Below are 64560 nucleotides of genomic sequence, written 5' to 3'. Positions count from 1 at the left end.
GTATCGTGATCAGCGTTGAAGGACAATCTATCCCATCGATGCGTTCGCTGAAGCATCTGGGTGTGATGGTCGACGATCGATTAAATTACAACAGCCATGCCGACTATGTATGCGATAAGACTGCAAGGACAGTTGTCCTTAGTTAACGCATTGGCAAGGAACATGCCGAATCACGGAGGAGCAAGATGCAGCACGAGACGTCTCCTGGCGGGTATCTCATTCTCAAAACTAACGTATGGCTTTCCGGCATGGGCTGCTGCGCTGAACTCAAAGCGAAACCGGACGAAGTTGACAAGCACGTTCCGCCTAATGTCTGTTCGTGTCGCCAGTGCGCACAGAACGATATCGTCGGAGGCGGTATGCGTAATTGCCGGGATGATTCCCATCTGCATCACTTTGGCTGAGGGCGTGGTATGCTACCAACAGAGAAATGCACGAAACATGGGACAACTCGGAGAAAGGAATGTGGACCCAACCACTCATCCCAAATGTGTCTGCGTGGGTGCATAGGAAGCATGGAGAGATGAACTTCCATTTGACAGAGTTTTTGTCCGGACACGGATGCTTCCGGAAGTACTTGCATCGGTTTGCACATGTTTCGTCACACTTTTGCCCGCAGTGTATGAACGTGCAAAAGACACCAGAACACGTGTCCTTGAATGCTCTAAGTTTGAAGATATTCGTAGGGATATGCTTGGTGTGACAATTGACAATATTGTCGAAGAGATGTGCCACAACGAACACACAGGGAACGCTGTCAACTGATTGGTTACGAGTATATTTTCCGATTCACAGAGATAGCGGCAAAGGGACCAACAAAGTAGCGCCATCGGCTAGCGAGATGCCGTGAAACTACTAATCGGCATAGGCGTAGACTAGTTCCATCGCCGGGGACCAGTCGAGTAATACGCGACGTTGTACCGGGTTCGGGTCGTCGGAGCGCCCGTGAACCGGACGTCAGGCTTTACCTGAATCGTCGGACCCACCTCGACACCCCACCGGTAGCTCGTGATTAGGCTAGATCCGCTTATAAAAACCTATTTTAATCCACCTAGCGGTGCAATTGTGCCTTTCTCAATCATGAATCACGAGAATGTGTGCGTTGTTTATATTCATTAAAAGCTTTTAAATGCATACATTACATTTTATTATTGTACATCACATGACAACTATATACAGGAAAATAAATCATTATTCGAGTTCAAAAATTTTGAAGAAGAAAAAACAGCCAAGGTAATATTGAACTGAAAAAAGGTGCGAAATCGGCAAAGTCCCAAAAAGTCGATTTTTACAAAAAAAAATTTTTCGAGATAACATAAAATCTCGACGTTTCATGCATTTTAAAGATGTTTTGCATCAAAAATACGAATTCGATTTCTGAAATTTCATGGGGTCCCCCCTTTGAAAAAAAAATTTGAGTTCCGGCTTATATGAGAATTTCATATGTGACCGGTAGGGCATTGCAAAAAAAATTTTTTTTTGAATTCTCAAAGGCCCCCCCTCTCATATTGTGACAAATGTCAAAGTAAGCTCAGATGCCAAATTTCACATCATTTGGACAATTTTAGACCCCCGCCCACTTCGCTTGAAATTTTTTGAAATTGGTACTATGGGAAAATATGGAGGAAAAATACATTAAATGCTATAACTTTTGAAGTAGCAATCAGAAAATTACAACTTATACCTCTTTTGGAAGGAAATAATCTTAGTATTTGAATGGAGATATATTTGTTTCTAGAAAAATACGGGAAAGTGGGGTACTGGGTCATTTTGGCCCCAAAATCCCCTATTTTTAATGATTTTTCTGCTCCGTGATGCAAATCATACATATTTTGTAGTTTTTCTAATGTAAAAAAATCTCATAAATCGAACGGAACCCTTTTGACCTTAGTCCGAATACGAGAAGTTGGGGTTAAATGGCCTTTTGACATTCATATTAAACTTCATCATTTTCTCGTGAATATATCTCTATTGTTCTTCACTCAATTTTCATAAACTATACCTTGTTGAACGTGGAAAATCTTTGGGATTATAACAAAAATATACTCGTTACCGGTAAAATTCAGGAACATCAAATTATCTGACATATAGTGTCGATTTCACATTTTTATCATAAAATCGCACATATTAACTCCATTTAACAACAAAATTTTTATTTAATTTACTTTTTTTAGTGTAAAATATGCTAAGGGATCACATGAGAAAAGTTTCATTCCTGGAAAAATAGGGGAAGTTGAGGTATTATGACAAATAATGAAAAAATGAGATTTGTAGAGTAAATATCAAAAAGTTTGATGTTTCTGAATTTTACCTTTAACGTTTTTATTTTTGTTTTATTCCTCAGAATTTTACACGTTCAATAAGTTACATTTTATGAAAATTGATTGAAGAATAATAGAGATATATGCATGAGAAAATGATAAAATTTAATATGACAGACAAAAAGCCCTATAACCCCAACTTCTCGTATTCGAACTAAGGTCAAAAGGGTTCCGTTCGATTTCTGAGATTTTTTCACATTAGAAAAACTACAAAATATGTATGATTTGCATCACGGAGCAGAAAAATCATTAAAAATAGGGGATTTTGGGGCCAAAAAGACCCAGTACCCCACTTTCCCGTATTTTTCAAGAAACAAATATGTCTTCATTCAAATACTTAGATTATTTCCTTCCAAAAGAGGTATAAATTGTAATTTTCTGATTGCTACTTCAAAAGTTATAGCATTTAATGTATTTTTCCTTCATATTTTCCCATAGTACCAATTTCAAAAAATTTCAAGCGAAGTGGGCGGGGGTCTAAAATTGTCCAAATGATGTGAAATTTGGCATCTGAGCTTACTTTGACATCTGTCACAATATAAGAGGGGGGGCCTTTGAGAATTCAAAAAAAAGTTTTTTTTGCAATGCCCTAGTGACCGGACAATTTAGTCTATATTTCCGGCCCCATATAAGCGATCCGTACGAAATTTTATAAACATCTGTGGGGATATTATAGCTATCATTTGGGACTAAATTTGTGAAAATCGGCCCAACCATTTCCGGGAAACTGATGTGAGTTCGTAAATTTTGAAAGATGGCCGCTTTTCCCGGGCACTTCCGGAACCGTCTATGGTGGTCAATGTAGTGAACGAAAGTTTGGTTGGTCGTCGGTGACCTAGAACAGCAAATTTAAGTTGTTTGAGAGACATTTTAGCGAAATTTTTACCTTTTTTGCTTTCATCGGAGTATCGGTTTGAATCACAATTTGCTATGTGATCGCACGCCACAACCTATAACTCCGGAACCGGAAGTCGGATCGGGATGAAATTAAATAGCCATTTACGGGGACGCAATACTTTTCATTTGAGGCCAAGTTTAGTCGAACCGGTCTAGCCATCTCCGAGAAACCGATGTGACTGTTATTCTGAATTTAGATACTTCCGCCGGGGCTTCCTGAACCGATGATGGTGGCCAATGTGGCCAAATAGACTTTGAATGGATGTTAGTGACCTAATACTACAAATCGAAGCAGTTGTGGTCATATTTTCGAAAAAATTTTACCTTTATGCATTCATTGCAGAATTTATTAAAATCGACATTTTCTGCGTGTTCGTACTCATCACCCTGTAATTCCGGAACCGGAAGTCGGATCCATTAGAAATTCAATAGCAGCCTATGGGAACGTTGCACCTTTCATTTGAGACTAAGTTGGTCAAAATCGGTTCAGCCATCTCTGAGAAAAATGAGTGACATTTTTGGTAACATACACACACATACGCACATACACACACATACATACATACACACACAGACATTTGCCGAACTCAACGAACTGAATCGAATGGTATATGTCACTCGGCCCTCCGGGCCTCCGTTAAAATGTCGGTTTTCAGAGCAATTGCAATACCTTTCTATTGAGAAAGGCAAAAATTTCACCTTTTTACATTCATCGCAGAATTCGTTAGAATCGAGATTTACTGCGTGATTGTACGTATCACCCTGTAATTCAGGAACCAGAACTCGGATCCACACAAAATTCAACAGCAGCTGATGGACCTTCCATTTAAAATCAAGTTTGTCAAAATCGGTTCAGAAAATTCCGAGAAACCGATGTGGATAAATCAACAAATTTTGTTTTGTAACCATACTCTTCAACTCGTAATCCGGGACAAGATATCGGTTGAAAATCAAATTCAATAGCAACCTATGGGAATAGTGTACCTTTCATTTGAATCTTAGTTTGTAAAAATCGGTTCAGCCATCTCCAAAAAACCGATGTGGACATTTTGTTAACAAATCCGCACATACACACATACATACATACATACATACATACATACATACATACATACATACATACGTACATACATACATACATACATACATACATACATACATACATACATACACACATACACACATACATACACACAGATATTTTGCGATCTCGGCGAACTGAGTCGAATGTTATATGAGACTCGGCCCTCCGGGCCTCGGTTAGAAAGTCGGTTTTTGGAGCAATTGCGTAACCTTTCTATATGAGAAAGGCAAAAGAATAGTATTTAATTAGCTTAATCAGCATGAGTTCAATGTTATCTTCATGTGATTATATTTTGAAATGTTGGTGGAATGGGTATAAAAGTGGAGGGAATGGGGGGTTAGTAGAGTGGGAGTGGAGGATGCGTCAGAAATCCTTCATCTTATTTTGGTATAAGGGGTGGATGAAGGAAATGCGGGCGTGAGGGTGGTCCAAGGGGACGGTAGTGATGAAGGAGGGAGATGTAAGGGCAAGGCGGGGGGGGGGGGCGGTGGGGCTCTGATGCAATACTCAGCTGCATATTTTGCCTTCCATTTGAGACTTGGTTTGAGAAAATCGGTTCAGTCATCACCGAAGAACCGATGTGACTTTATTTGTGTAATATGCCCGGAATTCCGGACTTCTGGAATCGTCGATAGTGGACAATATATTCAAAGAATGTTTGATTGGCAATCAGTAATCTAGATCTGCGATTAGAAGTAATTTGGTGACCATTTCAATAGTTTTTAGCCTCTGAGGTATTACGATTGTACTGATTTATATGGGAAATTCCAGTGTATCCTTACTAACACCCCTGTAACTCCGGAAGCAAGAGTCAGAACAGAATGAAATTCAGCAGCAGTCAATGGTATTACTGTATCTTTCATTTGAAATCAAGTTTGTAAAAATCGGTATAGAATTCGTTGGGGAATGGGTGTGATATTAGCTTAGGAACTTGGCGGGTTCCCCGGGGGCGTCATGAACTGTCATAGGTGGCCAATGTGGTCAAAGCTGCTTTGATTGATCATTAGTGATCCAGACCCGCAAACTAGAGTAATGTTACATCAATTTTAATATGTTTTACATCATTTGAACATCATGGTGGTACCAATTTATATGGGAATTTGCTGTGTGACCGCACTCTTCAACCCGTAACTCCGGAACCGGAAGTCGGATCAACTAAAAATTCAATAGCAGCTTATGGGAAGAGCAGCTAGGCGCAGTTGCCCTTGAAGATGGCTGGAGAGATATCCGATCCGCCATAGGTAGCACCGCAGCCACTGCACTAGGTACGGTGGGCCCGGACCGAAGAAGCGACTGGTACGACGGCGAATGCGAGCAGTTAGTCGAAGAGAAGAATGCAGCATGGGCGAGAATGCTGCAACACCGCACGAGGGCGAACGAGGCGCGATATAAACAGGCACGGAACAGGCAGAACTCGGTTTTCCGGACCAAAAAGCGCCAGCAGGAAGACCGAGATCGCGAAGCGATGGAGCAGCTGTACCGCGCTAAAGACACACGGAAATTCTACGAGAAGTTGAACCGCTCGCGCAGGGGCCACGTACCACAGGCCGACATGTGCAGAGATACAAACGGGAATCTTCTCACGGACCAGTGTGAGGTGATCCAGAGGTGGCGGCAGCACTACGAAGAACACCTGAACGGCGATGCAGCAGACGACGAGGATGGCACGGTAACGCACCTGGGAGCACGCGCGGAAGACATTACACTACCGGCTCCGGATCTCCAAGAAATCCAGGAGGAGATTAGCCGGCTCAAAAATAATAAAGCCGCTGGGGTTGACCAAATACCAAGCGAGCTACTAAAACACGGTGGCGAGCCACTGGCTAAAGCGCTGCACTGGGTGATTACCAAGATTTGGGAGGAGGAGATTTTACCGGAGGAGTGGATGGAAGGTGTCGTGTGTCCTATCTACAAAAAGGGCGACAAGCTGGATTGCTGTAATTACCGAGCAATCACCCTGCTGAACGCCGCCTACAAGGTACTCTCCCAAATACTATGCCGTCGACTATCACCAATTGCAAGAGAGTTCGTGGGGCAGTACCAGGCGGGTTTCATGAGCGAACGATCTACCACGGACCAGGTGTTCGCTCTTCGTCAAGTACTGCAGAAATGCCGCGAGTACAATGTGTCCACACATCATTTGTTCATCGACTTCAAAGCCGCATACGACACTATCGATCGAGATCAGCTATGGCAGATTATGCACGAGTACGGATTCCCGGACAAACTGACGCGATTAGTGAAGGCGACGATGGATCGGGTGATGTGCGTAGTACGTGTCTCAGGGACGCTCTCGAGTCCCTTCGAATCACGCAGAGGGTTACGGCAAGATGATGGTCTCTCGTGTCTGTTATTCAACATCGCGCTGGAAGGTGTAATAAGAAGAGCAGGGATCGACACGAGTGGTACGATTTTCATAAAGTCCGTTCAGCTACTTGGCTTCGCCGATGACGTTGATATTATTGCACGAAACTTTGAGAAGATGGAGGAAGCCTACATCAGACTGAAAAGAGAAGCCAAGCGCGTCGGACTTGCCATCAACACGTCGAAAACAAAGTACATGATAGGAAGAGGTTCACGAGAAGAGAATGAGAACCGCCCGCTTCGAGTTTGCATCGGTGGCGACGAAATCGAGGTGGTTGAAGAGTTCGTGTACTTAGGCTCACTGGTGACTGCCGACAATGATACCAGCAGAGAGATTCGTAGACGCATCGTGGCAGGAAATCGTGCTTACTTTGGCCTCCGCAAGACACTTCGGTCGAACAGAATTCGCCGTCGTACGAAGTTGACCATCTACAAGACGCTGATTAGACCGGTAGTTCTCTACGGGCACGAGACCTGGACCATGCTCGTGGAGGACCAACGCGCACTTGGTGTCTTCGAACGGAAAGTGCTGCGTACCATCTACGGTGGAGTGCAGATGGAAGACGGCACATGGAGACGGCGAACGAACCATGAGCTGCATCAGCTGTTGGGGGAGCCGCCCATCTGTCATACCGCGAAAATCGGACGACTACGGTGGGCCGGGCACGTAGCCAGAATGTCGGACAATAGCCCGGTGAAAACGGTTCTCGATTGCAATCCGACCGGTACAAGAAGACGTGGCGCGCAGCGAGCACGATGGATCGACCAGGTGGAAGACGATTTGCGGACCCTTCGCAGACTGCGTGGCTGGCGACGCGCGGCCATGGACCGAGTGGAATGGAGGAATCTTTTGTATACGGCACAGGCCACTTCGGCCTTAATCTGTTAATAAATAAATAAATATGGGAGTGTTATACCTTTCATATGAAACTAAGTTTGCCGGCGTCGGCGGTAAAACATGATGATGAGTTATGTTCTACCATAGACCATGCGGTAGACTTGGGTGCAACGCCCAACTCCTACTCTGCATAAGGCAAAGAATTCTTCACATTTTCCTTTCGATCATGCCCATATGAGCCTGCCTAGTTCTAGTTTTCCGTTCTAAGTTTATAACTGATTCGCTCTAGAATACCTATCCGTCTTTCAATTTTCATTGCTTTCGTTTCTCTTAGTCTCAAATTTGCCGAAAATAGCCAACAAAATCGATACAGTAGAACCTTGCGGCAATTAAAACATAGTAACATAACAAAAAAATAGTTTACGAGTTACCAATAAAATTGTCAATTTTATAAACTACAATCTAAAAATCACAATCTGACATGAAATGCCACATATTAAATTAATTTCATGACTCATTAAAATGCAAACAAATAAGATCTGCGGAAAATACTTTGATTACCTTTTTTGTCGAACCAGTTTCTGGATTTAGTAAATAAATAAATAACGTGGATTTCAATAACTAAGTAAAATATTTGACGGCGCCAGTGATTGTGTGGTTAGCGTGACCGTACATCACCCTAGTGCGTCTGGGTTCAAACCTAACCATGGTTGTTTTGATTATCCCATGTAAAAAATCTGTGAGTGTGAGAGGTCAACGAAAAATAAAATAGAAAAATATAAGTAAAATAAATGTTTTGGTATCGAAACTTCGACCAAAAATCTAACTGAAATGAAGGCTGGATAAAACTGAAAGTATTTGAGTTGTTTACACCCCACCCTCTTTTAGAAAAGGTTTCACACGCCTATGCCTAACGGGGCCCAGATTTGAGATATTCCGATCTAGATTTGAATACGAATAATCTGGCAGCATGAAAATGTGCTGAATGAGCGATGCTAGAGCACAGCTGGGATTAATTTCTATTGAGATTGGAATAGAAACTAATCGGATGCTATAAAATATAATCTAACTGGTTTGCATTGCGAGCCAACCAAAGATTGTTAAAATATGAATCACTTTCGTTGGGGATAAAAAAGTTTTGAATTTCGTTCGTTGTTTACTGTCCAGTTTTGTGATTTTAAGTGAATGAAATTAGAGTGAAAACGGAAGTGTTATTTAACTCAAAACAGGACATGTGTAAAAACAACGCAACGTGACCGCCGACCACTCGTGCTTATAGATGATGATGTCAGTTTCGCATATGCGTGAGATTAGTGGGAAAATGAAGAAAATGTCAATATGGACGTTATAAATAGTTTGAACACATTGATGAGCTTTTTGCATTCGATTGTTTTCAAATGCCATTGTTTTACGCCAATCCGGCATGATATATTATTTCGATCTATGTATAATCGTTCTCGTTCAAAAGCAAATGCGTCATTTCTGTTGTGTTAATCTGTGAATATTCAAATACATTACTGTAAGTGATATTTCAAAAAATCTTTTTAAAACAGTTAACTTAGCTAATTTGAATAGGCTTGGGATTGGTATGTTGATTAACCATTTCACACTTCTGTAATTTCGAAAGGGTTTATTATTTACCAGTCAAATTTTCTTTTCTCCTTACCTACATGGTACATCCTTAACGTGCGACACACTTTGAGAACCGCAAGGACCAAACGAAATTGAACCCCTCATTATGTTTGAAAGAATGCATCCTACACTCGTCTCCGTAGCGTAATGTGAGGACGATCGCAAACATCATCAAATCAACCCCTGCAATAAACACGCAATGTCTGAGAGCACACGAGGGAACTACCTACTTAAAGTCACGTTTGAAATTAATCCTTCATACTCCAGCCAGCTTTTTCCCTTTGGTATAAAATTTCCGCAATCCTGTCGAGACAATGGAAAATAGCTGACATTTTCATCTTTCAGTCTAACACGTTTCATTTTCCATACTTTTTTGAAGTCGAGCTGAGTTTTCTCAATTGCAAAAAAAAATCTTAGTTTATTTAATATATGTAATTTTCCCCATCAGAGATATCCCGTTCGAATTAGTTTATAATTATAATTGTCACATACTCTACACACTCTAAGAAAAAAAATGATATGAAAAAAAGTTCTCTAAGCGGGATTTGATCCCACTACCTACCTGGTACACTACTTTGCCATATGCACTAATTGCGCCGAGGAGGCAACCTGCAAGAGCACCTAGGCTTCGTGGCTGACATATTATGAAACCGAAAACCTCAAAAAACGAAGAGTCCTCAAGCCGAATAGAGGGCTGTCGGACATGGAGCCACCGAGGCGAGGTGTGAAGTCACCAAACCGGTAAACAATTGGGTTTTCTTTGCGCTCCTCTTTTTACCCATCTTCGCTGTTAGGATTCAGTGCGCCGTCGGGTCGGAATCCTTTTTCCCGTAACATTAGTTGCGATGATTGGGACGCCTATGTTTTGCCTGCAAGCTCATCGTCTGCCAGACTTGATTGGTTGGTCTCTGTTTGTCTGCTCTTAAAGGATATGTTTCATCGGAATCAGAGCGGCATCAAGCCTACGGGTACGGAAAATATGAGATGGTAGTGCACTACACGGTAACGTGTGTTCGGTATGAGACTGTAAAACAGGTTACTCTTTATGTTTTCATTATGTTTTGTTCCAGACTTTTGCCCTTAATGTAGCTATGCTGCGCAGCAGGCGGCTTTTCTGTGAAGTTAGAAGTTGTTTTGTGTGCAGGATAAGAATAAAAGATACAAGGAAAATGTTATTGTGAGAGCGGGAGAGTGAGAAATGGTGGCCATTCTCAAAGAGAGAGCTATTCAACAACTTTAGCTCGTGCCTTTTCATGACTTTAACTGTGTGAGGGAAAAATCCATATTATATGGACCAAAATGCAAACAAATAAACCACTGAGAATATAAAGTGTGTATTTTAATTCCACGAGCTTTTAATATTTTGTCAGTGATACACTGAAGTATCGAGCAATACTATTGTTAGTGCAAAATAGTTCTGGAAAATAGTTTTCGTTAATAATTGATTCAAAAAACTTCGATATACAAACAACAATTCAATCGAAAAATATATTTTTCTTCGTGGACCCCCAGAAACGACTTCACGGCCCCTAGGGGTCCGCAGACCTCAGGTTGAGAATCCACTGCTTCCGAGCATTGAAAATGTCCTCCACTACGTCATGTCACTGATGTCCATAGAAAACACAGAAAGAAAAGCCAAATAATAGCGATTGTTCAAACAAAATAGTATAGATGTCGTGGAAGAATGTTTCAAATAGGTCGCGGATTTCGCTTGCGGTATTTCCATTGCGACGAGTTGAATGAACTTCCATGTACACAATTTCTATTTATTCTCCCGCAGGTCCGCACGATGCTCCAATGCTGCTTATGCCCCTCACAATATCAATCAATCATTGAGTAGTGTATCTCTCGACGCACGATTTTTGGAGAGAGCGCCATCTGATTCTGAGAGTCATAACTATATTGACAAAAACTAAACAAACTATTGAATTGACTCCAAGAGGGTGAATATTTTGACGTTTCTTTGAAAAATGAGTGAAGCCAACATAAGCTGGCTTCCTGGCTCGGATAGTTGCCAAAAATGACAGCGAACGCGCTTTAAGCAACGTTCACATTGCTACGAGCCAATATTGTTAACACGACCTTAAGCTTGTCGAACGCAAACAAACTTCATTTTGATGTGCTTAACTGGAACTTAGTTGATAAAAGCGTTCGGATTTCATGGAGAATAAGCAATGCAAGAAAAATCGTGCTTTTTCATATATTGTTATTATTGACTTATTTTGATTCCCACTTTCAAACAGTGGTGTACAGTTCATGTGAATAGACCTTAAACATTTGAAACGTAGCTAGCGCTACTGGCATTTGGTGGCAGCTTCAGGCAACAAACAGTTTTCACGGGGCTGATTGACTCAATCCTCAGACACACGAAATGCATTCGGTTGTGCAACTTTGTGTCGTTCACGGTGACCATGCCAGATAGTCTCAAGGCAAAAGCTATGTCAGCAGATACATGGCCAATAAGTATTCGGTTCCGCGAATTTTTGGAGACTCTCGCGCATTTTGTTTCCACCCCTAATCACGGTGGAGACGCCGTTAGCATTCAAATAAGCTCTGCTTCTCACCAATCCATCAATCCCGTCAATTAGAGCTAACAAAACTTCCTGTCCGTCTAGTATCAGAACGTTCGTGGAATGAGAACAAATCCGCAGCCCTTCTTATAACTATGTCATTATTGTTCTTACCGGAACTTGTGTACGTGATGACATATTAAACACTGAGCTCACTATTGTACGAGTCGTCTACGTCGCGACGGTGGTGTTCTCATCGCGATAAAGAAAAATCAAACCGAGACTGTGCTAAATATGCCTGGATGTGAATGCAGGAACAGGTTGTCGTGCCTGGGCGATCATTGAACTTTTGCTGCTGCTATCAGAGACCGAATAGCGACCCTGATTTGTATAACGTTCACTCCTCTGCGGTCCAAAATATTCTTGGCAAATCTAACATTTCAGGTAATGTACCTGTTGCAGGTGATAAATTTTTAAAGACGATTATAAGTGCTACCTTCCTTAAAATGCAAAATCTGAATAAGAGACGGCCATCATAGAAACGTTGGTCGTTGGTGATTTTTATCAAATTTGCTCTCCTTGTATCGTGAATGGACCCATCCTCGATTTCGTTTTCGTCAATGAAACGGATGTGTTCCAACTGATTAAGCCTCCGATATTTATACTCAAACCTTTTGATTTTAAATTTGATTCGCGTAACGGCGATAGTAACTCTCATTTAAAACTAACAACTTCGACTTTGCTCGCTGCAATTTCAAATGACGTGGTATACTGGATGGACATTATTTGGATTATGCCGTTGTGGCGTTCTACGTTCTAGCATATACAATATTCTGCGTCGAAATGTTCCTAAACAGGGATGCCAAGCTTCCAAATTTATCTGGATTTATCCAGATTTTTGCATATCCGGACATACAGATTATTGGATGTCTGCTCCAGATTTCCGAGTATCATCCAGATTTATCCAGATAATTAAAAAAAACAATATCAGAAGTTTTTTAATTATATGTGGGTTATTAATTTAGCTAAACTGATTCCCAGGGCGCTTATATCACTGTACCGTACTATGAAAACCTGTAACTCATAAGGCGATTAGGCGAGTTGAAAGAGACGCTTGTGTGCGCTAGGCTATTGAAACATTGTTCTAGGCTACGTGCCGTAACTTACGATTTACTGCGAAAATATTGTGGGAAGTTCGGTATGAAGTCATTGAGAGAAACGCATTCATTCTCTTTCGCTCCAATGGTTTCCATTCATCTATCCTTTAGATATGAAATTGAAATAGCCTTTCATTCACGCACAGCGTCCGTTGCATTATACATTGACCAAATAAAATTGAATGAAAATTAAAGTGCAAGAAAGTTTTTTTTATTAGCCATTATAATTTCGACAATGTCAAAAAGAAACACAGATATTCGAAGCTATTTTTCTGTTTAAGGTACGTACTCCAGTGTTGATGCGAGATAAACGTAAATTTAAATGGATATTTTATAGAAATCAGCAATCGTGAAAATCGCTCTACTACTAAAGGGCGAACACGAAATTATTGCGACACATTCAACAGGGCATAACTTTTTTACCATCGGGTAAAAATCAACCAAATTTTGCACACTTTCTCATTGATGTGTATTGTTTACATGCTGTCAAACTCGAAGTCGTGTTTTTCGATTCAACGAAAATGGAGGTGAACCAACGCGAGTCGAGAGAACAAATTCTTTCCAAACACCTGGAATTTCCTGCTGACATGTCGCACCGGCAGTTGGGAATAATGTTGAACAAACACCATTCAACCGTTTCCAGAGTGTTGAAGCGGTTCCAGGAGCGGTTGGCGTTGGACCACGGCAAAGGAGCTGGAAGAAAACCGGGACCGGAGAACAAAAAGACGGAGGGAAAGGTGAAGCGGATGATTAAAGCAAATCCCAATGTCTCAAGCCGTGATTTGGCTAAAAAGATCGGCATGTCGCAGAGCTACGTCCAGAATGCAAAGAAGAGAGCTGGACTACATACATACAAGGTACAGAGCTTCCCAAACCGCGATGAGCGGCAAAAATCGACGGCTAAAACTCGGGCACGGAAGCTCTACGAGAAGATGCTGACAAAATATGGCTGCTGTGTGATGGACGACGAAACGTATATAAAAGCCGATTTTAAGCCAATTCCGGGGTTGGAGTTTTTCACCGGCAAGAGCAAGTTCTATGTGGATGACAAATTTAAGAAGAAGAAAATGTCGAAGTTCGCCTCCAAATATCTCATTTGGCAGGCCATCTGCTCTTGCGAACTGAGGAGTGAGCCTTTCGTGACAAAGGGCACAGTAAATGGCGAGATCTACAAATCTGAGTGCCTCGAGAAGCGCCTTTTGCCGTTCTTATACTGGGCAATGATGAAGCGGGAACTTCGGAACAGCAAGAAGACAGTCAAAGACGAGAAGGACATGTTAAGAAAATGAAAAAAACTGAGAAACTGGTACCGGATGACATTGTAAAGACTTTGATGGAGGGCATCAAGCGAAAATGCGTTCAATTTTACACTCAAGGCTCCATCGATTAACTTTTCTTTTGATTTTTGCAGTAAATATATGTATAAAACTACCCTAAAATTTTAGTTTGATTTTAAACATTATAAGAAAATTGGCATGACATTTTCGGTGTCGCAATAATTTCGTGTTCGCCCTTTAATGGCAGTTGTGGAACCAAAATCGAGATTTCTAAGGTAATGCCTGTAAGTAATGTGACTATGGAGGAAAGTCCATTATTGGCAAATGCTGAAACTTCGGTGAGTTTATGTTTTGTTTTAATATCGATGCCCTTTATAATAAATTTAAACCCAAAGGATGATGATGCCGTTTCGGCTAGCAGCATCGTTGAAGAAATTCGACAACAGGAAGAAGTTGCGCCCAGTAACACTATTCGAAATCATTCCTTAAACGATCGAACATCATATGATGATAAAGCGGAAGATTTAGCAGGAGATTAGGAAGACCCGGTAAGCTTAATTTTGATATGGAGCCTAAAAGCACCAACTTTCCATCATGGTACTGACTAAAAATCTGTATCATCTAACTTAACCCATTCATGCCCATGTTGTTTGTGGACAACAACGTTTTTAAACAGCTATAACTTTTGATTAAGGCAAGATTTGCTCACAAAAACAAGTAAGGCTAATAAATGTTACATGTTGGCTTACATTTGAGTATTAACGGTTACAAGGATCAGCTCTAGAACTGAAGTTATTGCAATTAATCTGATTGAACTCCGATGGAGCAGTGCTGCCAGGGACCGTTTACGTTGACGACGGAAAATGAATTTTTCATATAACTTTGTTATGTTGCAATATTAGTGAAAACTGATAAAACTTATCAATTTAGACTATTTTTGGCTACGTTTTCCACGCAGTTGGACTATTGTAAATATTCTAGGAGAATTGTACTGAGCATTAGAAGGTAAAAATTGAGCACCTTCTAGCACTGCAAGGAAAGCACCTACCTTTATGAAAAAAGGTTTTTCGAGTTTCTTGACCCCACCGTTTCAAAGGAAAAATAGGTTTGAAACCCTACCTGCACTAGAAAAAAGTTGGGCATGAAAGGGTTAACACTGGGTATCCTTATTTACAATGCCGAAAGGGTTGATGCAACTTTTTGACTAATGCAAATAGTTGATCAAATCGATTTGCAATCTAAATAATAAATGGCGTTCATTGAGTTTCAATTATTTTTCAAATATACGATCTTTTTTCCTACAAGGCCCCATTTTAGGAATTTAAATAAAATAAAATTTAGATAAACTCTTATTTACAATAGGAATACGGGATTGACTGTTGACCTCCATTGCCGAATAAAGTGCATTGACAAACATTTGGCTACAAGTAGGAATATACATTATGCTTACAAGTCATAATCCATTTTTTTTATAAAACTTATAAAACTAAACTCTCCAATTTTTATAAAACTCCAGTTTTTTTTAATAAAACTAAATAAGACCAAAATTTGCAATTTAATTATTGTTATTGTTTGTAGGATGTCGATGATACTCCAGAAATAAAAAAAAGAGAGCAATTCAAAGTTTTTTCAAAAGATTAGGTGTGCAAGTACTCGTGGGGCTTTCTCAGAGCTTAGACAAGCATGCTTGGTTTTGTAAAGTGTGTAATAAAGATATAAAATATTTAGGTGGTCTGAAGGAAACATGCGGCGACTGAAAAGCACAAGAGAAAGTTCCTTGCAACAGACGTCAACGATCGAGAAGTTCACCAACACCGGTTTGGGTGAGAAAGTGCGTAATGCTGAACTGATTCCGATATTGCTAAAGGAATCAACCTAGGTTGAACGAAAGCCACATGTATGATAAAAAATGTTTTAGGGGAGGGTCAGAATGATGAGCTAGCCTCGCGTCTGCAAAACTATCCGTTTAGTTTAATAGCTGACGAATAAACTAACTTATCCAATAAGAAGGCGCTAGCTCTAGTCACTCGAACCTATTTCTGGAACGAGGACATACTGATTATTAAAGATTGTTTCTATGATTTGATTCAAGTTGTAGAAACGGATTCCGCGACATTACATCTTTGTTCGAAAGAGATGATATTCCATATCGAGATAAAATGATTGGATATGCGGCAGATGGCGCTAACAATATGACAGCAGCCGAAAAGTCATTGGGAGCTTATTTGAAAAAGGATTGTGCGTCACTTTTCGTGGTGAAGTGTGTTTGCCACAGTTTCGCTCTATGTTCGTCATATTATTGTAAGCATCCGGACTGCATAGAGCAGATGTGTCGTGATATATATATATATATATATATATATATATATATATATATATATATATATATATATATATATATATATATATATATATATATATATATATATATATATATATATATATATATATATATATATATATATATATATATATATATATATATATATATATATATATATATATATATATATATATATATATATATATATATATATATATATATATATATATATATATATATATATTATAGTTACCTGAGTTGTAGTCCCTTGCAAACAAGCAAATTTGATGAAATTCAAGAGCTCCTTGATTTGAAACCATTGAAAATGTTACATCCTTGTGCTACAAGATGGTTGTCGTTGCAAAGCGTGGTTTAAAGAGTTCTAGGTAGATTTGAGGCGCTTAGGATATACTTCGGTTTCCTAACGAATGTAGATCACGTAGAAAAGGCCAAAGTTATGAGCATACACGCATGCTTGAATAATTCTGCAACAAAACTCTATTTGGATTTCTTATCATATATTCTCAATTTAGTGAACCAAATGAATAAGCTCTTTCAGAGCCAGAAGCCGGAAATACAGATTCTCAATTTGAGCATTTCAAGACTATTCCGAACAGTTTTGGACAACATCTTTAAAAGCGAATACATGCATTCACTAACAGATTTAAGTGAGATCGAATTCGAACCGAAAAACTACGAGAGATTGGATAGCATATATGTTGGGACAACTGCTGAAATGCTCATCAAAGAGTACCTGAAAACCAACACCATTTCCCTACATCAGCTGAACGATTTCAAGCTCAACGCAATGCGGTTCTACATAACTCTCTCGCATCAGGTTAAGAAAAGAATAAATTTTGACGACCCAATCATGAAGAACCTGAGTATTTTGGACCCTGAAAATATAATTAACAGAAGGCATCGTTCAATTTTGCCTCTCATGGAAAATTTTTCGCACATATCGCCCCACGAGAAAAATTTCTACAGCTTGACGAAGAATTCAGAGAACTTCGCAACATTGAAATACTCGAAAGATGATAAGAGTGAAGGTATTAAATTTTGGGGAAAAAATATATCAACTAGAAGATGTGGTGGTGAGATGGCATTTCCCCAACTCAGGCAATTTATACCAAGCTTGTTGATTTTACCACACTCATCAGCGGAAGTTGAAACACTGTTTTCGGATTACAATATTAACAAAACTAAAGCCCGAAACAGGTTGGACGTTTCTACAATGCGTGGAATATTGGTTACGAAAGCTTATGTTAAGTTGAACACTGATGAAGGTGGTTTAGTGAATATTTCTCAAGCTATTAAATCTAAATACAATCAGAATATGTATGACTACTTTCAAAAGTAGACACTTTTTTTTACATTTCTTATAAAAGAAATGTATAGAATTCGCTCTAACTTTCAATATTTTTTCCGAGGCCCGGAGGGTCGAGTCTTATATACCAATCGACTCAGCTCGACGATTTGGGACAATGTCTGTGTGTGTATCTGTGTGTGTGTATGCAACGGACAAACTTTCATTCGTGTTTCTCATCAATGGCTGAACCGATCTTATCCCAATCAATTTTAAATGAAAGGCCTATCACCCAGACAGAACGATAGCAATTTGTTTTTGATTCTGATGTTTGGTTTCCAAGATATGAATGTTTGAAAATGTAAAAATGGTGTTTTTTGCACTTTTTTTTTTTTTTAAAATTATCTGCCAAAATTAGCGACATAGATAAACACTTTATATATCTTTAGACAGCCTATATTAATACCTTTCGAACGAGCTATAGATCGTTGAAATTGGACTATTATCAAATGAGATATTTAACATTAAATGCGGACGAAAGATTTTTATCATTTCCCATAGCATTCGAGTTCAGCCCACTGCGCCTGTACGGAACAGTGTCTCACGACCTCATATATTTTAGTCTTTATTCGCGTTTCTACGCGGGTGATCTACCGTGTAAGTATTTAAACGGTACCAGCAAGTGACGTAGAAGTTATCACTCGTGGAAGATTAGTGGAAATCGACCAAAAAGTGCATAAAAACAGTGAAAAACCAAAGGTGTGATAGTAAACAATCGCGCGCCATCGCTCCCAGCCAGAGTGCTTCGTTCGGTAGCGCAGCTGCAGGCTAGCGTTGTTAGACTACCACTGTGGGCCAAAGTGATACCGTGTCAAAACGCCCGCGTGCGTTAAAAGATTTTGAAAGCATCTTTGAAGTGTTGGCACCCAATCGTTGAACAGTGCGAGTGTACGAAGAAGTGATAAATCCGTCCCGCAGGGCAAAAGTATCCTACCAACCGTGCCGGATAAGAAGATAGTGGTGATTTATTGTGTTAGCAGAATCTGTCGGTGGTTTTCATTTGCAGCAGGTGTCGTTGAAGGAACAAGGTAGGAAATTTTATTTCACTATCTGTTTGGGGTAGGTACCGGGTGACCGGTGCCACTTCATTATTAGTTTCCAACGAAGTGGTTGAGTGGTAGTGGTGGTGGTTCTCTCCGGTGACGATGGCCGCTGCTAGCAGTGGTGACCCTGGAGGGTACGTAGGTAGGAGATTACCACGTTATATGGATCCAACAAATAACTTCGGAGAACTAACTTTCCTGCAACTTGTAGGGAAAAATGATGCACCACTTCCCAAAAATCCATTCGTCATTGGCAAATCCGTTGAACATGTCGTCGGAGGACAAATTGAAGGTGCAGTTACAGAGGCGCAGGGCACACGGTATACACTAAGAGTACGTAATCCCGCGCAGGTCGATAAACTACTGCGTATGTCATCCCTTATCGATGGCACAGAAGTTACTGTTCAGTCACATCCCAACCTTAACGTCAGTCGTTGCGTCATCTCCTGCTTCGATTTAATCCACATGGAGGAAAAAGACATCTTGTTAGAGCTGGCTGAGCAAGGCGTGACCCTCGTCAAACGAATTACTCGAATGGAAAATGGAAGCCGAGTCAACACATCAGCCTTAATCCTAACGTTTAACAAATGCACCTACCCTAGCCACGTTAAAATCGGTCTTCTACGTACAACCACGCGCCCTTATTACCCAAATCCGCTACTGTGCTACGGATGTTTTAAATTCGGTCACCCTCGTCTACGTTGCCCTGGACCACAGCGGTGCTTCAACTGCTCTGGTGAACATGAAGCCGAAGAATGTGGAGCAACAGCCCATTGTATAAACTGCGACGGCAATCATAGGCCAAACAGCCGACAGTGTCCCATCTACAAAAAGGAAATGGATGTAATCCGTCTCAAGGTGGATCATAACTTAACCTATCCGGAAGCGAGAAAACGAGCTGGCGGGGAGAGAGAAAGTTACGCAACAATCGCAGCCCAGCAAAGCGCCGACAGACTGAAACTGGAAGCACTGGAGAAAAAGATGCAAGAAAAAGACGCACAGATTACTCAACTCCTGGTTGCGATGAAGAAAAAAGATGAGCAAATAGAGAAAATGGCGACGTATATCCAAAAGTCGAGAATTCAACATGAACAGAGCCAAACAAGAAGCCAACCAACTAAAGAAACGCGGAGCACGACACAAGTTACAGGATTACAAATGCAGCTCAGGAACAGATCGCCAGCAATAACGGAGAAACGTGAAGAACCTTCTAAGAAATCAAAGCGACAAAGTGCGATAGGAAATAAGAAACCCGAAATCTCTCCAGATAGACGAAGTCCGCCCCCCAAAAAAACAACAACGAATGATCAAGAGTATTCTGATCAGGAGGATGTTGATACAGATGAAGTTCTAGAGATCGATGTAACACCATCAAACTAACCTGTTCGATAATCTCAACTTCTATGAACGACCAATGACCAGCTATACTAACCGGACTACTGTACCGAAAACCAATAACAATCGGTTTGGAGTGAGGGAAAGTGAAGTACCTCCTCCACTCTTACAAGTGAGAGCGCAGCAGGTGGGAGGATCCATCCAGGACGTCCTACCCCAACCTGTTGATGGAGAATCCCCCTCTGCGGCCGATTCTGATTCTTACATCCCACCTACCACCCACACCACATCCACCACAGAAACAACCCGCAAAACACTCTCCGTACGCTCCACACAAAACCCATGCCAACAAACCTCCAGTTACACAACGCATCGCCACCAACGAATCGGAAACGGAAACAACTCGGTTACTAGCAGCTACACACACAATCGACGAGGGGAGGGAGAGCGTGAAGTAACCTCCCCCCTCCCTAACCACGGAATGACTATCCAGGGGGAAGGGAGTGGGATCAGTCAAGAGTGTCTTACACTTACTAACTCCTCCTGGAATCCGGTCGATCCAACGATCTCACGGCAATCCGCATCTCATGAATCCTCATCGACAATTGTAACCGAAAATAATAGGTGCTTCGCATTACAATGGAACATCCGTGGCCTTCGAGGAAACCTCAACGAACTAAAGCAGCTTATCGCTACCCTCGAACCGAACGTAATAGCATTACAAGAAACGAAAGTTGATCGCCGGGTGACATCAGTTGATTTCATCGGATGCAATTATACATTGTTACTCCAAACCGGCAACAGATGCCATTGGCAACAAGGTGTTGGACTTGCCATCAGAGAAGGGATGTCGTTTGAGCGACTGGAGATCGAGACCAGTGTTCAAGCAATCGCTGTACGAATACAATCTCCACAGCCTATGACGATTGTATCGATCTATGTGCCACCTAACTCCCAACAAAATCAACTACCATTAGACGAACTCGTAGAAAAACTCCCGAGCCCCGTTCTGCTACTAGGTGATTTTAATGCACACCACCTTGCCTGGGGATCGAGCACATGTAACGGGCTCGGACGATACATTGCCGATAAATCGTTGCAAAATAAGCTCGTTATTTTGAACAATGGATCACCTACTCGTATCGACCCGGGAACTGGAAAAACTTCAGCGATTGATCTAACGATGTGCTCAGAGTCCATTGCAGCAAAATTTGTTTGGAGGACACTCAATGATTCACACAACAGCGACCACTTCCCAATAGTACTCTCTATTCCCGGGTGGTCTCAGACGACAGAAAAAAGAAAGAGGTGGCTATACAATCGTGCTGATTGGACGAAATACGAGCGAATGACTGCTGAAACCATCCGGCCAGGAGACGTGATAGATGTAGACACTTTCACCGATCGATTGATAGCAGCCGCGACCGCAAGTATACCCCGTTCTAGTGGCAAGATTGGTCCGAAGGCAGTACCGTGGTGGTGCACGGAAGTAGAAACTGCCGTAAAACGACGGAGAAAAGCACTTAGAGCCCTCAAACGAATGCAGACAGACGAGACAGGGAGACCACATGCTCTTAAATGTTTCCAGGAAGCCCGTTCATACGCGAAGAAGGTAATTAAAAATTCAAAGAAGCAGTCATGGGAAGACTTTGTTTCGCGAATTTCCCCAAATAGTTCAGCTACGGAAATGTGGCGAACGGTAAACGTCCTTCGAGGTAAACGACACCAAAGTACGGCTGGTATAGAACGGGCAACAGGATGCACCGAAAACATTGAAGATGCATTGGAAGAACTTGGTAAACATTATAGCAATCGATCGGCGACCTCTAATTATACACCATTGTTTCAAAAGACGAAGACCAAGGCCGAACGAAAACGTTTCGGTACCGATCCGGATACTAGGGAGAAATATAATATCGATTTCACGATGGATGAGCTTTTGTGGGCACTCGACAGAGGTCACAGCGCATCTACAGGAACAGATTCGGTGGGATATCCAATGCTTCGACATTTACCGTTTTCCGTGAAAACCGCTTTCCTGGAATTGTTGAATCGACTCTGGCACAGTGGTGTGTTCCCAGCTAACTGGCGATCAGGTTTGATTATCCCAATCCCGAAGCAGAATTCTGTTGACTCCGGACCCGCCGCTCTCCGACCTATCACGTTAATAAGCTGCGTGGCGAAAATATTCGAGCGGATGCTAAATCGACGGCTTTCTACCGAACTAGAATTAAACGGACGGCTGGATAAACGTCAACATGCATTTAGACCTGGTTGCGGTACCGAATCATACCTAGCGGAGCTCGAGAGGACGCTGCCGAATAAAGACGAACATTGTTGGATAGCATCACTCGACCTATCGAAGGCGTACGATACGACATGGAGGTATGGTATCATGCGAACACTGAAGAGATGGCAGATCCGAGGCCGAATGTTCAACATGCTGAACAGCTTTATGTCGAAACGAACCTTCCAAGTCTACGCCGGAGGGTATATCTCTCGTCTGTTTGAGTTGGAGAATGGTGTACCCCAAGGATCAGTACTATCGGTTACGCTGTTCCTAGTAGCGATCCAACCAGTTTTTCGAGTAGTATCAAATAACGTGAAAATTCTAGTTTATGCCGACGATATCCTTCTCATAGTGCGAGGAGCGAAAGGACAGCCGTTATATCGAAAACTACAAAAAGCGGTTAAGGCCGTGAACAAATGGGCAACAAGTGTTGGATTCTGCATCTCCGCTGCTAAGTCCACTATCTTCTATGGTAGCCCTAATCTTCGTCGTGAGCCAACTGGAAACATTTGCATCGACCGCCAAGCAATCCCGAAGACAACGAAATTAAAAATTCTAGGTGTGGTCCTCGACCGTACACTGAATTTTAAAGCCCACTGCAAACAGGTTAAGGAATCCTGCGAATCGAGACTGCGGATCCTGAAAATTATCGGAGGTAGATTACCCCGAGGCGAACGTACCTCGTTGCTACAAATCGGTTCAGCAATCATTACATCACGACTCATCTACGGGGTGGGGCTTATAAGTAGAGGAGGGGAAACTGTAGTACAAGCGCTAGCCCCACTATACAATCGCATGGTTCGATTCGCCTCAGGAGCATTTGTTACCAGTCCGATTGCGTCTATCATGGCCGAAGTCGGAGTTTTACCTTTCGAACTAGTTTTCCTTCAGTCAATCACACGTCTTGCTTTTCGACTGCTGGAGAAGAATCACGAAAATGAAAGTCTCCCACTGGTTCAGCGGGTCTCACAGCGACTTGAGGAGGAAATAGGGATGCGGCTTCCGAAGATCAATGTTCGCTTGAACCTAACCAGCCGAAAGTGGTTTGAGCCCAAACCCCATGTAACGTGGAATGTAAAAAAACGAGTAAAAGCTGGTGATCCCCCAAACATAGTACGTCCCGTGGTCCAGCAACTATTGATGGAGCAGTTTCCTCACTACCAAGTAATTTATACGGATGGATCAAAAAGTTGTGACACGGTAGGAGCAAGCGTTTTCAGTGAAGGCTGGCAGAAGTCCGTGGGCCTTCCATCGCAATGCAGTGTCTTCTCTGCGGAGGCTTTCGCGCTAAAGACAGCAGTAGCCAACCCAATACCGCCAAATGGGTCTCTTATCTTATCAGACTCGGCCAGCTGTTTGTTGGCAATTGAAGCTGGATCGTCTAAGCACCCGTGGATTCAAGAGATCGAGTACCTTGTGCGATACAAACCGGTCATATTCTGCTGGATCCCCGGTCATGCAGGTATACACGGAAATGAAGAAGCGGATAGGCTTGCTACTGAAGGAAGAAATAGTGCTCCATTGGATATCCCCATTCCGACAGCAGATGCAACAAGAAACATGAAATCGAGGATTAAACTCCATTGGGAAAATAGATGGGCATCGCTTAGAGATGCGAAGCTGAGGGAAGTGAAAAACGACGTAGAAAGATGGAAAGATCGAAATAATATGGCTGACCAGCGAGTTTTAACTCGACTGCGTATAGGTCACACTAGACTGACGCACGAGTTTCTTCTAACAAAATCTTCGCCCCCTATATGTGAAAGTTGTGGTGTTACTGCAGATGTGCGCCACATAGTGCTCGAATGCAGAAAGTACGAGGATGAAAGAAGAAAATGTGGTGTTGAAACGACGAGTTTAAGAGCAGCCTTAAGGAATGATGGTAATGTAGAAACAAAAATACTAAATTTTCTCAAAAATACGCAGTTATATACAAAAATCTAAACATGAATTGTAAGTACAATATTGTATTCATTTCTTTTTTTTTTCAGACACGAATGCATCATAAAATTGATGTAAAGTGTCTTTAATAAACACAAAAAAAAAAAAAAAAAAATTTCCCATAGCCACAAATAAGACCAAAACATGCAATCTATTTTTAAAGCCAAAACGACTAATTTCAGGTCAATAGCATCTTTGGAGAATTTAATGGATGCAATATGGTTTTTCTTTTGGTATTATTTTTTTGCTGATTAATCCACCTACGAGTGAGATATTTTCATAAATTTTCTTGGAAGTGATTGTATTGAAATGATGTCTTCAGCAAATTTGTAGCTCTTACTTTTGCGAATAACTTTACTGAAGACATCAAATATCAATTTTGAATACTTTAAAAGTAATAGCTTGTTGTTTGTGGATTACCCTTTGTCGCCTACTTATTGTTCAATATAGTAGTAAAGCATTCAAATTAGCCAAATATTATTTTGATAAAACGAATTTCGTATTTTGTTTTTCTATCTACAATCGCTAGAAGTAACCGCCGAACAATTCCAAGTTGTCTACATGGAACTTGATAACTTATCGATGCAAAAATGTTCATTTGCGCGAACCTGATGACTGCAAAGTTCCTAAGTTACAAACAACGGATCGATCTGAAACGTATCTTGGAAAATGAAAAGCTATATAAATAACTCCAAGCAACGGCGTAGCCAAGAGAAGTCTTCAGGATTCAACTCTACCCCCTGCAGCCCACCCAAAAAATAACTGGATTGGTGAGAATAATTCATTGATGCTGACTGACTTCATTCAATATTACAATAATAATTATCAAATCATTACATTGATAACCTGTCGTTTTAGACATCATAAGGACTTTTGAAAAGTTGTGGGAATGGGATCCTGACCTGTAACTGATCTATTGGCCTTGATCTAACAGTTGTCTAATCACATCAATATCAAATACCTGCCTGAAAACATTCCAATAGATACTCATTCCAGAGTTATGAAATCAATCATAATGCTCAGATTTCCTATCATATTGAGTTCACTTTTGAATGGATGTACTGTAATATGGAGTAGGGTCTTTTTAATAGGAAGCGAGGTTGGAAACACATAAACATGAAACATAGCACTGCTCACCGAAAAATTGCACAGCATTCAGCATTTGCCGAACATGCCTTTATTTTGGGAGTTGAGACGAAAACGTAATATGATTAATAACGACAGGTTTTCAGTGGTGATCTTGCGTGGCTTAATTTTTGCCGGTTGTCACGGTAAAGATAGATACGTCTACCTTTATCAAGGACACATGATAGTGAACTCGGGTGATTCGTAGTTATTCTGCCTAAGCTCGACCCTCATTATCAGAAGGCAAAAATTAAGCCCGCACGATATTAAGCCTGTTCTAATGACCCTGCCACTTCTAGTTTTCCGATCTGTTTACTTCACATCCTTGCTCTCACTTGAGTACTATGGCTCTAAGTTTCATAACTTTCCCTACCCAGTAATCTCTAGCTAATTGAATGTCGTTAAAACGTAAAAAATTAATAACGAGGATAACACTTTCCGAAAGTCGAGTTAAACTTATGAAAAATGGCGTTTTCCGTTCGACTCTAGCAGGTCATGATCAATTTCGATGAGCTTTTAATTTTTGTTGTATTACCAATTATATGAATAGGCAAAATAAATGTTCGCAAACAGTAGTTTTAGGTCAAGATTACATCATTTTGCAACCGCTAATTTCAGAGGTTTAGTATCTTCGATAAATTTTACAAACGTTAAACAGCACATCATCTGATACAATAACTTTGGCGTTATATCCTCCAAGAAGTATTTATGAAGAATTTACTCTTCAAACAAATTAGTTCGAGACTTAATGTCTGCAGCAAAATTTTGGGAAGTTCAATTACAAACCACTTTGTTGAAGACATGAAGGCTCCGTGTGTTTGGGGTATCAACATATTTTAGGCTATTTGTACCTTTAAAATAATTTATTATCATTTTACTGTGTATGATCTTCTACTGTTTATAAAAAATAAATTTTACATTTTATCCAAACCTTTAGTTTGTGAAGCTCGTAACGTAAGGAACATTTCGTAAATATTTTAAAATTCGATATACTCCCTACACATAGTATTCATTCCTGCAATAAAGTTGTTTTAAATGATAGTCTCAACAAATTCGCTAATGAAACGTACTCTGTTACTATTTTTTGAAAAATTAATTCTCCATAATTTTAAAACTTCAAATAGGTTCGATTTTCACCAAACCGAATTTCTAGCTACGCCGCTGACTCTAAGTAAGTAGAAACAAAGTCGTTCTACACTCGTCCACAAGAAACATCTTCGAAGACTACCTATCTATTATAATACAGTGAAGACCCCATTTAATTAGCCCCCGATTTAGTCTACTCCCAATTTTATCAGTCTCATATGAAAATATGTTTGATGGGCTCCAACAGACTAACAAGGCTGAATTCGAGTAAATCCTTTCTTGAGCATATTTTTCTTACCTTAAAGATGCAAATATGCAAAAATCAAAAATTCATTTTTTTTTAATTTGCTCTAGAAGGCCTCTTTAAGAGAAATTTATATTATATAATCAGAAATAGCTATCAGGCTAGATCAAGGGAAGGGAAGAATATTTTAACAGCTTCAGTTTATTATAAAGAAGGAAAGAAATATGTCTTGATTTAGTCAATGTCAGCTTAAAATACGCCATGAAACTGATAAAAACGGGTCATTGCTATATTTATTATTCACTGTGTCCCACATTGATAGGTACATCCCATTTTTGAGGATATTTTTTTTTCAATTGCATCGAACTACACCAATTTTTTGGTAGTTTTCAAGAAGTTATTTAATCGACATCTTCCAAAAGTTTCGTGAACCTTTTCTCATTCGTGCGATAGTTTATATTAAAAAGGCTTCCTAAATTAATTGGTATACTTAAGGGCTTATATGTTGCGGATTGAGAAAATACAGAAATTTTCGGCTTTTTCCCTACACAATATTACAAAAGCTTATAAAACAACTTTCCCTAATAAGGTTGTAAAAATTAGAATGTATTTGAGAATTATTAATAGCTTTAGTAAACGGAGTAGTGACAGTCGCTCCACAAAGCAGTTTATTTTTCATGGCTTGCGGTGAGCACGATTTCTCGAATTGCTGAACTGAAAATTACGTAATTGAAGTTAGTTTTTAGAATTCTTTACAGATTTAACCCGCCGAAAATCACGCAAATGGCTCGGAATGAGAGCCGCTGGTGCCCTAAGACGATTTCGTTAGATTTTCAGAGCAGCGTGCACCCAGTGCACTAACACAAGTGACGGAGCGTTATCGAAAACTTTTGTGGAAACGAAAATTCCAGTGATGATTTTCTTTAACGGGTTTCGAGAGTTCTTTATTTGTTCTTTCGCATTAGGATGAGCGATAATAATTCAAACTACTGGGAAGTCACTTTTAGAAAAAGTCGATATCAAAGTAAAGTTAGAACTATGCACGCATGCACTTCAGAGGTAGCGTGATACCAAGAGCTTCAATTTTTAGTTTTTAGTTCTCTGCATGTGTTATCAAAAACATCGCGAAACATAAAGTTCTAAATATTCTCAATCGATATAATATCCGAAGAGAGTGATAAGAGTTATAAGAAATGTCCCATCATACTGTTAGGTGGATTAAAAACGTTTTTTAAACTCTATTTTACATAAATGTTTCATTAACAATCTGCAATAAAACAGCTCATGAATGTCCAATGGTTCTCCATAAATTTTAGTCCATTAAGACATATCCAGCCTTTTTCATTAAATATTACAGATTTTCCGAAAAAAAACACTTGGCATTCCTGATTGTAGCACTGTGTTATTCACTATATAGACGACCTGTTAACCAGTTTCGAAAAATTGATCTGAGCGCGTAATCCCAATACTTCCCATTCTACTCGCATTCTGTTCTTCTTCTGATGCATGCATAATTGTGTGCGTGATCATAAAATTTCTCTGTACTTTCCCAGCCTCTCCCGAGGAGCTTTTATGCTTCGCCGGGTCCTGTAGTGCTCTCGCAGCATCAGTTGTTCTCGACCGGTCGGCACTCGCACATCATTTGTTTGGGTTTCCGTTCTACGGTATTTGAAACGTGCTGTTTTTTTGGTGTCATTTTTTCCACTCCAACCAAGGGAGGGTTTAGGAGAGCTGCTTGTGCTTGAGTTTAGCATTCCAAGCCATCCATCGTGTGGTAGGAGATCCCCCTCGGTGTGCGCTGTTCCCTTTTTTCCGAAGGCATTCATCGTATCGTTTTCTAACCGCCAGCAAAGTGTGGGTGGTTGAATACTGAACGTGTGTTTTTCACGGCCTTCGCGGTTCAGCTACGATGAGCCTTCTTCGGCTGGATTTGATTGTGATTTGCTGCCTGATCGCAGTGAAGCTGTGTAAGTGTTACCATGGCGATAGCCGCCGGATTCTTGTTCTAGAGATATGAATATGTGATGGAGTGACGTACCGCCCGTTGGTCGGTCGTTGGCTCGTTGAGAGGATGCTTTGATGAATGAAAGTGAACGTAGAAAATATGTGGCGATAAGAAACAGGACGCGCGCCTGGGAGTGATGCGTATCGTGGTGATTTGCTTTTATAATGCCGCAGTTATCTGCTTTGCGAACTTTTCAGTAGCAGTAGGGTCTTGAGGTCGAGTGTTCTGAAATTGGCATTTATTCTATATTTGTTGTCCTGTGTGTTGTATCCTTTAGGCGCATCGCAGCAGGCAGCACCAACCATCGCATCCATCAGTCCGGAGCAGATCAAAGATATTGGGGAGAGTGTTTCGTTGGAGTGCGATATCAACAATGTGGGTAAATTCACCGTTGGTTGGCAGAAAAGTAATCGGGAGAGATCTCAAAATATTAATACTATTTCGCTGGGCCCAACATTAGCCGTAGCAGAGGAACGGTTTAATGTGAGTGTCGATAAGGAGAACAATACGATGAAATACAAACTGACGGTAAGTGCAAATATTTCGAGCCAACCCTAATATATGAGTGCACGCTACCCTGTGGATTGAATGTCAAGAACAACTCATCAATTATGCATTTTAATAACTTCATCACAATGGCTACACATTTTCCCCTATAGAGCACATGTCGTAGTCGAAATCCCACCGGGACTTATTCCACGGCAGACAGAAATCTAATTAGCAACCCTTTTGTGATTGCATTTACGCATCCCTCACATTCTTGCATCCATGCCCTATCGTTTTAGATTAGCGACATCGTTAATACCGACGCCGGTTTGTACGAGTGTCAGATTCAGGTGAATAGCACCAACAAAGTGACCGCCACTGTTGAGCTTCAGGTGCGTCATCCACCAATTCTGCAGGATAATCTGGCTGCCACAACCGTTAGCAAGGCAGAAGGTGAAGACGTAAAGCTGACCTGCTCGGCTGAAGGGTATCCTCGCCCGTCGATTACCTGGAAGCGAGAGTACAACACAATCCTTCCAATTGGTGGACAAATCTACAATGGAAACGTACTGTCGTTGTCGTCACTGACCAAGGAGGATCGTGGCACGTACCTTTGTCTCGCAGATAATGGCGTAGGAAGGCCCGACTCAAGGACCATCCATCTGGAAGTGGAATTTGCTCCCGTCATCTCAATCCCTCGACCTAAGGTAGCTCAGGCAACCGAGTATGACATCGAACTGGAGTGCGTGGTGCAGGCGTTCCCATCACCATCGATTTCCTGGCTGAAGAATGGCCATCCGATTCACAATGGTGGCTCGTACAGGTAAGGTACCCGTTTGAAATTAAGGAAATCAGTAGCTAATTTGGTTTATGTTTACAGTATTTCCCAGACTGGTCAACCGGATGATGTGACCACTTCTGTGGTGAAGATCAGCTCCGTCGAAAGCTCACACTATGGTGACTACATCTGCAAAGCTTCCAACAAAGTAGGCCACGCCGAAGCGAGACTGAACCTCTATGGTAAGCGGTAGTTTCCGCTCAGTATGTGTATGTTTTTTAATTTATTTAATGTTATAGTTTCGTTTTTTCGTTTCTTTTAGAATCGGTTATCCCAGTGTCGTATTGAATTGTTTGCTTAGTTTAGTTATTTTTTGTTGCGTGCTGTGTTTGCTTTTTTATCTTTCCAAGCAAAAGGTATGTCAAACTTTTTGGAATGCTCCCGCTTGTTATGGGTTTTTTTTGACGATGCACATTTTTTCTGCAGAGCAACGCCTTCCCAATATCAACTTCTCCGGTCTGAAATGGTCCAGCTCAGCTCACGTCATCGCCAGTCAACTGGGAATCCTGATGGTTACGACGTTGCTTGCAACGCTTTTGTGAATAAGAAAGCTTCGGAGTTAACAGTCCATTCAGTGACCGTGAATCCACAAAACAGCTAGCTACAAAACCACAACAATCGATGCAAGTGCAAAGTTTTACTGTCAAACAACAAAAACCGAACCCCCCTCATAAAAAAATAACAATAGGCATTATCAGCGAAATCAGCTCAAACGGACATATCCCCCTGTCGGGCGCATTTATGAAACATATAGAAGATTTTGTCTTTTAGTATTAGGAGTGAAAAAGAGCCGCTTTAGAATCCCTGTACAAATGAAACGGAACAAGACTTATGTCGACGAAAATAGAGTATAAATACGTGCAAAATTTCATCGTTAGTGTTAAGAAAATAATCAATTATATTTCGAACCCTGTGTGGAAATAAATGGCTTTGACAATTCCAAAACTCTTGTTCACAGTTATTATAATGAAGTCCGTTTATCTTATTGTTAACTGGGCAGATTGCTAATTGTCAGAATTATTGAATTATGGATTTGCGGGGTAATTGAGAACAGCATGATCGAAACCGTGAGGATTTCTTCCGCTTAACCCTCCGGGACTCGCGCGAATGGCTCCCCAAATGAGCAGCAACTGGTGCTGAAAGCAGATTTCGCTAGAGTTTCTGAAGGTGTTGCACTAAATACAACCGCGCGAGTGCCGGAGGGTTAAAACAACGAATATGTTTGGCAAACAAATGAGACTCATTCATCTTCCACTAACATAGAAGTGTCCTCGAAATTTAAATCAACATCGCTGGCATACATAAGTTAGCTATAGATGAACAGTAGAATCTGTCCCAAGGAGTACAAAAAAGTATACTTCCCAAAATTTTCGAAGGAATCCCTTTTTATCTAGTCGTCATAATAGCCAAAGACGCTAAATCTGGATCAAACAAGGGCCATTCACAGATCTCGTGCTCGATTGGAATGACACTGACAGATAAAAGGCAAACAAACGATGGAGATGGCGAATAGCGTCTTCAATATCTAATAGCCAATGATCTTGTTTTGAATTCCAAGTGTTTTCCCAATTCGGATTCAATTACGACATGGAATAAACGTGCGCTTTAAACCGTAACCCCATATATGCATTATTGCTAATTTGAGATGTCTACAATATACAATTTGTCTACATCGAGGCGAAATTATCTCAACCGCCAAACGAAAAGTGCAGAAAAAGGAACAAAAAGAGAACATCGCCAGCTTAAGTGAAGACTCAAACCTGGATAGAAAAAACGGATATCTCCATTGGATAAAGCTCTACAACATTATTAATTTTACCCTAAATTTCAAGTTTAAACTCATCAATATTAAACGTGTATCGAAATCCAACATAGCATGTATATGAAAATTTCATTTAATGCACTTAAGCATTGCCACAGTTGCTTCGCGTTGTCAGTGCATTGAGTGGGAAACGATCAACGAGCCAGCGGAATATAAGGGAAGTAATCAGTTTTAGTTCCTGTGGTATGTGTGTAGTTGGTCTTCTGTTCCAAAGTGTACCTACTTCTTAAGTACTGTAGCTTTTCAAAATCTTGAATGAAAATGCTTCCTGTGAATTCATATAGGTGTCAGTTCTCTATAGACGAATCAGCCAAAAAATGCCATTCGTTTATCAAACTGAGGCAAAAATTATGAATGAACAACACTACTTTCGATGCCATAGAATTTTGCCAAAAAATAAAAATGAGACAACGATCTAGGACAAAGCACGCGTGCGAATTAAAAATTAAGATACACTAGGGGAGATGACCCAATAGTGGATGAACTATGGCATTTTTTATAATAAACTAACTCAAATTTATTTATATATGTTTTGTAGCTTTTTTTACATGAAAGACTATTCAATTCTACGACTAAGAAAAATCCGTACATGTGAGTTAAACCTCTATTTTTTGTAAAATGTTAAAAAAAGAAACGCTCCATAAAACCCAACACGGTGTCTTTGTCGGACAACTTTATTAAATAAAATTCGTCATCTATAAAACTTCGGGATATGAAAGAATGCACTTTTCCCTTTCACTTGAAAGTAAAATTAAAATATTCCGTCGGAGGGTCTAGAACAACTTATTATTTTAAAGCTTTTTGATTGAAAACTTAAGTTTTTAATGAAATTAATTCGCATTTTTGCTACTAATTGGTATTATAGAGAGTCAAAAAATACTAAAAGTGAGAATCTGATCAACAATCTCATTGTCCGCAACTTCGTAGAATGCTATAAATCGATGTAAAATAACCCGAGAAAGTTATTAAAATTTGATCAGTTTTGCGGTGTGCGCGGGGCTTATGGATTAAGAAGTCAATAAACAAGGATTTACAAAAAAATGTTGGGTTTAAATGAACAATAAATTCAGATAAATTTCAATGTATACAAAGTCCAATTCTCAGTATAAAAAAATATTTTCAGATTCTTTCGGGTCTTGGGCGAAAATGACACTTTATGTACAAGGAGGTGTGAAAGGAAATTTATTCGATAATCTTATACCTTTTCAAGGTGTTGATTAATGTAGCAACGGATTTTATCATGCCTTTTTCATTTCTTTTCTCGCTCTAGGAGATAGCTAATGTAAACTAGAATGACCCTTCTTCCTGATCCAATCCTGCCTGGTAAAATACAATTGGCTTAAATTCAAAGCTTTATATTTGAATGAACTAAAGAAGACAGTTCGAGTCATTGTAATAAACGACGGATTTTATTGCAATTTTGGGTTGAGAATCCTGTTTATCTTTATCAACATTAAAAGAAAGATGATTGAAAGAAAAAAAAAGCTCTTTGAGTTTTGGATTCATGTTTGTTATCTTTTGGGGTAGATTCATTTCATCAGAATTTATAGATGTAGATTTTTGCTTATTTAATTTTATTTCCAAATCGAACACACTCCACATAATCTTAGAAAAAAAGAACAAAACCAAGTTTCATAATTTCTTTTAAGAAGAAATTCCGGAGTCGTTACTCATTGAACACGGACCACAAGAGAAAACGAACAAGAAAATGTCAGGCTGGACTATATATTTACACTGATAATATATATTCGTAAATATAATAAAATCGATCATGCAATGCACGAATTCATTCGTCGTTTTCTGCAACGAAGTATTTTCGTGCATTCTAAATAGTAGGTTTCGTTCATTTCATAAACAAGAATGGTCGCTTGGTGAACGAAAGCTTTCGTAAATTTTACACATTTAATGTACACTGCACGAATGATATCGTTGATAGCGACATTATTTTTCATGAATGAAACGAAATGTTTTGTTTATTTTAATAAACGTGTCTGTATATTTCGAACGATTTCGTTGGTCGCACGAATTCATTTCGTTTATCTTAGAAAAGTTTTCGTATTTGTTATCCTCTTATTGTTTTCAGTCGATCTTTTGGGATCGATGTTTGACAACATCGATTTTTTTTAATTTAAAACAATCGATTTTATTGTGGTACGGAGAAATGACCGCTTGATGAACGAAAGTTTTCGTAAATTTTAGTTATTTAGTTTAAATTGCACGAATGTTATCGTTGATAACATCATTTTTCGTGAATGAAACGAAATGTTTCGTTTATTCTAATAAACGTTTATGTATATCGAATAATTTCATTGCTGGCACAAATTTATTTCGTTCATCTTAGGAAAGTTTTCGTATTCATTGGCATATTATTTTTTCAATCGATAATTTTGGATCGATGTTTGACAACAACGATTTTTTTTTAATTAATTAAAAGGATCGATCTGGCGAAATCGATTTTATTTTAGCCTACTCACCTCCATTGAGGAGTAGAAAGATTGTGGTTTGAAGTAATGGCCGCTTGATGAATGAAAGTTTTCGTAAATTTTACATATTTAGTGTACATTGCAGGACGACGTTGATAACGACTTTATTTTTTGTGAATGAAACAAAATGATTTGTTTATTTCAATAAATGTTTATGTATATGATGAACGATTTCGTTGGTGGCGCGAATTCATTTAGTTTATCTTAGAAAAGTTTTCGTATTTATTAGCTTATTATTGCTTTCAGTCGATCATTTGGGATCGACGTTTGACAACATCGATTTTTTTTATTTAAAAAAATCGATGTGGCCAAATCGTTTTTACTGTGGTATGAAGGAATGACCGCTTGATGCACGAAAGTTTACGTAAATTTTATTTATTCAGTGTAAATTGCACGAATGTAATCGTTGATAACGGCATTATTTTTCGTGAATGAAACGAAATGTTTCGTTTATTTTAATAACCGTTTGTGTATATTACGAACAATCTCGATGGTCGCACGAATTCATTTCGTTCATCTAAAAGAAGTTTTCGTATTAAGTAGCATATTATTTTGGCTTTGCTCCGACCGAGAAAGCTCAAACTAATTCATACAAAACCAACGAGCAGTTCGCGATGGCTCAACTGAATCCGTACTGCTCCGGATTCTGGAACAAATGGAAGCGAAAGAGGTTCAGGAAATCTTCCTGAAACCGACGAACACGGATACGGCTACTAAATATTCAGACCGAGACCGTCGTTATGATCAACAATTATCTGACGTATAGCAACAATAACTCCATATTGAAGCTTTTTGACGTTGACGGTTTGACGAATAATGCTCGTAAATATTATAAAGATATTCGTAAATAACAGCGAACAATTCGTTTGCCGAACGAAGCTGTTTCGTAATAAGCCAACGAAAGTCGTTTCGTGGTTTTCACGAAAAATTAGTAACAAAAAATAAATGTGTTTCAATAGAACTAATGATATGAACGAAAAATTCGTATATTTTATGTATATCTGTACGAAACTAATGCCAAGCGATTTACGAATATATTCTATCAGTGTGATCGTGTATATTTTTGTTTGCATCTATCGTCTAATAAGAAATTAACCTGTAGTTTTCAGTATCAAACGGTATTGTTTTGGCTCTTTTTCGCATTAAACGTTTATTACAACTATTGAGTCAAGACAGCCTGCCATGTCGGAATAGTTTTGGTATACTATATTCACACTACGAGTTAAAATGTGTTTGAACGCTATCTTGGTGACATTTTTTCTTATTGCTAATTATTAAAATGACTTTTAGCTCCGTAATGTAAACAATGTGTTACCTGTTACATTAATGGTACTACCATTTTTCGTTCATTTCAAACTAGTACGGATAGATGTTTAATTTTTCGTTTCCACTGCTGTTCACATACTCTCTCATTCTGGCTCACAAATTAATCGGCTGCTCTTTCAATCTAGCTCAGCTAGAGTAACCAACCTAATTTAGACCCCTACATATTTTGGACCCTGTTAATGTAGTTAATGTTAAGTAAATTACTAAGTCTTCAAACCACAATATTTCTACTCCTCAATGGAGGTGAGTAGGCTAAAATAAAATCGATTTCGCCAGATCGATCCTTTTAATTAATTAAAAAAATCGTTGTTGTCAAACATCGATCCAAAATTATCGATTGAAAAAATAATATGCTAATGAATACGAAAACTTTCCTAAGATGAACGAAATAAATTCGTGACAGCAATGAAATTATTCGATATACATAAACGTTTATTAGAATAAACGAAACATTTCGTTTCATTCACGAAAAATAATGTTATCAACGATAACATTCGTGCAATTTAAACTAAATAACTAAAATTTACGAAAACTTTCGTTCATCAAGCGGCCATTTCTCCGTACCACAATAAAATCGATTTGGCCGCATCGATATTTTTAAATTAAAAAAAAATCGATGTTGTCAAACATCGATCCCAAAAGATCGACTGAAAACAATAAGAGGATAACAAATACGAAAACTTTTCTAAGATAAGGGGCCGTACACAAATGACGTAGCTTTTTTCTGGCGATTTTCGACCCCTCCCTCCCCCCTCGTAGCATTTGGTCACAAAATTCTAACCTCCCCCTTGTAAATGACGTAGCATTTTACTAATCCCCCCCCATACAACGCGACAGGGAGATGAAAAAATTACATATGTTTTTCAATTCTTTTAAATATATGTCCTTACAAAATGTTTGACGACTTTTATCAACATTTTCATTATAACAGCAAATTGCCTACTAAACAAGCCCATTTTATGACAAATATAATGTGGATAGTTTTGTTTAGCATTTTACATGTCATATAGCATGAAAAGAAGTTCACAATCCTGCAGCGGTCAACGATTTTAGGAAGTATAAGCACAGACTAACAGACATAACACTCAAAAACAAAGCTTCGCCCGCTTTAACGGTCATTTTAAATATATTTACAGTTGGGACTGTGGCCACATTTGAAATTATGGCGCTACTGACATATGAACAAGCATATGGGGGATAGACCATTAGTGAAAATTATTCCCAAACCTGAGGGGAAACCCACCAGTAATTGAGTGTTTGGGACCGTGAATAAAAGGTGGAGCTAGTGTTCTGCGAAAATTGTCGGATCGATGTTTTTTAGGGAATTCCCTCATAGTGTTATGTCTGTTAGTCTGTGGTATAAGCTCAACTAAATTACTAAATTTTCTTTGATTGAATCTGAAAGAAAATTTAATTCAGCTACCAAAATAAGTCTACTAGTTAGCAATATTAGCTAACTAATGTGGAAATTTAAATCCGCATGAAAAATCTTTCAATTTCTTTGCGAGCCTGCCATTCCTCGAACAGTAAAATTTACAAAATGAAAAACCGCATGAAAAGCAACTTGGGAATGGAGGAACATTAAATTGTTTTCTCTAATTAATCTAATTAATACTAGGGGCAGATCACTCTAGAAATATATAACAAATTTGCATCAAATTAGAAAAAATGCATTTAATTTCCATTTTTGCATCAACTTTGCACTCCCTCGCCGAAAATTTTGTTTAACAAATGTCCTACGCTGATTCACTTTGTTCGACGTTTTATTGAATGTAGGACTGATTTTTTGTAGGGTTTTGACGTCTTACACACAACGCAAAATACATTGCACGCAACGCAAAATACATTTTGAATTTTTATTTTGATGGAAAGAAATGCATTTAATTTAGCTGATTTTTAAACATGCATCACAAGTGATCTGCCCCCAGAATTAACGGGTGCCCGTCAAAAAAAAATTAAACTTAATGCTACGTCGCACAACTTCTGACCCTACCCTCCCCCTCGTCACACTTCGTCACAAATTTGGTATACCCTCCCTACCCCCCAAAATGCTACGACATTTATGCATGGCCCCTAAACGAAATGAATTCGTGCGACCAACGAAATCGTTCGTAATATACAGACACGTTTATTAAAATAAACAAAACATTTCGTTTCATTCAAGAAAAATAATGTCGTTATCAACGATAACATTCGTGCAGTGTATATTAAATGTGTAAAATTTACGAAAGCTTTCGTTCACCAAGCGACCATTTTTGTTTATTTAGAATGCACGAAAATACTTCGTTGCAGAAAACGACGAATGAATTCGTGCATAGCATGATCGATTTTATTATATTTACGAATATATATTATCAGTGCAGTTTTGTTTTCACTCTAAGACAAGACGTGACAATAGGGGGGGGGTCGTTTTTGTTCCAATTTTACGTCAGAATGGTCCGGCTCCTGATTGGTTGATTCTGACTTTTTGCACAGTACGCAATGTTACTACAGGGATTGCGAAATGATGGTTGGCAGTGTTGCTATATTTATAGGAAAAGATTGTCATTACTTTTGACAAATAAAATTATTATCGTTAAAAAAGTAAAAATGACTAAATTGAACAGAAATTGTATGGCAAGGTGAAACAAGTATTTATCATGCATTTACCGTATACGTGGTTGATTAACATTGTAACTTGCGTATCGCTACTGCCTAGCAAATATGAGACTCCCTTTCTCAACGCCTCAGGGTCGGCATACGCTCGTGGCTAATCGCGGTCAAGAAAACACCTGATCTTTATCCTCAAGCAAACACAACTTTTATTTCCCTTTTCGTCGACACTTTTATTCTTTTTCTCCCACTTTCTTACTGTCTATCTCCTACCTTAGCACTTCTTTATTCTTCGGTTTTCTTCGGGGCCCCTTTTCCACTCCAGTCGTTGTCGCTGCCACTCCACCACCGTACTCCACTGCTTCACTCCGTTGATTCTGCGGTTCCACACGGTGTTCTACGGCTGCCGCACGTCGCTCGCTACCGGTCGTCTACGCGGCCTCGAGTGTTTGACGATCTCGAGCTTCGACGAGGGGTTCTATTCGTCGGCTATGCCCGGTTTCCCGCGTGAGTATTCGACGGTCGGACACGGTAGGGCTTTCTGGGTTCACAGGGGTTATACACTAAAACCACGGCTTCAAGTTATAAACTACGGGGTCCTGCGAACACAATGGGGGATGTCAAAATGGCGGATTGGCTTTGGGGGGGACGGTCGAGGCGTCACATGGGTTAGTTTAGGGGACGGTCAATTACCTGGAAGTCTGGATTCTCCGGTTAACTATCCAGTTCCTTATTTCTGCTTTTTTTACTTCACTTCACTCTTTTGTAATTTAACACTCAGCTTCACTTCTCTTTACTTCGACTTTTATTGCCTCTTCTGGCTTGACTTGAAAATTCTAACTTTCCTCGTCGATAGTTACCGGGCAATTGAACTCAGGTTTTGGTGGTTATTGACCTCATACCCTCGACCGTTGACCCTTTGGTTCGCCAATGAATTCCGCCCAAATCCTCTATTATCGCCACCCCCAATGGCCGCTTGTTTGCTGAATCCGGCACCTGGTGGTGGTTTACGGAAATTGTGGCGAGTTTTTCTGGCTGCGTTCTGGCCTTCTGACGGTGTTCGCCTTTTAGACACTTCACAGATCTTTTCTCGACATACACAGATTTAATAAACGTAAACTAAACGCGACAATCTCACAAATCTTATCCAGAAACAAATACACTGGTTACAACATTAACAAAAATAAGACAGAAACCACACCATAATCTAAAATTTTTCAGAAAATGGTTTCGTTACACCTTACTAAACACCCATGACATGGAAAAACGGTTCCCTTCATCAATATAGTGGAATAAAGATACAAAATATTTACGGCATAAAATAAATTAACAAGACTCCATTTTCATTAATAAAAATAGCAACACTGTTCGGAAGATTTCGGCAGGGAGAAAATGTTGCGAAAAGAAGAATAGGTTTGTTCCAGTACATGGAAGTTACTCCTTGTTGCTCCGGAGCAAAAAATTCTTGCTCCTTTTCACTCCGGTTTGCCACCAGAAGAAGAAAAAAGAGAAGATGATAGTACAGGAACGATTTTCTCCCTGTTTGCTCCGGAGTACTTCCAGTTTCTCCTGGTACTGGAACAAACCTAATGTCGAAGGAAAAATAAGAAGCCGATTTCACTTAGAAAATAAATACTCCTGCTAGTGAAATAGTTAGCGCGCTATTGACGTTATGGGGTCGGCAAAGAAAAAAAAAATAATGCAGACATTTGATACTGTATAAATTCGTGTAGTATTCTGAGTATTCGGAACCGTGCTAAAAATGGAACCTAATTTCTAAAGTTTAGATTTTCAATTTACTTCAAAATGTTTCAAGGATTTTTAATCATTTGTGAAATGGGATGAGATGAAAGAAAAAAAATAAGAAAATTCAATTTTATTCATGTTTTATCAAATTCAGTCATCGCACAATGATCACCTTCCATACAAAAGTCGGACAAAACCTCAAAAGGGGTCCGAATTTGATGAAAACTTCACATTGGGTAATTTTAAGTCCCTGAATTCATATTTCGTGTAATTTTTTTACCTCGAGATTTTGGCACCTAGGGTGGTTTGAAAATTCAACATTTACGACTATAAAGTATATATCTGAAAATTCACTTTAAAAAATTGGTTTGGTAAATTTTTAGCAGAATACACATTTTTTCAATTGTTGAGAATGCTAAGAGACATTTGTAAATTATTTTGCGAACCCTGGGTAATCAAACGTCTCCTTCAGACTTATCATGAAAAATCACCTTTATTCATACCTCGGGGCAGAAAGGGGCAAAACAAAACATTTATTTTCGAAAAGTATACAAATTTTCAAGAGTCATGAACTACAAGCGATCCTTCCGAACTGTTTCGAAAAAAAGTACAGCCACTTTGAACAAATAATTTTAATTTAATGCACGATTTATTATTTGTTCTTCAGAAAGAGTGACTGATAAGAAAACCTTGTATCGACTAAATTGAATGCGAATAACCTTACTAATGAAATCAGTTCGATCCTAATCGGAATCTTAACAAAACCGATATATTCATTTGAATAACATAGGTTTGAACACAGTTTTTTTTTACCAGAATTGATCATCTATTTCACCATTGAGGGTCTGTAAAAAATCTATCTTTTGTCTTCAAGACTTAATATTTTAGAAGACTCTATTCAACCTGTTTACAAACAGAGAAATATATTAAATCATGAAATATCCAAAATAAAATTTTGAGGTTTTGTACGGATATGCGACATTGTGCGTCGTCCAGTAGAATTCTCACAATCTTCGCGCATTTCTCGAGTACAACGCCTCTCATTACGGAGGTGTAGCATATCATTTAATTCGAAACGCTTTTCTTCGGCCCAATGGACGTCAAAACTCAAACAATTCACTGCATGGTAGTGTTAATTTCGCTACTGGGGCTATTATCTCTTCTTTCTGAAAATTAAAGAACAATTTTTCAAGAGCCACCCTACCTCAAATCTTTAAAAAAATCTTTATAAATTAAACATTAAAGATAGCCTTGTTTATTCAGCAAACTTGCTTCAATCTATTTGTGTTTATTTTATTGTAGGGCATTGCGCAAGTAAACATCACCCATCTAATCAGTCGATACTTTGAACGCCTTAACCATAAGGACCACCCTAATTCCATTCATTTGAAAAAAAAAAATGGCTAAAAAAACTAACAAATTTGCCAAAGACACCATAAAGCTAAAACAAACTATTTGGAAGCTATCAGTATTGTATTCCTAAATACGGGCTATATAATGAAAATTTAGTTTTGTAGTGACGTCGTAATAATTGAAAGAAAAAGAGGCTCGCAATTGTAAATTTTCTCCAGAACTGGTCTTATTATGCCGTGTAGCGCATTCCGCTGTACTTGACTATTAAAGTGCACAGGCTCTGGGTCTTACTATAAAAATTGATTCCGTCAGGCACTAGTTACACTGTTATCAGTTATATTATACATAAATAATACATTTCTATACTTATTGTAATCATTACGACACCTATAGTGTAAAATATAGTTAACCCTTAAATTATGACGCTGTTTTAAAACAACATTGCGAAAAACATCTCAAAATTATCACAGTAATGTATTGAATCTTCGAGACAATTTCAACAAAATTTAAAAAAATGATTTGCGCCTTTGTGGGTTAATATGACTCCCATGTTTGAAAATAAAGTGAAATGTGATGTCAATTGATACGAAAAAAATATCTTCTGCACATTTTTCAAAGACTTATTATGTACACCAATAATGTTGCCAAAAATGGAACCCATTTGTTGCCAAAATCGGAGTGTGTCAAAATGGGAGCATGCCAAAAATAGAAAAAATAGATTAGACCGGGGCTTGTTGGTGTCTGGTGACGAATTCCCGAGGCCACAAAGTACTTCTCCTTCTTCTGTTAGTTGTGGATCAGAGCAATGCTCGACTTATCCTCCGCAGCGAGAATGGCTGGTGCTTTTGTATTCTTTGTGCTTAGCCGGAGAAGAGAAAATATGTACACCAATAAAACCGACAAAACCGTTAACAAACATGAAAAATTTACAGCTTTATTTTGACGATATAGACGAGATCACTCCACGGTGATTGTGTAATTTTGATAATTTTCCAACCAACCGGGATTAAAATTTAAGACAAATTACAGAAGGAATGAAAAAGTATATACACTTAGGTTTTTTACGCGGTAGAACAAAATCCATAGTGAATATTTTAGGACCTATAGTACGAAGAGTAGAACACGCCACCATTTGGAATCATTGGCTTATTGATTACGATAAACAGCTGTCATTTCGGAAGAAAGTCGATATAAAGCTGTTCGTAAAAATAGCAGCGCTACCACAAAAGGTTTTCAAATCGCTAAAGTTTCCAAGATTTTCAGTGTAGTCAATCTATTTTGTTCGGAATAGTATTCCTACACTGAAAGAAATCCAAATGTTAATTCTATTTGCTTCAAACCGCTTAAAATTCATATGAAGAAGAAAGGCTATTGTTATCACGCGCACACATACCTTCTATGTGTCAACTGTATAAACTATGTATGCACACACATAAGTTATATGTGCATATTATTATAGAATGGGGTTTTATGTGCCTAATAGTTATGAAATGTGAATGTAAGATTAATATTTCTTGTGAATACACACATTAGGTTTATGTGCCAGCAAATAGTGTCTATATGCCTCCGTTAATTGCAAAAATCTATGTGTAAAATCAATAGGCATAACGTTTACTTTTTTTTGAGTGTACGCTTACAATTAACCCGAAATTATAAGTTTGCATATTGTAGTATTTCACGAAAATGGGTCGTCCGAGGCACTGTACAGGCGAGGAGCGAAATCTCATCAAACGGTTGAATGCTAATGGCAAAACATACCGTGAAGTCCAGGAACTTTTACAGTGTTCTGCCACAAAGATACACAATGCATTGCACTGGACAAACAAATGTGAAACTAGCGGTAGATAGCGAACAACATCCGTTCAAACTCAACAAACTGATGGGTCGGATAGCAAAACAATATTGGTTTACGTCTTCGAGGGAATTCTAGAAAGACCTGGAACATTATTGCAATGTCAATGAGTAGAAAACGATTGATTAAGACCAATTTGCATGCAGGAAGTCCGAGAAAAGTGCCACAACTCACAATACGGCACCTTCACAATCGTCTGAACTTTGTCGAATTTCACGTCAAGTAGACCGTCGAAAAGTGGCGTACCATTTAGTGAGCTGATGATAGTAAAGTGGAATTATTAAAATCGAAAGGTAGGCGTCAGTAGGTTAGACGACCACCATGAACTGAATTTTTATCACTGTACACGATGAGAACATGAAAAACATATTCAAAGCCAAATCACCATACTCGAAAAAAAAACGCTTGCGTTGCATTCGATGAATGGACCAAATAACCGTTGAACACGATAACCTTACAAACCATTCTAATTGATTTTTTAAAGAAATCAGCTTAATTTCCGTAACTAATCTCTATTTGCAAACACTTTCGTTCTAGATCTAGTTAGGGACCATTCATAAATTACGTAACGCTTTTAGGGGGGGGGGGGGGAGGGGGTACGACAAGTTGTGACATAGGGGGGAGGGGGTGTTAACTAGATCGTTACGTAACATGTTTTCATCGAAGAAAAAAATTTTTTCTTGGAATTTGTTACGTAACAGGGGAGGGGGGGATGGAAAAATTTGTGACAATTTGTTACATAGGGGGAGGGGGGGTCAATTTTGGGCAATTTTTGCGTTACGTATTTATGAATGGTCCCTTTTTAAAACCTGTTTTAATCCACCTAGTGGTGCAATTGTGCCTTTCTCATTTGTCCAAACTACGATTCCATGGTTTGTTGGTGTTAAGAAATTTTAAACGAGTTTCAATTTTAAAATAGCGACCCCTGATTACATACTCTTACCTACGCCCAAATAAGTCAAAAAAAAAATCACGCCGGGATTAGGTTGACGATTTGTAGAGTGATTGCATAGCCTTTCTATATGAGAAAGGCAAAAAAACTATATAAAAATCCATATATTGGCTCATCGGTTGCAGAGATATCATGTGCACCACTAACGCTACTGTAAAAAATGGTTTGCAGTAATAGCCGGCGAATTTGTCATGAAAGCATAAACATTTTTTAGCAAAAACTTGCCTAAGGTTTGGACACTATACCTTAAAAATCACAAAAAATATCTTCATATTACCGAGTTCAAAGATATATCGCTCATTGATCTACGAACCAGTTAAATACGTATAATTTAAAATTACTACCCACTCCAAGTGTTTGCCGGTCGAAACTTTGCAGAATTTTTTACAGAAGGTAAGTTTTATGGAATAAATTAAGAAATAATTTTTAAAATAATAAAAATTTCCCGGGATTAGGAAATCCCGCCAAAGCCAAAAATCCCGGGAAATAAATTCCCGAGATGGAACCTCTATTTACAACCAATATAACACGCAAGAAAATATGAGCACCGAGCAGTAATGTGCATGTGTATTACACACTATCACCGAATCAAAAGTAGTGGAGAAGTAAGAAAGATAGCACCACATTTTTCGCTTTGTGCAAAAGAATTTTACCCCTAGTTCACTGCTATGAAAGCATTAAAACGAGACGAGCTTTTGAACGCACTAAACCAAAATACAAACTGTTTCAGTGAGTACAAGAAAACTACAGACAATATTTCGCACTTTCCGCCAACCTGGACTCTGAACTTTCAACGTGCGAGTTATCAAACTGCTACTGAAAACTGCGAGCTGTCAAAATACATATATTTCAACTGATAGAGATGGTACTTTCATAGATAGACCAGTCGAACTAACCAGTCTATGAGAAGAATTTAATAGAAGAATAGTAAGTGCGCAGTGCGGTTTCAGCAATAGTAACGGAAATATTTTCATTTCATAGGGTCCTTGACACAGATGAAATAAAATCACTGAAACTGTCGGGTTAAGAAGTAATATTTATTTTTGCCGCTTTATTTTTACTGATTTAGCCGATAACATCCTCAGAATTTGGATAGTATGTTCCAAAACACAACATCGCCCAAAACTTCTACAAAATAAAATGTTATGCAACATTGAAAAACGTATTTCACATTACTTGATGTACACAACTCCATATGGCTAACGGAGAAAATGAGACTACGCCAACTTACCCCAACCGCCAGCGAGCCCCTGGTTTCCCTAAAATAACAATGAATACGCATTCTGTCGATTGTCGGCCAAACCCTTATCGAACTACATTTCCTAATTGATATTAAATAGGCACATCACCCACATCAGATTGAAAGTTCAAATATTTTGAAAATCAAATGTACGAAAATCACCCGTAATGCATAATCTAATCAGTTGACCATAAGCTAATCGCCTACTAAATAAAGTGGTTAGCTTTATTGCGAGGGTGCCACTCTCTTTCAGTAATTGTTCGGTCTATACTCAATGGAAGTCACATCAATTGGTATAAAGCGGGGGGGAGGGGTTGGTAAGGGTTTCAGCTTGAAAAAAAAAACACTTTTTGCGATTTTTTTTTACAAATTTTGGACGAAGCGAATTTCAAAACTTTTGTGCATTATAATGTATCATATCATCAACATTCTGTAATTGTTTTTATGTAAAAATATCCACAAACGATTGGTGACGAACCTTTTTGTAGAACGTCTCTGGAAAAAACATGTTTTGCGGGGGTGGGCGTAGCGTAGTTGGTAAATCGATTGCCTTGTACGCAGCGCACCTGGGTTCGAGTCGCGACCCCGCACATAGGGTTAGAAATTTTTCATAAGAGATTTTCCTAACCCGAAGGAGCGAATGACCTTAAGGTTAAAACCTCTATAATCGAAATAAAAAAAAACATGATTTGCGGTGTTAACTGCCATTCATAAACTACTTAACCGATTTATTTCAAATTTTGCATGCACATTCTATGTAAACAATACCTGACCCCTACCAAGAGTTTTTGAGATAATTTTATGCTTTTGATTTATACCAACAAAACTAAATAACAAAAGTTACATGAGTATATGGCAATATTGCACTATACTATATAACTTTTATTATTTAGTTGTTTTGGATTGAAGTAATGGCGTCCACACTTTATTTCTTATTACCGTATCTCAGATTTTTTTTTCGCATCTTTTATCGAGTTCTACACATCCGAGCCCTCAAGAAATAAAGCGTTTACCGAAATATGAGTAGGGGAGAGTGGGTACGCTTGATCCCACTTTTGTTTTTTTCTAATAACTTTTCAACGAAATAAAAATTTTAATTGCAAAATTCGCCATCTTGTAGTCAATTGGAATTGTAAGAGCTATGAATAATGTGTCAATCCGAATACTATATCCTGTCAGTAACATGAATAGTTTTGAAAATCATGTCAAAACGAGGTTTTTGTGAAAACGCGTGGTAATTTGATCCCCCGCCTACTAGGGCTAAAGAAACAAAGCACACTATGACCTATAGACACTAGGGTGGGGCATTGTTATATATAAAAACGTAATCATAACCACATCAACCGAGCACAGCACTTTTTTGGCTCCTTTTGGGGTCCCAAATAACTGAAAAATTTGGGGTCGATTGGTGTTGACCCAGCGTAGCGCATTGCGTTTGAAATTTGTATGGAGATTAGTATGGGAAAACCTACTTTTTTGCATTTTTAATTCTACAGACTACAATTCTTCCTGTAGTATGCCAACAAATAGATAGAAGTGTAGTCCAGGATATGCTGAACAACTTTGTCGAAGATATGGTGTTAGAATGTCTCTAAACCAAGCTATAGCTGTTCAAAATTCGATACATCGAATTAAAAAATCATTTTTATTGCCAACACTGCGGGTGTACCAATGATATTTCATATAGCATTCCAAAATAACATCATATATTTTAGATATACCACATTGGTATGTTTGTATGAATTATTCAAAAGCCTTAGCTCAATTTCATGAGCGTAGGTAGTTGAGCAGAGCAATAGAGTGTAGTGAGGGGTGAGGGGGGGGGTCTTTAATATGTAGAAATTCGAACTGAAATATTGTCGAGTTGGAAAGTTCAGATGAATTTTTTTCAATACATTTACACAATGTCCTACGCATAATAGTAACGATGAAACAAAACATATTGTATCCCTTTGCCTTGACATTTAGCAATAGAAGTTACGTTACAGACTGAATCAACTGATGTCGAGTTGATATGTCAGAGGATTGCATTGATTATATTTCGGTTTAATATCCATTATGATTTGATAGCATGCTTATTTCGTTGTTGTTCGATCACCTGAAGCAAAAACTGCTGTAGGGATCTGGTGGATTTCATGTTGAAATCCAGAAATTAGCTTTACGCCTCGTGATCGAACAGCAACAAAATGAGCATGCTATCAAATCATAATGCATATTAAACCGAAATATAATCAATGCAATCCTTTGACATATCAACTCGACATCAGTTGATTCAGTTTGTAACGTAACTTCTATTGGTAAATGTGAAGGCAAAAGGATACAGTATGTTTTGTTTCATCATTACTATTATGTTCAGCATATCCTGGACTACACTTCTATCTATTTGTTGGCATACTACAGGAAGAATTGTAGTCTGTAGAATTAAAAATGCAAAAAAGTAGGTTTTCCCATACTAATCTCCATACAAATTTCAAACGCAATGCGCTACGTCGGGTGAACACCAATCGACCCCAAATTTTGCACAGTTATTTGGGACCCCAAAAGGAACCAAAAAAGTGCTGTGCTGAAAAACGATCATTTTTCCCCACCCTAATAGACACGAAAGTTCAGTTAGTCACCTGTTCTGACAAATTAACTAATGATACTACCTTTTTAGATGCACGACATACTTTAACCACAGTAGAAAGTCAAGACAAGTATTTACGGTAAATCAGCGCTGTTTAACTGGCTTTTCCAATTTTCAATAACTTATATCATGATTTGTTCACGGAAAAAACATTTTAAATCAATTAATAGAGCCCGGTACTTTATGAAAATGATGCTTTTCTATTTCTATACATTTCGAAAGTGTTTAAGAGAACTAATGATAGGGATCAAGAATACCTATTGTCACAGGGATCAAAGATACCTGTTGTATAAGGTGAACAAAATTAAAATTTCTTTGTTTATTCAAATAACGTGTTTTTCTAGACAAAAGTCCATAGAAAGGAGTTGTAAATGAAAATATTCATAAATAATTAGTTCGACTATCTCATTCAACCGCTCAAAAAATTTGTAAAAAGATCTCCGAGATGGATTTAAACACATATTTTCTAAAATATTACAACATTTCCAAACCAAATACATTGACACCAGATTTGTTTTTTAAACATCATAAACGAGCAAATACTTCATTTTCTTTTTATATTGTGATAACTTTATTCGTATAGATTATAAGATATGGCCAGGGAATCAAATATCCCCAAGGATCAAGTGTCCTCACTCTCCCCTACAGTGTTTTACTGAAAATCGAAAAATATATTGTTGAAAATCAATAAAATACTACTGCTGAACACATTTACTGACCGTTCGGATATGCAGAATTTACCAAAATGAGTTGAGTGTGTTAATACAAATTTCTAAACCCTCCTTCGATTAGAAACCGAACAATTACTGAAATAGAGTGGCACCCTCTCTGATAAGGCCAACCACTTATTTTTTGCTTGAAATAAAAATTTGGATCAAGCGTTCCAATTTTCGTCTTACCAACCGTTTGAGAAAATACACTGAACCAGGAGGACATAAAGCGTACTAACCATACCAAATGGCTACTGTGATCATACACTGCAAATAATCCGCACATTGAACTCAAGTGTTTTACATTTAATTTTGCCGCATCTGTCTTGACACTTAGATCTCATGTGTCAGTCACGTAATAATGCACTTCTTTGAAAACACGATAATTCCAATAGATGCCACACTTCAGTTTTATATACATGGCGTATTGAAGTTAAGTGTCTGACAAATGGTTGTTAAATGTTATTCATATAGAATTTAAGTTTGCATCAAATTGAATATTATATCATTTACTATAAAAGCCATGTGAACAATGTTGATTTTTAAGTGGGAGAATATTGGTATCTAAATGATTTAAATATATTTACGTTTCATTATTTTTTTCTATTTGAATTTAACAAAAAATAAGGAGTATGTATATGTACGTTTATAATAGAGTAATCTTACTTACACTAAAATAAACTTTTTTAACGCCTGACCTGTCTTCCAGGATATAAAAATCATTTGTTCTGTAAAATTATGGACCATCGATTTTGTAACCTGCAAACATAAGCTTATATACAAATCATGCAAAAAATATTTTCGAGTATTTACTTACCATCCAAAATCTTCCAAATATCTTATGAAAACCTCGGATTAGATATTTCCGCAAGTTTTAGGCCGATTGTTGAACAGTAAAATTGTATTAAGTTGTTTTTACACTTACTGTTGCCACATTTGTCAAAACCCTTGATTCTATGGAGGAAACATTTATGATTTAATACGCCGACACTGAAAATTTAAATGCTATGACAGTTGATCATGTCATCTGGTGGCACACTTATATTTTAAGTGTAATATTTTATTAAAGACCAAAAGAAAAATAATCAATTCTTCAGTGTAGTTTCCAACTTAAACCTTATGTGTCAAATCTCTTCAAAAAAAGTGAACATTATTTATAGTCATATGCAGAATTGCGTTGCGATGACACCTAATGTTACCGCATTTGTCAAAACTATGAATTCCATGGGAAAATATTTATGAATTAATACGTCGACACTTAAAATTTAAATGTGATGACAGTCGATCATATCATCGGGCGGCATACTTAAAATTTATGTGTAATTTTATTAAAGGGCAATGGGAAAGTTCTTGAAATCTCAGTGTTGATTGACACTTAAAACTCATGTGTCAAATCTCTTTGAAAAAAGTGTAGATTAATTGCAGTGTAGGAATAGGACGAAAATGGGTTCAATAGTCAACATCCTATTGCACTTTTTTTGCTTCATTCTTTGACGGAAACACACGCGTATTTCACGTTCATCATTTTCACCGGAAATTTTGAAAAGAAGTGAGATTATCCTCTCCTTACATGAATGCTGCTAAGCTGAATGAATCTAAAAAATGCAAAAAAATATGAATCCTCTATTGCACGTGTGTACAAAATAGTGCCTTCCACCAGAGTATGCTGATTTGTCATAATTTCGTCAATTTCACGCCTGCTGCACTTGCATTGCGTACCGTCGCTTGAAGTGCACTTTTGTCCGGACATCTCCCCCTTTCTCAGTCTCTCTCTAATTTGACAAAAACGTCTGCCGGGTCGGCTGGGACAATTTTCGTAAATCATTTCACGGGAACTTAGCTCCCTTCCGTCTCGTGAAACGGCCGAGTCGCTGAACCGTAGCATGTCAGCAAGTCTCGGTTCAAGTTATCGAAAGTAAAATGTTTCTGCTGGATGATTCCAACGGTTAGTTTCTGTTGGAACGTTGACATTACAAGACCTACACTAACTGGATCGAAAGGCCAAATAGCGGAGACAACCGTCATGGCAGAGCATCTTCTGCAACGCTTCGCTACCATGGGAAGCTCCAGTACGGCTGGACCGCCTTCGTCAATGGCGACACTTAGCCAACGGATTCACCATGAGCCGTTCGTCAAGTATCCGGTTTACGGTCCCGGCTCTGGACCGGACATCTACGAAGACGGTGGAGACTTCTGGCAGGGTGAAAGTGGTCCTGGTTTCTTCCCCGGTGGTCCCCCTGTGCCACCGCCGCCACCACTACCACCCTTTCCATTTCGAGCTCCATATGGCAAGTTTGGCAAAACTCGCTTCAAGGGAGCCTCCGTCGCAGTTTTAACATTCATCGGATTCCTATTCTTCCTCAGTGTGCTACAAAACTACATCCGGGATTATTCGACAACCAACACACCGACGGTGAGTAAACTGCGAGTCCCATCGGAAACGCTTCCTTACCAACATCGTAAAGCTTTTCAATTCCAAAAAGGTAATCGTCCTGTCATCCGGGGCAACCAAGGAAAATCAACAACAGTACCCGTTTCTACAGAAGAACGATCTACACCTGAGCGAGGAGGAACATGACGAGTATCAACCCAACTACAAGAAAGCACCGGCGCACGGCAAACGTCCGAAAAATCAGAAGCGACAAACACCGTCGAAAGTTGCACCGTCAAAGCAGGCGTCGTTTTCCGATCTAATCAGTGTTAGTGGGTTGAAGAAGAAGTGAAAAATGGTAGTGAATTTAATTGCGTCACTAGTTTATACTCGTAGTAATGTTTATTTATTATAGTCAGCGCTTTCAAAACATTTAGGCAATTTTTTTAGGATTTTTTTCGCGTTAATAAAAGTTAAAAGCCATAATGAAGGTGATCTTTTTGGTCGCCTAATAGTTGGAGAATTTGACGGTATTTTTGTTTTTGACAGTGCACTACACCGGTGTAGTCATTCAAGCTTGAGTGTAATCAATCTATTTCCTGTCTATCCGGTATACCAGGTAAAACCGAAAACGTTTTTGTGTCGGTATGCGATAACGGCACTTGCGCTGAAATTATCTTGAAAATATCGTGTAAAAACATTCGAACAATCTACCCTAACGGGATTGTAGTAATAACTTTATTTGAAGTTAGTGGTTCGTTAAGGGAATTCCGGTTTGGATAGAATCTAATTCGGATGAACTTCGCTGAAAGTCGGTTGCCGATGCCCAATCGATTAATTTTATAGTTTCGGTATCATTCATAGCCTTCCAGAAGTTGCATCAAAAGGAGACCACCGTATGCTGTCTAGTAATCGTAGGATGATCTGGTGCTTACGTCAGGCCTAGACTGCCCAGAAATATAATGAATTTTTAAAAACTCAATCGTCCCACCCCTGAGTCGATTCCTAGTCCCACTAGGAGTACTTGCTCCAAATTTGAAGCAAATCGGACACGCTAGCTAATGGACCAACGTTCCTGAAGTTTATATCGAATTTTTCGTCAATTTATATGCAGAAAACCCAGATGTTCGAAAGAATTACTGAGAAAAGCTTGTTTTACAACTATGTATAGGACGACTGATTCCTATCTCACTCCGTTGAAAAGCTAGTGTTACTTATAAACTTAGAATGGAAAATTGGGATTTGGCAGGCTTATATGGACACGATCGAAAGGAACTATGAAGAATCCTTTGCCTTCTGCTAAGCAGGAGTTGGGCGTTGCACCCAAGTCTACTGCATGGTCGCTGATAGAACATAACTCATCGTCATGTTTTACCGTCGACCGTTTCATTATTCTCGTTTCTCTTAGCCTTAAATTTGCCGAAAATTCCAACAAAATCGATACAGTGAGGTTATTTCTGTTTCAACAATGTTTGACGTAACGTTCTCGCAGTAGATTTACAATAAAACTTCAGGTGACAGTAAATTTTACTGTCCAGCGAAATGATACAATGAATTATATTGTTGTTTCTTAGAAAAAAATGGATGGAAATCACCGATTTTCAGATGTTAAGATACTAACCACCCCCTTTTTAACTGTTAAAGTCAAGTTTACATTGAAATTTACTGTAGAAACGTTAAAGTTTATTGATTCTGCATTGTAGCAACGCAAATAGACTTTACTGTAAGTTTTCGAACAATTACTGTGCTGTCACAGTGAAAATTATGGTTTTGTTCCTATACATTTCTATTCGTGGTGCGTCTGTGAGTTTTAACATATTTGACAAACCGAGCACCAATACATCTATTTATATTTTCATTTATTTTCATACGTCCATCCCACTTTCAGAAACCATATAATAAAAAGACAGAGTGGGGAAAACTCCATTTGAGTTGGGTAGCTTTCTTGCCTTTCTCAGGCCACTGAATAAAATCATTATCTTTTGAAAACAACCGAATGGATTATGAAGGGTTTATTTTGTTTTATTTTTAATATAAATTTCACAGGCCAGACCTTTCCGGAAGTATCTCGAAAATTGCAACTAATGTCGCGTGAAATTATAATAACTCGCGAGCTTTAGTAAGTTTTCTGAATATAACCTGATCGGCATGATACAATTTACCATGCATGTCCCAGTTAATCCCACCGGGAATCTCATTCGCTTTACTGGTCGGTTTCCGTCGGAATCTTAGATCAGAAGTAAACACCGATTTCTTACAGAAGCCAGTCAGAGTTGCTAATGAAATTATAGCTACATATGCATATGAGATAATGGAAATATCAATTGGGCCGAAAAGATGTATAATGATAACATCAGATTATTTTGTCGATTCATTAAGAACATATTTGTTCAGTGCTATCAACTAATTCTAACTTTTGTTTAAAATACCTGGAAATATCTGGTAAGTCGCTTCATTCACATAATATACCAAAACAGGTTGTAACGGCGTTTAGCAAAACCACAAATACGAATGGCCAATTACCACCTCATATTCCGCCACAAATATATTAAACATTGCACTGATAGGATAATAGGCCTATTTTTACCCAACGCATTCGAAACCGATCTGTTCCTATTATTACTCAAGCCATTTCAAGTTGATGGTGAGAGCAGTTTCTGCCATCTTCGCTCAAATGGTTGGGCGAAAGGGCATCGCAAAATTTTTTTTTTGGGTTCTCAAAGCCCCCCCCCCACCGCTCCCCTCTCATATTGTGACAAATGTCAAAGTAAACTCAGATGGAAAATTTCACATCATTTGGACAATTCTAGACCCCCGCCCACTTCAATTGAATTTTTTGAACTTGGTTCTATGGGAAAATATGGAGGAAACACACTGATGGAATATATTCGTAAATCGCTATGCATTAGTTTCGTACAGATAATTTTCATAAGATATTCGAATTTTTCGTACATATAATGAATCGTTCGTAGTTCTATTGAAACACATTTATATTTTATTACGAGTTTTTCGTGAAAACCACGAAACGACTTTCGTTGGCTTATTACGAAACAGCTTCGTTCGGCAAACGAATTGTTCGCTGCTATATACGAATATCTTTATAATATTTACGAGCACAATTCGTCGAACCGTCAACGTCAACAGAGCTTCAATAGAGGTAGAATATGGAGTCATTGTTGCTATACGTCAGATAATTGTTGATGTTCACGACGGTCTCGATCTGGCTATTTAGTAGCCGTATCCGTGTCCGCCGGTTTCAGGAAGATTTTCTAAACCTCTTCCGCTTCTAGTTGATTCAGAATCCGGAGCAGTACGGATTCAATTGAGCCATCGCTCGATGGTTTTGCATGAATAATTTTGAGTTTTTCTCTGCCGGAGCAATGTAAAAGAATATGCTATTAAATACGAAAACTTCTCTTAGATGAACGAAATGAATTAGTGCGACCAACGAGATGCATAGACGTTTATTAAAATAAACAAAACATTTCGTTTCATTCACGAAAATTAATTTTCAACGACAGCATTCGTGCAATGTACACTAAATAAGTAAAATTCACGAAAACTTTCGTTCATCAAGCGACCATTTATTCATATCACAATAAAATCGATTTTGCCAGATCTGTTTCTTTAACTAAAAAAAATCGGTGTTGTCAAACATCGATCCCAAAAGATCGAATAAAAAATAAGAAGATAATAAATACGAAAACTTTTCTAAGATAAACGAAATGAATTCGTGCGACCAACGAAGTCGTTCGTAATATACACAAACATTTATTGTAATAAACGAATGATTTCATTTCATTCACGATAAATAATGTCGTTATCGACGAAAACATTTGTGCCATGTACACTTGATAAGTAAAAGTTACTAAAACTTTTGTTCATCAAGCATCCATTTCTTCACAACACAATTTTTCTAGTACTCAATAATGATGAGCAGGTTGAAACAGAATCGAATTTGCCAGATCGATCTTTTTAATTAATAAAAAATCGGTGCTGTCAAACATTGATCCTAAAACATCGAATGCGACAAGTAAATCGTTTGTAATATACATAAACGTTTATTATAATACACGAAACATTTCGTTTCGTTCACGAAAAATAATGTCGTTATCAACGATTACATTCGTGCAATGTAACCTAAATAAGTAAAATTCACGAAAATTTTCGTTCATCAAGCGGCCATTTCTTCGTACCACAGTAAAATCGATTTGGCCACATGGATTTTTTTAAATAAAAAAAATCGATGTTGTCAAACATCGATCCCAAATGATAAACTGAAAACAATAAGAGGCTAATAATACGAAAACTTTTCTAAGATGTACAAAATGAATTCGTGCGACCAACGAAATCGTTTGTAATTTACACAACTGTTTATTAAAATAAACGAAACATTTCGTTTCATTCCCGAAAAATAATGCCGTTTTCAACAATAACATTCATGTAATGTACACTAAATATGTGAAATTTACGAAAACTTTCGTTCATCAAGCGGCCATTACTTCACACCACAATCTTTTTAGTCCTCAATAGAAGGGAGCAGGTTGAATTAAAATTGATTTTGCCAGATCGATCCTTTTAGTTAATTGAAAAAATCGTTGTTGTCAAACATCGATCCTAAAATATCGATTGAAAAAATAATATGCTAATGAATACGAAAACTTTCCTAAGATGAACGAAACGAAATCGTGCGACCAACGAAATCGTTCATCATATACATAAACATTTATTGAAATACACGAAACAATTCGTTTCGTTCACGAAAAATAATGACGTTATCAACGATAGCATTCGTGCAGTATACATTAAACGTGTAAAATTTACGAAAGATTTCGTTCACCAATCGGCCATTCTTGTTCATGAAATGAACGAAACCTACTATTTAGAATGCACGAAAATACTTCGTTGCAGAAAACGACGAATGAATTCGTGTATTGTATGATCGATTTCATTATATTTACGAATTTATATTATCAGTGCATATATTAAATGCTATAACTTTTGAAGTAGCACTCAGACAATCACAATTAATACCTTATTTAAAAAACAAAAAATAGCCTTAGTATTTAAATGGAGGTATTTCTGTTTCTCTAAAAATACGAAAGAGTGGTGTACTGGGCAGTTTGTCCTCAAAATCCCCTATTTTTAATAATCTTTCTGCTCCGTGATGCAAATCATACATATTTTGCAGTTTTTCTAATGTGCAATCGAACGAAATCTTTTTGTCCTTTGTCCGAATACGAGATGTTGGGGTTATAGGGCCTTTTGTCATTCATTTATCATTGTCTCTTGCATATATCTCTGTTATTCTTCAATTAACAAAAACAGATTTGTTACCGGTAAAACTCAGAAACATCAATTTTTTGTCATTAACTATACAAATAACATTTTTCATTAAATGTCCTAATACCTCAACTTCCCCCATTTTTCCAGGAATGAAACTTTTCTCATGTGATCCCTAAGAGTATTTTACACTAAATCCATATCAAGATTTGAATTGGGCTAATAAGATTTGTAAACAAACTTTTGTTTTGCTGATTTCTCTTAATTTGTTATATTTTCAACACAGAAGACATTTGAAATTGATTCTACCAAGGGTAAAGATGTTGATTCATGTGTATCTTTCATGAAATTCAACTTGACAGCGGAATAATGAGCGAAATAAGTTTGTTTACCAAAATCTTATTAGCCCTTTTGAAGAATTGATATTGAAATGTTATAAATTAAGTAAGAATTTATTGTTAAATGGAGTTATTATGTGCGATTTAATGATAAAAATGTGAAATCGAGACTAAATGCTAGGCAATTTGATGCTTGAATTTGAATTTTCTGGTAACGAATTTATATTTATTGAGGTAACGAATTTATATTTATTGAGGATTTTCCACGTTTAACGAGATACAGTTTATTAAAATCGAATGAAGAATAATAGAGAAATATGCACGAGAGAATGATAAAATTTAACATGAATGACAAAAAGCACTATAATCCCAACTTTTCGTATTCGGACAAAGGTCAGAAAGGGTATGTTCGATTTCTGAGATTTTTTACTTTAGAAAAACTGCAAAATATGTATAATTTGCATCACGGAACAGAAAAAATGTTAAGAAGAGGGAATTTCGGGGACAAAATGAAACAGTACCCTACTTTCCCGTATTCTTCGAAAAAAATAGAAATATCTACATTCAAATACTAAGGTTATTTTTATTTTAAACGAGGTATGGGCGGGGTCTATAATTGTCCAAATGATGTGAAATTTGGCATCTGAGCTTACTTTGACATTTGTCACAATATGAGAAAGAGGGCCTTTGAGAATCCAAAAAAAAAAATTGTTTGCGATGCCCTATTGGGCGATAATTTGGGCACACCGTTAGAGTTTTCGTTGCGTTCAAGCAAGAGCATTTCACCGTTTTCAGGCTGTTTTGTTAATATATTGGTTCTTAAGAACAGAACTAATTGAATGAAATAATTGATGAAAGAGTGCGACACCCTCCCTAGTACGGCCAAAACAGGCTCTTTACCCTGCTTCTTTATTTTCACTGGAGAATTCGTTTTTGGTTAAATCACTATAAACGCACTCGTTAAACGCTACAGTTGGCCAGTTGATTCAAAAATACGAAGGTTTTATTTTTTGCCATGTTTGCTACACTATCATAATCAAAACAATCTTTCAGCATACCTAGAGAATCACCAGTGCTGTCAAACTACAACATAAACCTAAATAAAAATATATTTTAATGCAATTATGTAGATATTTAAGCACCTGTGCACTGATACTTTATTCTGAGAAAGGTATCATTTTCCGATCATTTCACGAAAATGGACAATCAACAAACATTCAATGGTCACCACAATTACATACTTGAGATGCATGTTGGATGCATTTTTGTTGAAACTTACCTTGTCATACCACGAATCAGTCTCCATGAGATTAATCTGATTACAATATCTGTGATACATATGTATCCAGATTGCACTCGTTCTGTTGATATAGGAGATGCAGGATATTGGAAGCCATATAGGGTGAAAATACCAAATAAAATACCACTCTATTTCTATTTCAGGCCTTTACAAATTTTATTTTGAAATTATACGAAACTATAGTATAATGTTTAATCTAAGATAAACTGAAAAGGAATATTTTTTGGTGATCAGTCTAGAGATTACCGTTGCCGTCTTTGCTCAAAACCGTTGCTTATAAAACTCTAAGAGAAGAGAAGACAATCGCGTAGCCAATATGAACCAGTCCTAACCTCAATATTGAACCAGCTTCTGATTGGTCGTTTTGCCAGTCAAGAGCGTTTATAATATTTTCAAACGGGATGAAAAACAGTGCTGCTGAATTTATTTTGGCTACATTTCATATACATGAACATTTCATGTAAATTGAATAAATACCCTGAATGACGATATAACTACGTGTATTGTTAAGAAAGATACAAATAAACTTAAAATTCAATTTTTAAATGCAGCTAGTATTGTGAATTCTTGACTGAGGGTCGATATTTGTGGTACAATTATTTTTAGCAATTGTGAAAACCATGCAAATGGAATCTGGCAACGATGGATGCTTATTGTCTTTGGAATTACGACAGGGCCTGGTAGATAAAATTAAGAAGAGCAAGAAGCCTGTTGTCGTCTCTTCTCTTAGATAAAACTCGGCGAGTTGATACTGACAAATCCGTTCGAAACCCCGTTCCACTTTTTTGGCAGGAAACCTCTTTTTCCTCTGATCATTGCTCTCTATACCGAGGAAATGTCATTTAGTCGCGTTGTTGCGATACGGGTGTGCGAGCGAAACAACCATAAACCTCGTTTTCTCGCTCGCACTGATGCACATCGACTGGGCGTGTAGTTCGGCGCACGATGTGGCGGCGCATTACTGAAAAGGTCAATTCTCGACAAACATATGATTACGGCTTAAAAGCCAACTGTCAAAACTCTCTTTGAAAGGAAATTCCGGACAAACCGTTACTGGCTAAACACAGTTCATATCAATTAATGAAAGAGAAAACTTTTCTCTTTTGTTTACTACTAACATGTGTGATTGGCGAGTAACGGTTTGTCCGGAATTTCCTTTCAAAGAGAATTTTGACAGCTGGCTTTTAAGCCGTAATCATGTGTTTGTCGAGAATTTAACATTCTTTATTATTTGTTTGAAATTTTAATGTAATAGGGTAGTAGGGTTGGTTCTTTTAAACTTTAGGTTTAAACAAATACTAATTAAATACGCCAAGATCACTTTAAAAATAACCTGCTCTTTTTGGTTCACCAAACAATTAAATTGCAATACCTGATTTGTCTGTATCGCAAAAATAAAATTGATGAAATAAAAAAATGATCTGGTAACGTTACATGAACGAAACATGCTGTGCTGTTAGCGGGTTTGTTTGTTTATAGAGCCATGTTGCAATCAAATTCTTCGAATTTAAACCTAGAGTGAATTTTTAACACATAAAATGACCGGACGTCCCGGAGTCCAAAGCACATGTTCCGCGTGACCAAACATCCCGGTGTTTCACATTTCCAATATAATGATTTTTGTTCCAAAATACTCATATTGAGTCATACCGGCTTGAACCTCCGTTCGAACCGGTCACAAAACTTGATAGCTCCTGGTTAACCTAGAGGTTTTCAACAGCAACAGTCTTCCTCAAGGTTACCTATATTTTGACTCGATCAGCCTTTCTCAAGACTACCTATACTTTTTTTTCGACAATTAGTCTTTCTCAAGACTACCTACTTTTTCTACTCAATCAGTCTTTTTCAAGACAAAAACATTTTTCAAAAACAATTCAGCCTAAAGAAATATTTAATTCTTCCAACATGTCTGGGTCCTCCCTAGTGGCGGATTCAGGGGGATCCTGGGGGTCTGGATCCACCCCCCCCCCCCTCGAAAATTTTTAGCTTCTTGAGAAAATTTAAAATAGTTTCTATTTTAAATTGGTTCTACATACAAAATCATTCCAAACCAGCTTCAACCACCGAAACTGATTTTCATTAAATGAGGGTATTACATATTACGTATCGTACAATGAACATTTCAACATCGAAATTTCGGACCCCCTCCGATTTTTTTTCTGGATCCGCTCCTGGTCCTCCCAGAAAGGCCGTGTGCCAAAAATTAAAGCTTTTTCCGTTTTTCCGTATCTTCTTCGCCCGATAATTCAATTGACTGCAGCAACTCATTCCATGTTTTATCCGAATGTGAAGCTGATAAAATTTCTAAATTTCCTCCCATTGCGCATAATGCCAATGAGAAGAAAACGCAATCACCTCCGCCTATAACAGTGATGATCTCCGACTTCAAGGCATTTCGAACTGAGCTTTCGACGTTCCTTCCGGACGTGAAAGTCTCTTTTCAGATTGGCCGAAGAGGAGAATGTCGAGTTACATCGGAAGAATTGATTGGCCACAAACGACTACTCCAGTATCTTACGGAGAAGTTATATAAATTTTATTCATATGATTTCAAGACAGTTAGACCATTCAAGGCTGTCTTGAAAGGGCTACTTATTAAGCTACCCGTTAAAGCAGGCGTCCCTCAAGGATCAAGCGTCGCACCAATCCTATCCAATATTTTTACCTCCGATCTTCCAAATCTACCTACAGGCTGTGAAAAGTCACTTTTCTGTGATGATATTAGGATCTCAGCCACTGAGAGGAGTCTTCGTATTATCTGCAGTCGACTGCAACGAAGCCTAAATATTTTCAATGATTACCTAAAAAAATGGAAAATTTCCACTAATGCGGCAAAAACACAATTGATTTTGTTTCCGCATAAGCCAAGAGCTTCTTCTCTTAAACCAAATAATAACCATATTATTAAATTTAATGGTTTGAATTTAACGTGGTCAGATCAAGTTAAATACTTGGGTTTGATTTACGATAAAAAACTCACCTTTAAGGATCACATTGAAGGAATCCAAACAAAATGCAACAAATATATAAAATGTTTATACCCTCTTATAAATAGGAATTCTAGGCTCTGCATAAAGAACAAACTATTAATTTATAAACAAATATTTAGACCGACAGTGCTATATGCAGTGCCAATCTGGACAAGTTGTTGTGCTACTAGGAAGAAAACGCTTCAAAGGATTCAGAATAAAATTCTGAAAATGATTTTGAAGCGTCCTCCCTGGTTTAGCACAAATGAGTTGCACAGACTCGCAAACATTAGAAATTATGACAAACAGTATTATAAGCAACTTCCGACAAAAAATCGATGCAATCTTCAATTTCAACGATTAGCTTTCTTTATAGTTTATAAGATTTGTTTAACTCCTTATTCAGAAGACAAGTAGGTTTAAAACATCCTACTGAAAAAAATACTTAACTGCGAAAGCATATTATAACTTAATAACAATTAACTGAATCATGTAAACAATAGGGATGAAAATTCACCACTTGTGGCTGAACACCCAATATACTAAATTAGAACTAAACAAAACAATATAATCAAATAGAAAATAATATTTAAAAAACTCATATTGAGCATATAGGGTTACAGTGCCCTAATTCATCTTAGCTCCTGTGTTCATACCAACTATTACATTAGTTAGAGCAGTGTCTGCTCTCTCTATTCAACGAATCAGGTCAAATGGTAGGATGAATAAGGGTGCGTTGTACTCGTCTTTTCACTTCACTCAACCGCGAGTATTTTACCTCTTCCAATCCAGATTTTTTATGTTGCACCGAAAACCGCTTTTATCAGAACCTTTGGTGTATTTTAGTTGACAACATGGGGGCAACAACACATATTTATTTATTTCTTTTAATAACCGAAGTTGTGAAAAAACTCAACATTACATACATGCTGCCAATATGCTACGAGTGCCAGAAGCGTCTCGTGATGGAGTTAAATTTCGATAAACTGTACAGACAACAACAAGAAGCCATCAACCTCAACAAGCTAGTTATGGAGTCGAATCACAAACTCACATCCACATTTAGCAACTTCAATGTCCGAGATGGATTTGAATGTATCGAAATGCTCTTAAACGAGTTGAAAGGCGAAATTAAAACAACTGCAGCTAATCATAATAACGCGGTTGCACACATAGCCAAAACCTCGGAGTTGTGGAATGAGCTGGCTGCTTCCAACAAAACTGGCAAAACTGATGTCGTTGCCACAAAAAATCACTTAACATCATTATTCGACATATCGATGAAAGCTACGAAAAACAACATCGCAGCCTATGTCAATGAACTGACCACCGATATGACACGCGAGTTGAAACAAATTTGTTCAGAAATTGAAAAGGTCAGCAGCGTGATAACTGACATGGCTAACAACTGTTCGGCTCAGAATATGAATTATGTAAACCCAATATTCACGGATGATATTATCGATGAGTTAAAGCAAATTTCTAGTGCAGTAAACTCACTGGAACAAAAGACTGCTGCTTCACCCGCAACAGATTCCTCCCCTAGTTTAGAGGCTGAGATGTCCGTCGAGGCAGCCAGTAACTCAGGCTGGCGTTTCCTTGGCAACTCTAAGGTATGGAAGGCTGATTGGTCCGAATACGACGCACGTAAATTGCGTCGTCTCAATCAACAAAAAGCGGAGGAGAAAGCAAGAATAAAGAAGAAACGGAATAAACAGAGGCCCGCTAATGCACTTGACACCACCCGAAACAGTAATAATAATACTAAGCGTCGCAAGAATCACGGTTACAAGCACCACACAATTTTCGACAAAAATAACGGATGTAATTACAACCACAGCAGATTTGCGTACCACGATAACAAACGCCGTGACATCGACAATCTTCCGTTGGATAGAGAGCTACTGGCTGAGGCAAAGAAACGTTTTTCGAGGCCACCTTCAACTTCGTTCAGACCTACCATTGCATTCCACAGAGGTGATGTTTTAAACCCGTGCCCTACCGACCAACCTAGCACCTCACATCGAACAGCTGCTGCCACACCTACACTGAAAAAAATCCAAACGTTAAATCTATTCGCCTCAAACCGCTTAAAATTCAAATGAAAAAGGAATGCTATTGTTATCACGCGCACACATACCTTCTATGTGTCAACTGTATAAACTATGTATGCACACACATAAGTTATATGTGCATATTGTTATAGAATGGGGTTTTATGTGCCTAATAGTTATGAAATGTGAATGTAAGATTAATATTTCTTGTAAATACACACATTAGGTTTATGTGCCAGCAAATAGTGTCTATATGCCTCCGTTAATTGCAAAAATCTATGTGTAAAATCAATAGGCATAACGTTTACTTTTTTTTGAGTGTATGTACCCCTCCGGAATTGGCGCCTGTCAGTGTTTTTGCCGCTATCGACGCGCTCATTAGAGCAAGATAATAATGAATTGACAAATAATATTGCGATTCAAGATTTAGAAGAGGTAGAGCTAGGTCTAATTAATTCCCATTCAACTAACACTTCTCCTAGAGAATCTCAGTCAAGAACAGAAATCTTGGTCTATTGCCAAAACTTTAACCGCATGAAAAGTGCAGCTAAGATGAATGTGATTCAAAACAAAATATTAGGTTGTCATTATTCCGTAATTTTAGCAACTGAGACTAGTTGGGACGAAACAGTGAGAAGTGAAGAAGTTTTCGGGAGCAATTACAATGTATTTAGGGATGACCGTGATTGTCATGTATCTGGTAAGAAGTCAGGAGGGGGCGCTTTGATTGCGATTTCAGCAAAACTAAATGCAGAAGTTATCAAAACTATAAAATCAAAAGAATTCGAGCATGTGTGGGTGAAAGTACATGTTAAAGACGAAACTCACGTTTTCGCTTCGGTGTATTTTCCTCCAAATTTTACTCGAAAAACGACTTACGAAAAGTTTTATCATGCTGCTGAATGCATTATTAATAGTCTTTCCCCGCACGTAAAAGTTCACATATATGGCGATTTCAATCAACGCGGTATTGATTTCATACCAGATGCTGATAATGAGAGCATCCTACTTCCTGTTGTAGGGGAAAATGAAACTTTGCAGTTCATTTGCGATAAATCTGCCAGTTTAGGACTTAATCAAATAAATCACATAAGAAATCAGCGACATTGCTATTTAGATTTATTAATGACGAATATAGACGAAGACTTCTGTGTAACGGAATCACTTACTCCCTTATGGAAGAATGAAGCTTATCATACAGCCATTGAGTTTTCTATATTCTTGCATGTTAACGACAGACCTGGTGATAGTGAATTTGAGGAGGTATTTGATTACGAGTCCGCTAACTATGAAAGCTTGAGGCAAAAAATTAATGCAATAAACTGGCAAATGATTTTAAGAAATGAAGAAAATGTTGAAGCTGCCGTAGACATATTCTACA

The 64560-nt window shown here is 38.2% G+C and overlaps 2 protein-coding genes across 5 annotated transcripts; both read left to right on the top strand.

The window, feature by feature from the left end:
* The first annotated feature begins 28454 nt into the window (after positions 1-28454).
* LOC131677733 (lachesin-like) lies at positions 28455-31107 on the top strand. Of its 3 annotated transcripts, XR_009303421.1 has the most exons (6): positions 28455-28800; positions 29116-29366; positions 29624-30147; positions 30205-30344; positions 30425-30518; positions 30589-31107. XR_009303421.1 is itself a non-coding variant. In XM_058957745.1 (5 exons), exons 1-5 carry the CDS (start codon positions 28743-28745, stop codon positions 30702-30704), a joined length of 1089 nt encoding a protein of 362 aa, XP_058813728.1. In that variant the 5' UTR covers positions 28455-28742; the 3' UTR covers positions 30705-31107. The 3 variants fall into 3 exon arrangements, 2 of the variants coding, with proteins under 2 accessions (XP_058813728.1, XP_058813729.1); XM_058957745.1 differs by lacking the exon at positions 30425-30518; XM_058957746.1 differs by lacking the exon at positions 30589-31107 and having other exon boundaries at positions 30402-30518.
* Positions 31108-50833: 19726 nt separating this feature from the next.
* Positions 50834-52608, top strand: LOC131676313 (uncharacterized). Of its 2 annotated transcripts, none has more exons than XM_058955429.1 (2): positions 50834-51277; positions 51348-52608. In XM_058955429.1, exons 1-2 carry the CDS (start codon positions 50888-50890, stop codon positions 51585-51587), a joined length of 630 nt encoding a protein of 209 aa, XP_058811412.1. In that variant the 5' UTR covers positions 50834-50887; the 3' UTR covers positions 51588-52608. The 2 variants fall into 2 exon arrangements, with proteins under 2 accessions (XP_058811412.1, XP_058811410.1); XM_058955427.1 differs by having other exon boundaries at positions 51330-52608.
* The last annotated feature ends 11952 nt before the right edge of the window (positions 52609-64560 follow it).

This window comes from Topomyia yanbarensis, chromosome 1 (genome assembly GCF_030247195.1).
Source record: "Topomyia yanbarensis strain Yona2022 chromosome 1, ASM3024719v1, whole genome shotgun sequence".
In the NCBI taxonomy this organism is placed as follows: Eukaryota; Metazoa; Arthropoda; class Insecta; order Diptera; family Culicidae; genus Topomyia; species Topomyia yanbarensis.
This window is presented reverse-complemented; position numbering and strand designations above follow the sequence as displayed.

What these genes read in the sequence shown, in the direction of transcription:
- LOC131677733 (XM_058957745.1), top strand. Translation starts at nt 28,743, where the DNA reads ATGAGCCTTCTTCGGCTGGATTTGATTGTGATTTGCTGCCTGATCGCA. An exon ending in CGATGAAATACAAACTGACG is followed by an intron (nt 29,367 to 29,623) that starts GTAAGTGCAAAT and finishes CTATCGTTTTAG; the next exon opens with ATTAGCGACATCGTTAATAC. An exon ending in AGCGAGACTGAACCTCTATG is followed by an intron (nt 30,345 to 30,588) that starts GTAAGCGGTAGT and finishes TTTTTTCTGCAG; the next exon opens with AGCAACGCCTTCCCAATATC.
- LOC131676313 (XM_058955427.1), top strand. Translation starts at nt 50,888, where the DNA reads ATGGCAGAGCATCTTCTGCAACGCTTCGCTACCATGGGAAGCTCCAGT. An exon ending in CGACAACCAACACACCGACG is followed by an intron (nt 51,278 to 51,329) that starts GTGAGTAAACTG and finishes AACATCGTAAAG; the next exon opens with CTTTTCAATTCCAAAAAGGT.